This window comes from Semicossyphus pulcher, unplaced genomic scaffold, assembly GCF_022749685.1.
Source record: "Semicossyphus pulcher isolate SPU_LCO1_2020_fin unplaced genomic scaffold, fSemPul1.0.p SCAF_9, whole genome shotgun sequence".
Classification (NCBI taxonomy): domain Eukaryota; kingdom Metazoa; phylum Chordata; class Actinopteri; order Labriformes; family Labridae; genus Semicossyphus; species Semicossyphus pulcher.
The window spans coordinates 29,861,826-29,932,474 of record NW_027211770.1 but is presented as its reverse complement, the minus strand read 5'-3'; the positions used below and the strand labels follow the sequence as shown (position 1 = coordinate 29,932,474).

The following is a 70,649-nucleotide window of genomic DNA, read 5'->3' as shown; positions in this document are numbered from 1 at the left end:
TGTAGAGTATCAACTTCACCTTGACCAACTGCAACGTTAAATAATGCTGACGTCTTCATGTAGGACGTAATCTGTCCGTATTAAAAGTAGGATGATATAACACTCTGAAAGGGGTCACTGTGCATTATGGGTACTTTCCTTTCAGATTCTTCAATGAGGTTTTTGCTGATAAAACTTCTGACCTTTACTTCAAAGTGCAGAACTTTCACTTGTAATTGAGAATGGGCTTTATGTGCAGATAACATTCATAATTATGTTTTCTTTTAGGGGCGGTGGTGGCTCCTTGGTAGAGTTGGTTGTCTCTCAATTGGAAGGTTGGTGGTTCAGTCCCTGCCTGCTACAGTCTACATGTTGAAGTGTCCTTTGGTAAGACACTGAACCCCAGATTGCTCCTGAAGGCGTAGCCATTGGTGAATTTCCTGATTGGAGATTAGCATAGTTGTCTTTGCCATCTGTGTGTGAAAGAGTGAATGTTTTGATTGATCTGACGAGAAAATTCTAGGTGTATGGGCCTTGATAACCTGAAAATTAAACCTGTTGATTTTTGCCCAACTACCATGGGCTGCACGCTGGTACAGTGGTTAGCACAGTCGCCTCACAGCTCAAGGTCCTTCCACAGTCCAAAGACATGCTCGTTAAGGTCATTGGTGAGGTGACTCTAAATTACACGTGGTGTGACTGTGAGCATGACATGTTGTCTGTTTCCTTGTGTCAGCCCTGTGATTACCTGGTGATGAGTCCAGGGTGTAACTCGCATCTCGCCCAATGACAGATGGGATTGGCTCCAGCCCAACCCGCGACAGTGAACAGGACATGTGGTATAGAAAATAAATGGATGGATCAACTATGAGACGATGGCTAGCATTAGCATGCAGCCATCTCCGAGCTAACATTTACAGTTTAAGAGTGTTTCACCAGAAGATAAGAAAGGCAATAATTACTAGCTATCAGCTGTGTTAGCTAAGGAGTGGTTGAATGCTAATGTTAGCCGCATCTATGTTGTTTTACTTTGAATTATCCTTTTGGATTTTTACTTTAAGTTGTCTTTTCAGCCGCTGATCAAAAGGCAAACAGTCCAATAATAACTATTTGTAAGATTATGTACCTTTTAATAGTTTCATCCTGTAACACGTCAGAAAGTCAATAAAAATAGCAAAAGTCAGAGAAAAATGGCCGCCATGTGCATTTTACGACCACGCTAAAAAATGATAAAATGCCCTGTAAGGCGAAATGATTGACCCTTTTCACATGCCACTAACTTAGTTGATCCTTTATTATTATAAGAATATTTATTATAGCATCTTTAAGTACAAGATCTTCTTCCAAGCTTACAACTAAGACACTCATTTAAATCCGAGTGCCTCTAATTCTGTCCGACAAAAACCTTTTGACCTTTGCTCTTCCTGCACACCTAGCACAAGCTTATCATCAGCTAGCCGGTGCTATAATGTAGTTAACCTTTGCCACGTTTAGGCTCCACCTTATTGTTTTACTGCCTGATATCATCTGAAGGATAGGCTAAGACTAATCTTTCAGTCATTACATTTTTTCCTTGATTGTGGGTGAGTTGGCAGAGCTCCTTCCCACACAGATGACTGTGCAACACGCAGCCTGATCTAACATTGTGGCTCTGTGTGTATTAAAGTGGCATGCGGAAGGAGGGCCAACACCTTAGACCTGAGACTTACCACAGGGCACACTGTGCTCCAGCTGCAAGCTGGGGCTGGCTCTGGGGTTACTTTAGTCTAAGTAAAGTCTGACACAGTGGAATGTTTCTCATGTGGTTTGTTTGATATTCACTCAGTGTTTGGTGCCAGGCCAAATGAAAACTTCTGTACCGGGAACATCACAAACGCAAAGTCAAGTCAGTGAAGGACAGGGCTTGTGTTTCCTGTCAACACAGGCTAATGTACTCTTGCTGTGAACGCAGTGCACGTAACACACACACACACACACACACATTCTTCATGAGACAAAGGCCTTTTGTCTGTGGGTTTGAAAAAGTCACTGGAAACACCTCGTTTACTCCCCCTACTGGTGAAAGAACTCCACACACCAGTATTTAACAAGAATTCCTGAAACGTAGTTCCCCATTCAGTGAACGAGGAAGCATCTCAGTTTGACATCCTGCTTCTCGTCTGAGGTCTGTGAGAGGAAACAATGCTGCAGTGAGAAGAGAAGCGGTCATATGATATCATGTACATTTTTGATCATTTGCAGCAGAGGATGAGAGGAGTATTTGTCGTTGGTTTGGTTAAGGTATTTAAATATAAGGGGAGAGCCCCGTAGACTTCCTGTGAAACTGGGACAAAACCCCACCAGCCATCTCCACATGATCAAATTAACTTTACTGACGTAATTATAAAACACAAGCACAGTAATTACCAAACAGGAACTTAGGGCTGCATGACAGCTGACAATATACAGTAATTCTGAATGTTAAAACATTTCTTGCTTTTGTTATTTATTTTGTGACACTTTTGGACATCTGCTCTGGAGAGAAGCTTTATAAATAAAGTGTGTACTACACTATACAATACATGCACTATATAGAACAACGGCACCTAAGTCCTTGCATGCCAAGCTTGAAATATTAGGGCTTCTCCTGCTATAAGATATTTCTAGATGATTTATCAACACACATTTTTTAAAATTCATCTAATTACGGGGATATATACTTTCCGGGGTGGCTTTAGAGTTTAGTTTAGTAAGGCAAAATATAAAGGTGTAATAATGAACTTCTAAAATATGAATATTTTAAGAGCTGGCAGTTCACGAAAATGCTAACGGCAAAAGAGGTACTAATTCTAAATGTGTCAAAACCAATGACTGTATTTTTAGATGGATGACGCGGCCATCTGCTCTCATTGTACGAAATTGACAAATTACAAAATAGCCCCCATGATAGGCTCCGCTCTTTAGGAGCCAGAGACTGCGCAGTAGAGATCAGCGGGTGGAGCCGCCGTAGTCACTTCCTATACTGACCTATACCTGACCTATACTGCAGCCAGTCAGCAGGGGGCGATAGAGAGGGTTCGGCTTCAGATTTAGGGCGCTGTCATGTCGTCCATCTTTTTATACAGTTTATGGTCACAAGCAGCAAAGATACTGAACATTAATCTAACTTATTCAACACAGTAGGCTATAAATCCTCCATACTCTGTCTCCATCAAATTTAGCTTAGCTAGCACCACAGATACGCTAGCATGATAAGTTAAATCTCACTGTCACTTAGCCAACTGTTAGCTTTCCTCCTAACCATAGTTGAGACACTGCTGGTTTCTTTAAGCTGATTCATTTAGCTTTAGCCTAGCACATAATTGCTAACTAGCTAGGCTAACTAGATGTATACATTTTATGTAAATGTATTTTCAGGGGGCATCAGAACTTGGTTAGAGTTCCTGGGCTGTAAAAGAAAATGGCACATCAATCTGCATTAAGGAGAACAGTATAAAAGTATAAAACTGTAAAAACAAGCTTCTTAAATATAAATATAACAAGCACACTCATAAAAAGAGCTGCCAGTCAACGCTAATGCTAACGGGAAAAGAGGTAAAACATTAAGTTAACTTATATTAACACAGCATTATGTCCTCCCTCCTCTGTCTCTGTCAACCTTAGCCTAGCTCGTAACTGCTAATAAGCGAACTAACTAAGTAGTGAAGAAAATATCGTGAAATGTTAACGTGTCGCATGAAAGAGGTGCTTTATTCACTCAGTGCGGCAAACACAACACACGGCACATTTCACGACTGCAAGGCGGTGGTTCTTCAACTGAACCAAAGAATACTTGTTCTACAGAGACTCCTCTGACTGACTGACAGCTTGTAACAGTTTTGGGGAAGTCCTTTTAAAAAGAAAGTAAAAAAACAAACTAATATGACAAGATGAGATATAGTTTAAAGTAATGGTCGGCCATTTTGAGTCATACACTAACTCCCTCTTGGCTGAGAGTTAGATGAGTAAAGAGATAGTTTCTGTGAGAGAAAGATGAGTCACATTCAGTAAGAACTCTGTACAATGTTGTTGCTCTGGTTTCCCCTCAGGCTGTGGCACAAAAAGTTTTGTTTGATTCTGTTGGTATTTGAGTTATATTTTGAAATACGTCTTTCAACAAGCCGCAGTGCAGCAGGAAGTGGAATAACCTGAACTGACACCATTTTTTTTTCTGGCTTGCTTTAAACTGTCTGCATTGGTTGTCAGACTGTGGTAACTGTGAGTGTGTTCAGTTTGTGTTGCTGTCTCTTTCTGGTGCTAAGAGAATCTTTCACACAGTCGTTTCTCTACAGCGCTGAACTGCAAAGTTTAGTTTCAGTTAGTTTCCAAACTCGCACCAATGCTGTTAGATTTCCACCTATCTCTTCTCTCGAGCTTACGAGTTTCAGACCACTAGACTACCTCACACTTCCCCTTCCTCTGTGGTTAGTCATTAACTAGAAACACCTACGCACATAGACACATAAGCCTATGTGCACAGGTGACAGCTGGAAATTTATTTTAGACAAAGTGTAAACCCGATACATAATATAAAGTTTTCAGGATTGTTTTAAACTTTGAGTCAAAGTGAAAATGAGAGAAGGAGGAAGCTGACCTTGAGAGGAAACTACATATTTCAACACCATATCAGTTTGATATCGCGACTGCTGTAAAACAATTTAGATTTTATTGACATTAATGTTCAAACAGTGTCTGGTTTTATTACATTAGATATATTTCACCTCCTTGACGTTCAGATTATGACTCCCTGGTGGTTCCAAAGTTTGTATTTCAAGCTGAATCACAGGTAAATAAATGTAGAGTGGTGTCTTTGATGAAATGCTGCAGTGTCTCAGGTTTGATTTCGTTTTGCTCAGTGTAAACATGATTGCACCTCAGTGAGGTGTTGCAACAAGCAGTAACAAAGGATGATGTTGTCACACAGTTTATCAAACTTTACAGGAAATCAAAGGGGGAAATTTAAAGTTTAAAAGGTCGCGTGCATTACACAAAAACAATGTGTTTCACTTGCAGCCATTGGTGTCATGACGTGTGGATGGTTTTGGGATTTATTTTCCTTTGAAACTTTTGCCTAACCTTATAGTCTTTACCTAGACAGCTGAGGTGAGCGAAGGTTAATTTCCAGTGCTCAAAAAAGTGTCTGGCTATCTCTGGAGATGATTTTGGTTTTGCTTCTGATCCACACATTACTTACTTTTCTATCTTAGAGATGGTGCACAGTTGGTAGCCACTCCCCATTTATGATGGCTGTCAGTCATACACCTGATGGTCTGATGAAATGTTGCAGATAATAAATAAATACAAGTTTTACAGAGTGCAGGAGACTTTTTGCAAGTCATCCCTCCTCTGCAAACCTGTCTCATAAAAAAGGGATGTTTGAAGTGCTCTTTGATGCTCAAACCAAGTGAAAGTTATTACACAATGTTGGTTGTGTTTAATGTGGAAATTCCTGGACCATATATTTAATGGTTTTATTGGGACTATTTCTTTTCTAGAAAGAAGTTCCAACAAAAAAGCCCTGAGGGATGTCTGGGGATTATCCAGAGTAACTAGGACGTCTGTTTGGAAAGACAAATTACTTTTGGTTTATATGTCTTTAAATCAAATTTGCAATAACCTAAGCAAGACAGAAAATAGCTTCCTGTAATCTTGTGCATATATGTTTCTCCACTCATTTTTTTGCATGCTTTTCCTCAACTGTAACTTGAAACCCTTCTCTTTATGTGTGTAAGAAACCACCCGTCATTCATATGCAAATCCTGCAGGTGCAACAGTTCCCATCAGACTGTGGAACAGGAACGTGCACACTTGCTAAAACATAGATTCTGAACCCATGAATTGCTTGCTTGACACAATTAAAGGCACAAACATTGCGAGAACTCGGGTGTTTACCTGTTCACACCCATGGACTTATGCAGATTCCATCCAGTGCTACAAAAAGGAAACAAAAATGCATGCCACACACACCTTTGTTTGCTGTCAGTGTTATCTCTATGGAGCTGAAAGGTAAATTATGATGATGCAGAGAACAGAATGCAGTCTGGTATTGTTTAGAAAGCAGCAGTCAAAGTATGTGAGGCATCAGTCAGCGATCAAAGATGTGAGAGGCGTGTTATTTTCTGAGAAGGTGGAGGGTTCAGTAAACAAACATGTCTGCAAATAGAAGTTTGCACAATAAGAGCTTCATTTATAGACATACCAAGTGAAATGAGTGTTGAATAGAACTAGAAGAAGTTTATAATTATCTTTACAGCAACATTTATAATAAACTGACAGATTTATTTTTTTAACAGCTCACTATGTTTAATGCACGTCTTGTTTTTCTCGTGCAGCCCTGTGGCTCATTTATAGCCACAGTGCCAAACACTGCAGGGCACTGTCAACACAGGGTTGCCTGTTTGAAGGCAATGATTTCATAAGAACTGCAGAGCTGCTGTTTAATGTCGTCTGTGTCCATCTGCTGCCACCTAGTGGTTAAAGAGCAGGACTGGTTACACTGTGTGGTTCAAAAACAGCCTATTAGCTGTAGAAAGGATGTATAAGGGAGAATTTATTTATGTGGTAAACAAAAAGTTTATTTTTTTCCTGTGCTTACCCGAGGTGATTCTAGGAGACATCAGGGGAATTACAGAGGTCACTTTCTATCTTGCAAATAAATCCCTGGGGGAAATAATTATTGTGTGCTTCTTCTCACATAAGAACCTGGGAAGTTATGGAGTTACTGTAAAATGATGGGACATTTCCCTCCCTCTTTGGCAAATAAACAAAATGAACTTAAACTGAGAAGTGACGAACAAACAAGATAGACATGTCAATACTTACTGAACAAGAGGATTATATTTAAAGCTTCTATAACAAGAGAGCGAGGGGAGATATTTTGCAGTAAACAATTAAAGTTTCAGCAATGCTAAAACATTAGAAGGTTAAAAAACACGGTCATAGTAAAAGACTCCCTCACTAGCTATTTGCTAAACCCCTTTATGACAAGAAAGTGGACAGATCACACTCACAATATTCTTTGTTTTCTTTAATTTATATGAAATGGTTTCAATATTAATTGATACAAATAGCTGTACTCTGCATTAGTATCACTTAAAGCACGTTTTTGTTAAAAGTATAATGAAGACACGCCGTAGTAAAAACAATAACCTTTGAGAGTTTGAGTCCTGTGTGGAGGCCATCTTGTGCTTGAAGAGGAAGCACGCCTCAACTACAGCCCTTTGATGTGATGGGCGAGTAGGTGGGTTCTCTGATTTGATTGGTCAAAGGATGACTGATGAAATTGACGGCCAATTAAGGTAAAAACTGAACGATCTTGAAATGATTTTCTTCCTTTGAATGTGTGATATAAATGACTCTATGGTGACGAGTGAAATGAGGTTTGTTGGTGTGAGCAAGCTAAGAAAAACAACGTTTGATGTTTGAGCTTGTCAACTCGATGTTCTACAGGCCTGACCTGAAGGCGGGCTCACGTGCTGTATATGTGAGTGCAGCGAGAGAGTGTGGACTGGTTTAAGAAGAGCAGCACCAGAACTGTTTGAGCTGTGTCATGAATGTAAAGTATTCAAGTTTTTTTTGGTTCATGTTTTTCTTTTATTTTGTAGAGACTGAAAATAAAAGTCGGCTTAATTTGTCAAAGCATAACTCTCTGCCATTGTGATATTTTTTTTGTCTTCCTGACATCTCACTATGCTTCCCTGCACCTCACTTTGTAACAGACAGATTAAAAATATTTTGTCTGTACACTGCACTATTTTTAATTTGTTACTGTGTTAATTTGTTATTTAAGCCTTTTACTTATTTTTATCTTTTACGTATTTTTATTCTAGTTCTGTGTTAACTGTTCTGCACCAAAACAAATTCCTTGTATGTGTAAACCTACTTGGCAATAAACCCCGATTCTGATTCTGAAAGAATGTGGGGAATAAAGTCGCAACAAAGACGAGAAACACTACAGGGGAAAAACTGTTGATGTAAAGAGTTATAAGAGGTTAATGAGGTTTTGCAATAAAGAAAGCCTTTATTTTAGCAACCCTTTAAGCTTTACAAACAGCTACCTGTCAAACCAGGAGTCATTTGTGTGCCGAGCTAAGAGTTTCAAACTCGTGGTTTCACTACTGAGCTGCATCATTAAACTTCAGACATGTCTTAACTTGAAGTAAGATGTAAACTTACTAGGAAAGATCTCTAGAAATAAGAACCAGACAAAAATGTTAAAAATAAGTGTCACAAGCTGCAACATCACTTCGACTCAAACAATAAATTCCACCTCTTAATGGCAAATTGAAACTATGATTATGCCAACGTTCAGAAATAATCGTTCACTTTGTCTTGAGGTTATTTGCATTCTTAATTTGACTCATATATTTATGTGTTATTTGTTCATCATATCAAGGGTCAGGTCAGATATGTCATCATAGATTATTGTTTTCCTCTTCAGTCTAAGCTAATGTTAGCGTTGTCATTTTGTTCAGTTAGCACAGCTGCTGAAGCTGCCAGTATCTGTGTAAATATTCAGCATCGGAAAATGACTGTTACACAATTAGCCCAGTTTTTTATGATGCAACCTGTTCTCATTAAGAGTAAAATCAACAACTTAAAACTAGGCCAAATCTGAAACTGGTGCGACTGGCTCGAGGACTGTCAACAAGTGTGGGAGAACAGGTTGTGTTTAGTGTAACTGCATATTCATCACTGACAAAAGCAGTAATTTCTTAGTCAGATATCCTGCCGGAGGTCTGAATGCTGTCTTGATGAACTTCCCCGGATTTCCCTCTGGAGATCAGTAAAGGATTATGTTATCTCAACAACCAGAGAGACACAGAATAAAAGAAATAATAATGAAACCTTCAGAAAGACTAAAAGTTCCACATTTTTCTACATGAGTCGATCTGAATCGAAGGCTTCGAATGGATCATTGGTTAACTTCTCTCTTCTGACCTGACCTCATGTACCCACCTGTTAACACTTATCTTACTGGCCACTAGGAGGCGCTGCAGCTACACAACAAGCTGAATAACGCATCCTGACAGAATGCTAATTTGTTGGTGGCACATTAGCATCAGTTGCTAATTCACACATGCAGCAGGTATGTAGCAGCAAGGATGTACGTCTTCCCTAACCTCAGGTGTGTCCTCCTCTTACCTTTGAGAGGCTAGCGGCTAACTTTATCTGTCTGCAGTTTGGTGCTGGTTAGGTTGTGTGCAGAGCTTGTTAGCAGAAAACAACAAGTTTAAAGGTTAAGAATGGAGCAGACAGTGAAAGTGCTGTAAATGTTGCTTTGAGCTACAAGATGCTGAAGAGCTGTTGTTCCCAGTGTCCCATGTTCCCTGTTGTAATATCCTCTTGAGGAGACTTTTCAAACGGTTTAATGTTCTAATCAGTGTCCTTTAATCAAATGCTAGATGTTTGTTTTCCTGTCTCAAGTTATGGAAATGTACCACCTGCAGTAAATCTCATTACAACCTGTGCTATCTACTTTATTGACAAGACAGCTGTCTTGACTTTAGACCTTAATACTTCCCTCATGGCTGGATGGATTTTCTCCATTCAAACCGCATTTAAAACATCCATCACACTTGGTTCTTGCTATTTGAATTGTGAAGATTGCACTTACCAATCTCTTACAGCGTTAGTGAACATAGGACCCTTTGAACAAAGGACACAGGGAGCAGATGACACCAACAGCTGCTGGTTAATAGATTTGCCACCACTCCAACATTAAAGCTCCTGTGAGGAACTTTCGGTTTGTGTTGATTCTGGCGCCCCCCTGTGCCGTACCTCTTGTCTCTTTACAGTAGTCTGCTAGTACCCCTCGGCAAGCGGAAAGACGCCGCATTTGCGTGTCGTAACAACCAGCAGCAACAAGAGCATAACTAGATGGATACTCGCGGCTGGAGTTCAAAGGAGACACGCTGTCTTATTTCCCTTTGGGCCGGAGACTCTGTGCAGAGAAAACTGGACCACTTGTACCGCGACAGGGCAATCTATGAGAGCATTTCGCGAGATATGACAAAAAATGGGTACGGACGTACGTGGCAGCAGTGCCAGCAAAAGATCAATCATCTCAAACTCTCACTCAAATAACAAGTTCGGTCGAGAAAGGCTAACGTGTCCTCTTTACTCAGAATTGTCTGACACCTACCCCCCCACCAGCGGTTTCAGGCATTAAAAATAACTATAAAGAAATAATCAATCTTGTCGCTGATGGTCTGGTTTGCTTTTGTAGGTCATAAAGAGTCATCAGAATTAATTACAGTCTCTTTAATAACCAGATAACCTCACAGGAGCTTTAAACACAGAAGCTAGAAACATTAATATAAACACAAACTGAGTGAAATTCTTGCTGAGCACGCAGAAATACTGGATATTATTGACCCTGCAATATCAAGGAAAACATCAAATTAAGACTAAAATTTAAAGTACAATTAAAGTACATTATTTTATCAATTAATGGAAGATTTTTCCTGATATATAAAAGGCCCCTATTAGCATTATACAAGAGTATATATAGCTGGAACTCTTAATGTAAAATAATGGTAAAGTTATGATAATATTGAAAGTAGTTTCTGTTGCATAATTCATGCATTTAATTGATTCCAAAGCGATTTACAGAGATGCAAAAAGATCCTGATTTTTTTACAGTAAAATATGGTAAGCTGAATTAGACAAGTAATAATGTGTGTGTTAAAATCACTTGAACAGACTGTTTGAGAATGAAGCATCTCATTCCGGATGCACATCTCAGCTTAAACCACTAGATGTCCTCCTTCTCTTTCGGTCTGCCTGCTCTCTGTTTTAATTGAATGACTGATGAACAAATGAGTTCATGCCCCACTTCTCTCTCTCCCTATCTCTCTCTCTCTCTCTGCCTCCCCCCTCCTCTCTCCCCCACAGCCAAAATAATAAAATGCTGACTTCTCAAAGTGCTGGACATTAGTATGCCTGTCTCAGCACAGCAGCCCTGAGGCCTGACATACAGGAGAGAGAGGGGGGAGAGAGAGAGAGATATAGAAAGAGAGAAGGGAGGAGGGGGTGAGAAAAGAGAGGGACAACTTTCTCTGGTTTCTAACTGCAGGCTCTGCTCTGCCGAGGGGCTTCAGCACTGCGCTTCTGTGAAGGTAGGTGTGAGGCTGCTCTCTTCTGTCTCTGTCGCTGTGTGTGTGTTTTCGGGGGTCTAAACTTTTGCCTGTTTGGGGGCTGAACGTCCTTAAAAGTCACGTGTGAAACTGTGGATTTGTGTTATAAAAAAGCTGCAGGATGAATGGAGGAAATGGGTGAGCTGTTGCCCCAAAATCTGATGTTTCTGTGCAGAAGTTTGGAGACTAATTGCCCGACTGGATTTAACTTTATTTTTAAGCAAACATGGCTGAAACTTTGGGGGAGGCTTCTGCAAAGGGTCAGCCCAAAATTTGAAACACTGTCGCTCAAATGAAGCCATCCGTTTGGTATGTGGAGGGGTTAAGCCGTCCAATAACTGTCCATCGCTGTGCAGTGAATTCGTCACAGGGGATTTGGAGATGTTGTCTCTGATGCCTGGATAGACTGGAACCCGGGTATGAGGGTTAAGTTTGCAATCACCCTGGACATCCCCTCCAGTTAAGATCCATTAGAGTCTGACATTTGTGTCTGTCACTGGATGAAACTGTCTTTTGGGACTGATGCTTTAATTGTGCAGTTTTTTTATTTGCCTGCAAACAATCTGTGTGTCTTGGAAAAACAATTCCACTTGTTGTTTCTTTATGAATTTCTGCATCACTGATCTGCAGCAGCTCCAAACTGGCTCACTTTTTGATTGAAAAGCACTCAAACCTTTTTGGAGCAGAACCTGTCCGTCCAAGTTGTTCCTTGGGCATCAAAATGGTGCTCCGAGACAGACTCAAGGAGCAACCCAAGCCGGGATGGATTCACACGGCTGGAAGTAGCTGACTTGTGAAGCTAAAATTAATCTGAGGGCAGATCTTGGAATGTTACACTCGGGCGGTGAGACATGGAGAGGGCGACCTGCGGAGGGTGACAAATCTCCTGAGCTGCTGGTGGAGCTTTAAAAAAAACCTACTTCTGCTACCATCACACAAACGTTAAAGCTCTACGAAACAGGAGGACAGAGAGTAACGAAGCTCAGAGAAATCACTCTGAGGTTTGTTTTCTGCACTGATAAAAACAAGCACCCTGGCACAGAAGCAGAGCGTGAATCATCCCGGAGCATTTATGAGGGTATAACCTTTTGTCACTGTGAAATCTAAACCCCTGTAATGGTCTTTGACTTTTAAAACACACAGTAACTCCTCACTACTTCTTCCTTTTGAAATAGAGCTACTCATGGATGAGAACCTTGAGAAATTGGAAGCTAACATGCTGTGAATCACGCTTTAATGCAAGTGTCTCCCAAATAAGAGCCTTTCCCCCTCAACTTCCAACTGTCTACTTTCTGAAAAGTCAAACCACTCCAGTCCTTGTGCTCTTCACGTCTTCAGGAAGATTAATTTAATCAGACTGTAGCCCGAGCTGTGAAATCTCTGAACACTTTAACTGCAGTGACCGCATTTCTTGAGCGCATGCTTGTAGAGAGTCAACAGATGGTTGGAGATGGAGGGACGAATTGGTGGCAACAATCAGGGCAGTCGGAGCAGCTGCTTTAAACATTTGCTCCATGAGATGTGTTAGCTGCTTCAGCATGGGTCCCAGTAACACCTTAAATAGTTAAAGAACAGTTTGTGACAGACAAATTCAAGCATGTGTTTGCTGTCCTTGTGTCTTTGTGCGATCTCCAGTCCGGCACCGGTGGGCTGGCAGGTCAGAGGTCACCTTTGTTCAACTTTGACCAAAAAGCGAGGCACCAAGTTTAGAGCACGAGATTATCCTGGAATAACTGATAGAATTTGGGACTGTTCAGATCAATATTTATACATCACCCACATCTAAGCTGTGACATCACATCCTGCTTTGTAGCATTTCCACTGAATGACAGACTGATGTGTCTGTAGCTCCATTCTGGCATGCAGCAGGGCTGTGTCTAATCAGGACATCAACAACCTGCAAACTAGAGGAGTGCAGATGCGTCACTCGGTCTCTTGATTTTGAACACACCTATTTCTCTCTTTTGTACTCAGATAGAAAATAAGATTGTTTTTTATAGAGAGTGAAAGTTACATCAGGCAAATGTTGTATTTTCTAACCTCATATTGGATTGTTGTGTCTTCACAGTAGTTTTTCCACAACCTCATACTGTACTTTTCTGCACTGGATTAATGAAATGAAGCTCAGACACTAAAAATGTCCTGTTGGATCTTTAATTTCCTCTTAAGAGCAATGAACAAAACAACCAGGCAGTCATTTTGCTCTACAGTTCCCATGGAGTCCAGTTGAAGGATTCATCATCGGTATACTGTATGAAACTCCCTCGCAGAATTACTTTTAAATGTCACAGAATGATCCCAAAGGTTTTCTATGAACTGAGGCTTTTAATTAAATCTGACAGTAGCTGGCACATAGTTGGTCCCTTCCCCTTCCTGTGCCTCATCGTCCCGCATCGTCCTCATGACGTTTGTCTCAGGAGAACTCTAAAAGGATTCACTTCTGATGACACATTCTGCTCTGGCTTAAGAAGAGTCACATGTAGGTAACATGTCTCTGGATCAGACTGTGAACAACTTGTTCCAGGTCACAACTGAAGATCTGACTGTTTGGAGAACATTAGACATGTGTTCAAAATCTCACCTCACACTTTCAGATGGGCTTTGGATGGTTAAAGCTAATATCAGGCAGCTAGCATTAATCAAGCCCCAATAAAACGCAGACAAACATTTCTACCCGGGCTCAGCTCGTGTCATGTACCTCATAAAGATGACAACTGCAGGTGCAGGAGATGGTTGAGATTTAAACTGGAAAAAGAAACGTCCACAGCCAGCTGGCAGCGGCAGGTGACAGCCACCCCTCCCACTTTGTGTTGGTCCATATAAAAACTCTGCTGGGACTGCCGGGGACAGATGCACATTCACAAACGTCCAGCCTGTTTCCAGTGTGGTCACAGGGCTTCCTGGCATGCTGAACGTGCCAAATTAAATGTCAAAACAAATGAAAACACAATGTTGGCTCGGGTGCTATTGTCTGGTATCTGCCAAAGTCCATTCATTTAAAATATTTTATATTTCTGCAGCTGCAAACGAATATCCCAGCAGAGTTATAACGGTTTTATCGATTCTGGATTTGAAGAAGAAGAGAAAATGAGCCTGTTTTGAGACTCCCAAACCGAATGTCAGTATGATCTCTTCCTAAAACTGTGTACGTTAAAGTCAAATGTTCTTCAGTCACATTTAAGCAGCAGGCTCCCAGTGCAGCTTTTTCCTGAGCCCTCACTCTTAGCTCAAGTGTCAGAAAACAGCAACGCACTTAGCTCAACAATAAGCGAGGCTCAAAGGCTTCACTGCAGGCAAATCACATGAGCCTCGTTTGGATGGAGCCTGAGGCTGCATTCTCTTCTTGAGTCACAGATGAAATACTGTCGAAGACAAGCAAACAAAAACACTGAGAAACTGTGTCAAAGGGAATTGGGTAATAGTCATGGTGTCGGTGATATTGGTATTTAATTATTGTTAACATTTCCATGCCAAACGTCTGGAATCCTGCCGGGAAATTACGATTTTTTTGTAATTAACATCAAGCAAAATACATTTTTGAAATGATTCCATCCACATACATAAGGATTCGATAGGTTGATATTTGAACTGTTTACTATAAGTGGTATTGATATTTTTATAAACCTTTTTTTCCTCTGTGAGGCAGAGGCCCACACGCCTCTTCAGTAGTCGAAGTAACATATTAATACGCAACTAGAGCCCAAATTATGTGATGAGATTTTTGAGACAATTACGTCTATGGCGGCCGCTACAATAAAATGTTGAGCTGTCATGAAAATGGAATGTTTCTACATTGATTGTGCACCAGTTTAGCACTGATAGGACAATGCAAAGATACTAAAATGCATGCTTACGTTAAAAAACGTATATATATACATGGTCAAACACCTGCTGCTCAGCTGTGATGCTCTGCTGCATTTGCTGCAGACAGCGCAAAGATTATTGCCAACTATGGAGTCGGCGCTCTCCGCTGGACAAACTACTGGCTAAAACCACCTCAAGCTTTGTTTTCTGCATAAAGCTCAGTTCAGATCAATGATTCACAACGCAACAAAACCATTTTAGAATGTTGCAGAGAAAATTGCAGCGGTGTGAACCGGTTAGTTGCAGAGCGTCAGAAGCCATTGCGTGGAGTTGCAGAAGACTTGACTTGTCAAATCTCCAAATGCAGTTTTAGAACTGAATGATGTCGCTATTTCACTTCAGCCAATCAGGAAACGGCATAAGTTGGCGTAGGCACCCTGTCTCTGGCGCTGGAGTAGCCAAAGACGGCTCCAGATCCTCTCTCTCCAAACTCTCTGTCTTCGACGTTTATTAATCAGTGTTACAGCTAACATTGTGAGCATGTCACTGTCACTGTCATCCACTTCTTTTTATATCGATAACAGAAATCTAGCTAGTTAATTCATGTAACCTGGACCTAATTCTATGGTTATATAGTATTAACGCAGAAGTAGTGGGGTTTGTCAGTGCGTCATTGCTGCGTTGTCAGCTGTGTCTGTGTGCGTTCCGTTGCTTTGATGTGAACGGCCCAGTTTCAGAACGTTTTCGATCAGATGTCGAGGGATTCTTTTGGCAGTTGCAGCCAGTCTCGTTACGAATCATTGATCTGAACTGACCTTAACATATTCTCCAAAACACAGAAAAACCTATTGTCAATGACATATCGTCAATGTCCAGGCAAAAATATGGTTTATTTTGTGTTTATTCAACATCCTATCTTACGGACCAATATACACGTCTCCTGTTGCAAAACTACTGATTCTATCAAAATAAAAGCCTGAATACTCAAATATATTAATAACACAAATGGTATCAAACTACATCCTATATCATCCTTAACAAAATATCAACAAATAAATAAATGACTGAATGTAAAATAATAAATTTATGTTGGATTTGTCAGTGGCTCTGCAGAAATGTTCGTTAGGGGCCAATTTTAGTGCTTTTATAGGCTGATACCAATGACATCCCTTACTTTATTTGGCATCCCTGATAGAAATATAACAGTCTGATGGATGTAATTTAATAAATGAAAGATGAATTAAGAGTACATTCTTTAGCTCCAAGAATATGCTTCCTACCTCCTACCTTCCATGACAACAAGGTCAGAGGTCAAACTCCAATTGACAGAATTTACTCTTGCCAAAGGACACATCAACAGCCAGCAAATTAAACCACCAAATCCTGATATCACGATAATTAATGCAGAGAGTTGAGAAAATCTTACTCTGAAGACTTCGCGGCTGTTTTTTTTTTTACCTGGAAGGTGGTAAAGTAAAACCTCTTATCCCAGATAAAAAGTGAGCTGGGTAGATTTATCCTCCACCTGGCCCTCTGAGCTGCTGCCTCCTTCCTGTCATCCTTTAAATCTCCTCCATCTTCCTCCTCTCAGCTGTGTGATCCGGTGTTTGTGTCATTGGCTTTACGCATTAGAGCCACACAGCGTCGACAAGAAGCTGCCTGACAGGCCTCTCAGGAGCAGGATTTATACGGTTTCAGCTGCACTAAAGGCAAGAGGCAGTAATGTTAATTTTTCTGCTTATGTGGCCTTAGAAAAACGTTTTATTTAATCCATAGTGTTGCATAAAGCTGAGACATTTTCCTGGTGTTTTTATCTAACCTAGTGTTACATTTGTGCTTGACAGAAACAAAATTATTATTTAAATCAAACTAAAACAGTCATTTACATCCCAAACGAGCTGTCAAAGCCTCACAGGAGCTGTTTCTGTTGCATCCTAAGACATTTTAATGTCGTCTTGACACCGTAAATCAATATAAATGTGGGCGTTAGATCCACTTACCAAATCCTGAAAATGGGGTCCGAAATTCTTGCCAGATCTTGTTCAAAGAGTTGGTCAGGTACTGTTTTATCAGCTGTAAAGTGTGTATCTATGCAGTCACAGGACGTGTTTATTCTGGTTTGTGTGTGTGTGTGTTCTAGCTAATAAAGTGTAATCTGATCAGTGACTCCAACCAAACAGGCACCTTGAGAGGAGCAAGGTTACGGTCACATAGTTTGTGTGTCACTGGAGCCAAGCAGGGCTAGCTAAAGAACAGAGTAGTGTGTCTGGTATCTTCAAGTACTTGCAAGCTTGTTACACATCCTGCAGTAACTGTATGGACAGAACTGCAAAGTTAAATCTATCCATCCACTCTCTACCACACACCGCTTATCCTGTTCAGGGTCGCGGGGGGGCTGGAGCCAATCCCAGCTGTCATTGGGCGAGAGGCGGGCTCACACCTGGACTGATTGCCTGTCAATCACAGGGCTGACACATAGAGACAGACAACCTTTCACAACCACATTCCCACCTACAGCCAATTTTAGAGTCACCAATGAACCTAACGAGCATGTCTTTGGACTGTGGGAGGAAGCCGGAGTAGGGAGCCCTTGCATGCACGGGGAGAACATGCAATCTTGGGATTCAAATCAGGAACCTTTTAGCAGTGATATATTAGTAGAGTCATAGCTATGTGTAAACCTTTCATTATGGAGTCCATTTTTTTGTACTGCCTAAATGATCTTGTATCATGGTTCTGAAGTGGAAATCCACCCTAAAATAGAACATAGATGCAGATTGTAGTCTTTGTTAACATCTGGAAGCCTTGCATTTAGCATAGTCTGTCAATAATTCAGCGTCAGTGGATCATCAATCAACTGTGTTTGAGGTATACTGTGTGGAGTCACTTAAATATCTCAGATAAATTCAGTTGCAGTGACAGTTTCCCCCTTTCAATTCCAGCTGCTATAAAATACCATGCTATAAATGCTATTTCTGCTTTTCTGCAGCTTCTCTGTTTGCCTTTTAGCATCCTGTTTTTGCATTAAGCATTCGGAAAGCTGATGTGTCTAGACGTAGACAGAACTTCTTTGGACAAGCTGTCACATTTACTACAGTAGGTGATACTGACAAACGTAAAAACGTAAAGGTTTTAAAAGCAACTGTAAAACCCCAATTAGCTTAAAAGCTAACATCCTTTTAACACGTCTTGCAAAGCACTTCTGGTTGCGGAACGAGCTAAACATCCAACAGCGCTGCTACCATCAGTTTGCAGGTTAGTAAGCTAGTAAGCTACTGACCTGTAGCCCCCATGCAAATGTCAATATTGGCCAGTTTATTGTGGTCCTCTTTCTTAAACATCAGTGCTAGCAAAACACAGAACATTCTTTTGTTTTTGGCTAACATCACTGCTAGCAAAGCACAGAATATTCTTTTGTTTGTGGCTAACAGCAGTGCTAGCAAAGCACAGAATATTCTTTTGTTTGTGGCTAACATCACTGCTAGCAAAGTGCAGAACATTATTTTGTTTGTGGCTAACAGCACAAGCCTGCTGTTTTGTCTCTGTGGCCCTGCTAACATACTAGCAGCCAGTGCACATTATGAGACATTGTTTGTCTGCTATCTGGGTTGAAGAAAGACTATTATTCCCACTGGTTAAAGTTCAAGTTAATAATGGCTCTGTAAATATCCCTTTTAATTAGACCCTGAGCAGAAATGTGATTACATACCTGCTGCGAAACACTCGTGTTGCCATCACAGATGTTAATGGATGCTGACATTAAACAAGCAGAGTGGCTGAATGAGACCACAATCTGTGACCTGGACTGTGATGGGTTTTCTTTTCTGGCCAAGTTGGGATGAAATCTGGACTGAAAATGAAAACATTTGACCTCACAAACCCGATAGCTGCATTACTCCTGCTATGTTATTGTTGTGGTATTTCTTAGTTGGAGGGCCCCGCTGTGGAGCTCATACAGTCGTATCAGAGGGAGTTTGCCGTTAACGTGTTTGTGTGTGCAGCTTGTCATCTCTGGGCGCAGCTCTGTTTCGGGTGTGTCCACTACTGTGTGAACGAGTGTCCGTCAATGATAAATTAGGGATTGTGCCTTCCACCACTCTCCTCTCGCCATTCTGCTATTCTTAGCTGCTGTGTGGTGAGCTAAGGGTTTAGAGTTACAAAGACTTCTCTCTCTCTTTCACTCATCTGCCTCGCTCTTCTTCTTCCCTTTCAGACTTTAGGGCATCAGTGGGGGGTAATATACCTCTCTTGTGCTTTAAGGTGAAAATTAAGCTGACGTAAGCGTGTGACCCGAAGGATAATGCAGCATAGTTCTACAGTTTCTGCTCTCCTGGGTATTGGATATGCATTATTGGAAATGCATCTATTATTATCATCACATTATTGAAGTGCTCTGGATAGGGAGGCTGATAAGCTCAGTGAAGAATCATGAAAGGTTTTGGCAAGGACAGTGGCTTCCACTCTGCGTGGCAGGGGGTCTCCTGGTAAAATAAGGACAAAGTGATTTATTGTTTAAATCATTTTAAAACCCAGGGGCACACTGGTGTCCTGAGAGAGGTGAAACCTCTTGTGTTCCCGTATGGTCAGGGACCTTTTGCTGTTTCTCTGTAATATTGTAAAGGCATGAAATCCCCTAAAATAATAGAGTACAAATCAGACAAGTACTTTACAAAAAAATGGTCTTGCAGTAAATGTAAGACATCTTTATTTGCACAAAATATTTATATACTCACCTCTCTCCTCTCTTCCCCTTCTCTCACAGTGCCCTCTCGTCCAGGGGTGTGCAGCGGTGTGTATGAGTGAGTGTGTGTGTATGTGAGCCGGAGTATCAGGAGATCATGTCGGACCCCAGGGACATTGACGAGGATGCCATCCTCAAGGGCCTCAGTCCCGAGGAGCTGGATCAGCTGGAGTATGAGCTGCAGGAGATGGACCCAGAGGTACGCGGGGGGCACTTTATTTATCTTATCCTGCCAAGTGTTCAGCTTCGGATCACTTTCTCCAGCACCACAAAGATTTTAGTGGTTCATTTCGGATGTCTGAGGTTTTAAAAGTCCTGCAGGTTTTTGTTTCCCTCAGATGATTAATCAGTCTAGTCTGTGTAAAACCAGGTGATAACTGTTGACTTGTAAACAAAAACCTGCAGAATAAGACAAGTTGTGTAATTTTGCAATGTCTTCCCTTCAGTAAGTCCACCACTAATTTAACCTGCTACATACAAGAAGTAAACAGCAAGACAAAAGGGGCAAAAGATCAATAGAAGTATGAATTCCTGCGGCCTTCTCAACCGGCAAAACCAAGTGTTGCCATAACAAGCTCTTCAGAAAGCAACCTGTCTGAGCTGCATTTTCTTTAGGAGGTACTTAGTGTGTTTTTAACGCGAAGACCAGAGTCAAAGTCTAAACTCCTGGAGATTTATTTTACCCACCAAAAGGTCCCTGCTAACTAGCTAGGACTTTAGGTGTGGGACCTGCAGGGCTGAACATCACTGATTGGACGAGCATTCGCAGCATTCAGACGTCTGCAAGTGTTTCGGGGATACGCAGACAACAGAGCACAGGAGGAACATTTTGGTTCTTTCGGTGAAAATGCAGCTTTTGATGGTTGAAAAAAATATCAGAATAGGTTAATTTTAGTATTATTTGTACTTTATGTTCCAGCTTTGGTTCCAGATCTCCTTTTCTAAATAATTCTGAGAGCACCTGACTTATTAAAGGTATGCTGGAAGCAAGCAATGATCATTACAGCTGCTGGAAGGAAGGACAGTCAGAATATCAGAGGTTACAACTCTTGAAACTTGAAAACTTCAATGTCATTAATGTATTATTGTTGTTGGTGCATCAAGCAAATAAGTCCGCAATTAGAAAAAGAAATGTTGTACTTATATTTTGAAAGAGTTTACTACTGAGCAGATCATTTAATATGCCATAATAGGACATCAACATAACCTTTGACCCATTCCTCTCCCAGAATGCCATGCTGCCTGCTGGCTACCGGCAGCGCGACCAGACGAAGAAGACCCCAACAGGTCCCTTTGACCGCGACGCCCTGCAGCAGCACCTGGAGAAGGAGGCCATGGAGCACGAGGACAGGGAGGACCTGGTGCCCTTCACTGGGGAGAAGAAAGGTGAGTCCTGTCTGAGGAACTAAACAACGCCAAGAATTCAATTTAAGTCTTCAAATTTTATAGTACTGCACAGATTAAGTAAGATCTCTTTCATTTATGCGTACAACCCCACACAGTTCTTGGATGCACAACAAAAGAAATACGTTTTTTTTCTGGTTGCACAAAGTTAAACAATGAATGCAAACGTTTCTATTCTTCCGTCATGTGAAACACAATTGAAGCATCTGAAGAGAAGTCAATTTCTGCAGGTGTCTTGTGCAGAACAACATATAAGGGATATTTAGAAAGGTAACAGTAGCTCTTTATGTCTTACAATCTGTTCTTCTACATCTGATTTTATGTCTTCTCCTTCAAACAGCTGTGCAGTGTTATACTCTATGATGCATCAGTGCACAGCCGCTCAGGCTCTTAGTTTCAGGTCTGTTTGGGTATTTTGCAGCTCACTGGGTTTCGGGGCCATTTGCATCAGACTGACATGTCCAGACCTACAACAGGGAATGATAACACTCAGATAGACTATTTGTTCCCATGCAACTCTGATAAAAGTGTGACTTGAATCTTCATGTCGTTATTCACAACTAAAACTGAGAAACAGATAAGAGAGCAGAATCTAGGCTCCAGTGGAAAACTGGAGTTTATTAGAGCTGGTCCACAAATCCTTGATAAGCTCGGGCTTACTCGTGTTTTGGGAAACATGATCCGAACAGAGCTTTTACCAAAACAGAGACAACTTTACAGTTCAAAACACTCCCAGGAAGATAGTGTGTAAGAGGTCCTCTCTGATGTTTGTTTTGCATCAGTCTGAAAACTAAACTTTTGTCTTTCCTCGTCTCTTTCTCATTTCATAACATCTCTTTGTGCATTTTTTCCTTTGACACTGTCTATATTTACTTATTTCCCTTTTTTCTGTCTGCCATCTGTTTTCAAAACTCTTCCTTCTTTTAGCTGATCGTCCTCCTCCTTCTCTTGTTTCATCTCTTTCCACTCATCTCTTCTTTCTTTCTGTCTCCAGGAAAGACCTTCGTGCCAAAGAAACCAGCAGAGATCCCCGCACACGAGCAGGTGATGCTGGAGCCGGAGCTGGAGGAGGCTCTGAAAAATGCCACTGATGCAGAGATGTGTGATATTGCAGGTTAGACAAACACTATCATTACTACATTTAATAGTAGCAGCAGTAGCTCTTCATTTTGTAAATAGATTTTCTTGTTCGGCTTAGAGAGCTGGATCTTATCCAAGCACTCATTTAGGGAGTACAGCCTGGACAATACTGTTGGCTCCATATTGTTTCCCTCCCTGTAACAGAGGCCGCTCAGTAGTCCCACGCTAACAGACATGGGCAGACATGCAAGGGGGTCATATTCCCCATGCTCAGCAACACAGAAATAAATAAGCCTGGCTGCAGGCCACCAGAGGAAGGGTGGAGTGGACATGGAGATGGTGGGGGAGAAGATACTGTATCTGGTATAAACAGAGCAGTGGGAAGCTGCTGCGTTCACAGATACACAAGCCACAGTTTTTCATGCTTCCTCATCGGCAATAAGCAAGAAATGGTGAGCTAGCTATGGTGGCTGACAGGACTGCAGATGAAAGTAGCCATTGGGCCTGCTTTTGCTAGGCTAATTTAGCTTTACATTATTCCATACATGCAGTCTGAGTAAGCTAGTAGAAATGGTAACGATAACGGTGGAAGATCGACTCCCCCCAAATATTTTTGCGTCTGTATGACAAATGTTGCTGGCTAATTTTATTAGGTGTAGCTGGCTAAGCTAATTAAGATAGCAATAACAATTGCTAGCCTACATGGTTTGGCCGAAAACTTTGAGTTTGGTTGCCTTGATATTTTTCCAACTGCATTTTTTTTTTTATTATAATGTTGTACAAAGATGTCTTAAGTATGCCCCTATGCTTACTAAGCCTATCAGGCTAAGAAGTAATGCTAATTGTAGACATCTCACTATATTTTCAAACTGTTGGCTATGTTTTCACTCTGAGCATTAAAGGAGAAAAGGGTTTTAGAAAGAAGACTACCATGTGTTTAAAAAATATAACGCTACCTCTGTTAACCTCCAATTGGGCTGTTAGGTTGTAAACTTACCTGAGACCAGTACAGAGAAAGAAAAAGCCACTAACATTAGCCTAAACTTTGATAGCGTCGAGGACTGGCCATGATAAAACCGCTTGCACTGGAAGCAAATACAAGTGGCTTTTACCTGCATGTTTCTAAGTGCCAGAACACCACAGTACGATTAAAAGTCTATGAGAAAATTAGGGCTGCCCCCTGAAAGTCGACGAGTCGAATCTCTGTGTGACCCCTCAGTCGACTTCTTCAAGTCGAGCTGTCGTTTTTTGTTTTTTCTCTGTGACATGCGCTGGTGGTTAACTGAAGAGAGATCGCAGATCTGTGTGTGTGTTTCATGCTCACTAAGGTCGCCATCTGTCCGTATTTCCGTTACTTTAAAGTATAAAGTACGACTCCATGCTGTGAATGACACGAGCAGGAGCTGTAACCTGCGATCAGTTCATCATAGTTTATAATAACGCAGCGTGTTGCAGACGTTTAATCTTTCTGTCAGTCTGTCACTGTTAACAGAGACTCCAAGTTTTTTTTGATAGCCAAAATTAGCATCCCAATTAATAGCACATTTATCATGAATTGCTAACCAAGCTAGTACTAATGTTAGCAGATAACTAAGTGTTTGCTAACCCCACACTCATCTCTAGCTCCCGTCTACGGTCACTTGGCTCCAAAAGGAACAAGATATTAACGGTATAAAAGGCCAAACTTAAGGCTTAAAAACCACAAACCATTGGGTGACGTCACTGTGGCTACGTCCACTTCTTATACAGTCTTTGGATTTACTAATATGTCTCAATGAATCTTCAAAATGTTTAAAACGAACATTACACCTTTGTTGTTGATCAGAAAACCCACATATAAAAGTCAATACATGCTTACTGTGCTGAATAAACATTGGATGACTTTAGAAATGAGGTTAAATTGAATCATAAAACATGCCTTCTCTATTGTGATCCTTTAAACACCCTTAAAACCCGGTCACACTCTAACAGGCCAAGCAGACAGGCAGGCATCCGGAAAGGCAGAGCGGGGGAGCCTATTTGTCCGGCCCGATCAGCCTGTCGGAGAGACCACCGCCGTTTTAACCCTGGACGGAGTCCAGCTGAGGATTAAACCTCAGTTAGCCTCTGTCAGTCTTTTGTGTGGGCTTTTTGGCAAACAGGCTAAAAGGGGATGAATAGCTTGGCCGATGCGCTCCATGAGCTCAGAGCGAGAATGGTCCAACAAGTCCCCCTGGTGACTTCATTTTCACCTTTCTTTTATATTAACACGCTGCTATGCTGAGCTTTTTGGTTAACTGTGGTTTAGTTTGTGCTGTAAAGCTACCGTGGGTTATTCTAAGAGCCAAAGTGGATGACGAGGGGGTGTTTATGGTCGGTAACGCCCCCCTGAGCAGGCAGCTGTCTCCCTGGCCTCCCTCTCCTCACAAGGCCCTTCCCATGATACCCCACACACCAGGTCAGAAGGCTGGTGGGCTGGAAGGTGGATTGAGGGTGGAGGGGAGAGGAGGGGTTGCTGTCACAGCAGTTGGTGTGTGACACAGTTTGGCAGGTTACAGCAAGAGCAGGAAGAAAACTTGCAGCTCTGCCTCCTCCTGGTCTTACAGAGCAACAACAGGAGAACAAGAAAACTGGCATTAATTAGAAATTATCGACAGCTCAATGTGCTGCTGCTCGGTGGCTGAAAAACAAATCAATTTTAGCAGGTTTAGGTATCTTGAGTTCGGTCAAGTCAAGATGATTTGATTTGTATTGCACCAAATAACAACAACAGTTCTTTTGGGGCACTTTTCACTTACTACTGACAGATACCCACAAATTTAGCCATGAGCAAACTTCCGTTTACTTACTTGTCTACTCACCACGGCTAATTAGAGTTGTTAAGAGGGCTTCTTTCAGCATCTACTGTGGATTTTTAGTGTTAGTCTTGTCTTTATTTCACCTATATTAAACTGAGCGAGAAATCAGAGATGGATCTCTTATTTATGCAATGAAAATGCACAAAAAATGTACAACATCTATGACTTAAGAGCGTTCCCTCTCTATGGCCCAAGGTTAAACTTTATCCCTTATTTATATATCTGATTGCATCAAAGCATTTTAACACACACGTTTCTTTTTTTCTGTGTGTGTTCTTTTCACACTGACCCACTAACAATATCTGTTAGAATTAATCATCACGTCCTCTGGGCACCGAAAAACTGTGAGATTACAACCAGTGACGAGCTTCCCGCTGAGTTCAGACAACAACACTCTTATCTCATCAAACAGGCACACAGAGCGACTCGAACTGGGACGCTTTTTGTTATGAACTCAGAAACAAAGCGTGTCTGATATGGACCCACATACAGTGTGATCTTTGTCAAATATCAGTAACGCTTATATCTTGTCGTCATAGTGACTGTGTTTCTGTTCTTGCAGCTATCCTTGGAATGTACACGCTGATGAGCAACAAGCAGTACTACGACGCTCTGGGCACCACAGGCACCATCGCCAACACAGAGGGCATCAACAGTACGTATGAAGTCATTTCACTCATGATATTCCTGTTTGGTTCATTTTCAGATATATTTTAGAAAGTAATGTGTTAAGTTATAAGAAGATAAGCTTCGGTCTTGTTTATCTTCTTTGTATCTGATGTCCCTTATTTAACTAATTTTGCTTAATTCAATACAAATACTATTTTCCCCAGTATTGTCAGGGATATTAAACGTATTCCTCAAAGACAGGTGTCATAAAAAGCATTGTTTCAGTGTTGGTAATGTTGCATTAGCACAAGAATGAAAGACTTTCAATAATACCTCAAGTGTGCCAATGCCACTCAGTAGCTGAAGCAGTGATGTTGCTTCTCCTGCAGGTGTAGTAAAAGCAGATCCTTTCAAGATCTTCCCCGATGAGCCGCCAAACACCACCAACGTGGAGGAAACCCTGGAGAGAATCCACAACAACGACAGCAGCCTGACTGAAGTCAACCTCAACAACATCAAGGTCAGTTCAGTAAACAGTGATGCTAACAGGAGTCTTTTTATTTATTACACACAAACATTTCTAAAATCTCTTTCCAAACACACATACTTTGCTTTTTCATGTGTCTGTAAATCCTCCACATACGTGAGCCACTACTTGTTAACGTGATGTCTCTCACTCTGCGCTGCAGGACATTCCCATCCCAACACTGAAAGAGATCTTTGAGGCGATGAAGGGAAACTCCAACGTGGAGACTCTGAGCATCGCCGCCACCCGAAGCAACGACCCTGTGGCGTTTGTGAGTACAACGCAAGAAGGTTGACAACAATAGCGCTACCGTTTTCGTATTTAGTTTCTTTAAAAGTTCATTACTGAGGTATTTCTAAGTAACTTAAACGTCTAATTTTTACAATTCATTGGGCGATATTTTTGGGAATTAAGTTCCTTTGTAGGCAAATAGATTTTTTTCCCCCGAAGGCCACAAAGCAGGAGTTTAGCAAGTATGAATGTTGTCGTTTTTTAACATGTACGCACTAAACAAAACAATGTCTTGTAATGTGTGTAAATGTGTGTGTGTGCAGGCATGTGCTGAGATGCTGCAGGAGAACACCAGCTTGCAGAGTCTTAATATCGAGTCTAACTTCATCACTGCAGACGGCATGATGGCGATCATCAAAGCTGTGGCCAAAAATGTCTCACTGGTGGAGCTCAAGATCGACAACCAGGTCTGAAACAAAAAAATAAACTATATATATATGTGCTTTACATCTCACTGTAGTGACTGATGGGTGACAGGAAGTATTTAAAGTCAGATTTGATGTGTTTTGAGTTGTAAAGTGTTGGTTAACTTTAGCCAAAATGATGTTTTAAACAGTCAGTATAACTCTCTCTTTTTAAACAAGCTCCTCTTCTCTTCTCTCCGCTACAGAGGCAGAAGTTGGGAGACTCGGTTGAGATGGAGATCGCATCCATGTTGGAGAACAACTCCAGCATCCTCAAATTCGGCTACCACTTCACCCAGCAGGGTCCCCGCGCCAGAGCTGCCATGGCCATCACACGAAACAACGACATGAGTGAGAAGCGCTTTGTCTGCATGCTCAGGGAATCTCTCTCCAAATGTGCACGTAGATTTGTGAAGAGACAGGAACGAATATTTAACATGAAATTGGCAAGATAAGCGTGTAAAGTCGAGCTGAAAACAAAAACATTTAGAAAGATTTGCGGCCATTTTCAGCAACTGATTTGTGGCGATATCAGGTCTCTAAAATCCAGATTTTGTGCCTAATTTTTAGGGCCACTAAATGTTTCTTTAAACACCATGTTTTTATCCAATTACTGATATTTCCTCTCATCTTATCTTTCTGCAGTTCGTCAGCAGAGATTAAGATGAAAGTAACCAGGAGCCGAAGAACAACGTGCAAACAAACCGCCACCGACAGCCTCGTGCCAACTTTCTCAACACGGTGCCCCACAGCTGAATGAATCCTCCCAAACGAAGCTGGATTGTGTGCATGAAACAACCAAACTAACATCCATGTCCAGTCATTTCATTTCATTGACCACAGCCAGCTTTGTGTAGACTGCTGAATTCATCATAAAGGCATGTATAGGTCACAAGCAAAAATGTGAAGTGTCTTTTTTTATGCTTTTAGTTTGTGCATCGCCAACATCATCCCAAACAAAAGTTAACTCTTTTCATTCATGAAAACATTTTCAATGTGGTGCTATTTGTGGGAGAAAGACTATCTGTAAATACTTTAAATAAAAAGATATATTCAAGTATTTTTTGTAAATGTTTGGCAAGTTTAATTTTATTGTTTCTGCACCTTATGTGGTCCTAATATTTTACCATTATTCTCAACACGTGTTGGTTTGAAAGCACCGAAGCAGCACAGTATTTGGTGCATGTTAGTATCTGCAGCTGAAATTACACTTACATTAACTTTTCATTGCGTTACAATTATCAGTTGTAGATCCAGTGATACTGAAAATACAGTAAATACAGTAATTAATCCATTATTTTGAAATCATATGCTATAAATGACTTTATTGCATGGCTGTGTTAAATACTTGATTCTGATTGGTTAATCACAGCATTCTGAGGTCTGTTATTTCTCGATAACAGACCGTTATTATGAAGAACAGACCGTTGCTAGAGATGCGGCTCTTATCGCTCAATCTGGTGGACTAACTGTAATCATATCAATCCGCCGAAAGAAGTCCGGTAAATTTGACGTCGATCTGTTTACAGAGGGAGAAAAAGAAAAGAGAGAAAACAGCGGAGAGAAAGCAATAAAGGCTTTACTGATGACCCTTCATGTAAAGAATCACAGCACTCTAATCCTCTAAAGTCTCTCCGGATCTTCTCACTTCCCTCAAGCACCTGAGCTATTTTTAGTCGCCCAAAAACTCTGACGGGAAACTCAACCTGGTCCACTGGGCTTGGGTTACCTTGTTCCAAATATAAGAAGCAACTTTAAGAGGGTTGGCACCCTCGGTGCACCCACTGAGATTTATGAACAGAAACAGCTGCTAACCTCTGAGGATTTTGACAGCATTGCTGGGGTTCCTGCGCTGCCTCCCCTCCTGTCTCTAACCTATTTTCTCTTTTCTTAAAAGGGCTGTGATTTAATGTCGAGTCTGACATGACAACAAGCAGAAAACAGATTTTTTAGGCTTCCAAAAGGTCATATTTTCAGTGACATTTGGCTTCTTAAAGGCCTTGCCTTGCCAGGATCTATTCTGAGGGTTTCTCTTTCCTTTGATCGCTCGTTCAAAGTAAAACACAGGTGTATTTTTGGATTGTAGTGCTGGGTGTGATGGATGCTGTGACAGATATATTTACTATATTATTTTTCATTTGTTTTGTTTTGTACAAGTTGTAACACTGACATCACCCACCTATTATCAAAGTCATCAGAATGTAATATGGATTATTTTAAGTGTTCATGCGTCATACAGCCAAGTCTCCACAACACGATAAGTGCTTTTCCATGATCGCTGAGATGCTCTGAGTTCTGAAATAATGAAGTGAGCGTGCTTTCGACACACATTAGCGGTGTCAGCAGAAACTAACCCATGTTAATTCCCGCTGCCCCCTCCCTCTGACCCGAATGGTGTTATCCAATTTATACCAACTGTTCTGAATGTGGCACTGGACGAACACATGCTAAAGAATGCTAACTGGTGGCTTCACTACCAAGATTAGCACCAACACAGCCTGATTTACCGTAGAGCTAACTGAGGATTAGTCCTACCAGAGGGGTGCTGGAACTCATTTGGTGAAGACAGTCTCACTATTCAGCTGAATAGTCAAGTGTTTGTTCAGCTTTCAGGGCCACACAAACAACACATAATACTGATGTTGGTAAAGATGGGAGGCAGAGGGTGGAGCCAACACTCAGCTATCTATTGTCAGGACAAGCTAGGTTAGCAATGTTTATCTGTAACTCAAAGTTACTGTGATATGAATTGGGATGCTAAGAAACAAAATGTCCTTATCGGAAAAACGTACAGCCAACTCTTTAGTGTGTTATAGTACAACCGAACACGGAACAGGCAACTTCTCAGGTTGCTGTGTAGCTACTTGAAAATAACACGGTTGCCACACCCTAAAGCATCCCCTGCTTTGTCGGCTATTTGACAGTAAATGGGCCCACAATGAACATCTTTCTGTGTTGAAGAAGCTATGAACTAGGTACACTAAGAAAATGTTTACTGAGGTAACAAAGTGACAAGAAGGGTCATTTCTGGTAGACTTCTTTGCAATAAGACTTTTTAATGCAACAAATGGTGTCGCCCCCTGCTGGCCCTTTTTAAAGAAAGTCTCCTCTGATTTACAATCTGTGGTTATGACCTACATAAACATCTATCACGAATAACAAACCGCTCTCTGGATTCAACTTTGACCTACTGTACTTTCCAAAGTTGTGCCCAAACTGTTGCTCAGTGAATGTTTATTACTGACATTTTAGATTCACTCACTTTACCCGCCAAACAAAGTGGTTCAGATCATTTAAACGAACTGTTGGTTTGCCGTTTGATCCTCTGAACGTTTTTTTAGTTTGTTACCAAGTCTGATTATTTTGCAGCGATATCCCCATGTTCTCAGATACTGTGGTGACTATAGTGCTATCGTAACCAAAACTTTGAAATACAAATAGATACAAAATAAAGATGGCGCTGAGAAAGCTCATGAACACTCAATGTATCAAAGAAACGATGCAAAAAAACACTGAATTATTGAATTTTCTTGTCTTAAATGTGATGTAAATCACATATATGTTTATGGACATTAAAATAACCAAGTCGAAAAATATATTAGACAATAAGGCCCAAATAGTTGTAACCGTGAATTATCTTTTAATGTCACCTAGACACAACTATAGTTGGAGTTTCTCTCTTCTTAATGTTTCAACATTTTCTTGACGTCTCATGTCGTAAAAAAATAAACATTTTCATTAGGTAGGAGTTTCATTAAAAATACAAAGCCATGGGCGCCGGTTTGGCTATGCGGTTGAATCAGCCGATCATGTACGGAGGCTGCAGTCCTCGTTTCATACACTATCCACAGGCCCCTATCAATAAAGGCATAGAAGCCCAGAAAAAGAATCTTGAAAGATACAAAAACATGTCATACAGAATAAACAACTGGGTAAAAATCACTTGTAAATTGCAGTTTTCTATAACAACTAAGGAGTGGGTCCTGAAGTTACACAGGGCTGTAAAAAAACCCCACAAGAAATCAATGAAAGGTTGATAAAAATAACAAATCTTTGAAGAAGACCTTGCACATGGAAGTCCGGCTATTTCAAACAGCACACTGCTTTAGAAAGTACCACTGTGGTACAAGAAAATCTGAGTTTTCCCACAGGTCTTAGTCCTCTCAGTGACTTGTGGATTGAGGTGTTAGTGAAGGAGGCTCCTCCTCATCTGAATCAAACTCCACATTCTCGTCTTTAACCCACTGGCCGCTCCCGTCTTGCAACCACCCGTTACTAAGAAAAGACAAAGCAGGATGCCGTGAACATCATGAGGGTTGGCACGATCGAATGAAAAGAAGTCACATGTAGTAGCAAGAATGCACAACCTCCAGCAAAGCTTGTCCTCAGTTCAACCATAAAAGCTGTACCTTTTCAGTTTTAAGTAGTGCTCCAGCTCTTTCCTCCTCTCGGCTGTTACTGGCTGTTCCTCCTGTGTCACCGCAGCCGCAGATGCTTTTGTGTCTTCTGATGGTAGTGACTCTTCATTGGTTGCAGGACATAAAACATATCAACAGTTATAGCACAATCAAGACTTTCCTTAACACAAAATCTGAATTTTAAGATATCTAATGACAGATTTTACCTGCTGTGCAGCCACTAGAAATGCTTTGTGTTAAAACGTTTGAACTTTCACTTTTCCAGCGGTCAGATGTTGTTTTGCTGGAACAGTTGGCACCGGGTTCTGAGATGATGCTTTGTGGTCCTGTTTCAGATTTTGTGCTACAAGACAATGAAAGACTTTTGTTTTCCCTGTATTCCTTTATATGATTTAAAACATGTGGGAATGTGTTTATCAAATAAACATCTCACTCACCTGGTTTTTCTGTGGCAGCTGTTGTATGGTACGGTCTTTAATAAAGCGTGATGTGTAAGTTTCCGTGTTTGTGCGAGTAACGGGGCTGAAGAGGAAGGTTCCTAGAAACACAACAAAAAGCCATTTGAATTGTAGAAGTGTCTCAAATGCTACCAAGAGCTCACTCAGAAGTAACATCTGGTAAATGCTCCGTTGAGTGTTGCTTATGTTTTCCACAACGGAAATTTAAATTAGTGAGGGTCATATGATAGTCACACGGCTGCCACACAATGCCTTCAACATCGCAAGACAACAACATGGATCAACAATAAAAAACACTGTTCCGCTCATGTCTCCAATGAAGACTCCATTTGGATTTTTGCCTGTTGAACGATCAGGCTGACTCCTGTCTGTTTTTCCTGCGCTCAAGAGACTGAAAAGTTTGCACTACTGTGAAGTGAAAGAGCAGACACACCACTGATGTTGAGTGTTACAAACCTGTTGTTTTTCTTCAGTCTGGACGTAGTTTTCATGTTGCCTTTTTGTTATTTCATTCTTTAACCTTGCTTTCTTTCCATAAAATGCTTTTAATCCTGAAGAAACACAACAGAAAAAAAACAATAATGTTTATTTTTCAAAGCCAATCATAATCCCTTCAAGGTGTATACATATATAGGGTTGGCCCGGATTTGACAATATAAACCACAAGACAATTTGAAAATATCAATTATCAAAAGATGTGCCATATGGTTTAAACCCGTACAGTATCTCTGTTTATTAAGGACACCGTGGGCCAAGTTGGAAATCAATAAGCTCAACTGCTTTCTGGAAGTATTGTATTTAAATATTAGTTTTGCATCATTGTCATAAAGGGTCTAGACTTTTAAAGAAGTTACTTGCCAAATTAGCCAAAATACAGATATTCCTGAATGTTTTTTAAGCATATAATTACCTCTTAATTGGTTCGGTTTCCAAAACATTGATTATATTATGATCAATAGCATTGTATCCTTAATGTACTTCTTCATGTACAAATGTATACAACATTAACTGATTCAGATTGTATTCCCTATAGTTTTATTTAATTCTGTGAAATGCTGTCAGGATATGGCATGAGCTAAACATCATAAACCGGAGTGACCCTTCACATTAAAAGTCTCACCTTCTAGATGCCGTTTCCCCTTCCTGTGGACTGTCAGCATATCAACTGTATCAAACACGGGACGATAAGAGCACACGAGGCAGGTGTATCTAAAAAAAACACAAACAACAGGTTCAATTTCAACTAAATGTCATATGTTGACGTACTATGTGTAAACAGCATTTAATAACATTAAGTTGCAATGTTTCCTTTACAAATATATTACTTTATTCACCTTCCATTCTTCATAAGAGCTGCTTCATCTTCTGGTATAAAATTAGACAGAAGGTCTGCCACACGTCGTTTCTGAAACACAAAACAATAACTGTTTATGCAGCTTCCAAGAATGAATACCTAGAACAAGAGGCATGGTAGCTACCATTAGCTAGCGTGATGCTAACCATAACAACACGCAGAACCTCAGCTGAAGCCTCTACCATAAAGCTAAAAAAAAAAATACTGTTACCTTTAGGATGTTTAACTGACTCTTGTCGTCGCCTTCCCTTTTAAATGACATAATTATTGGGATTGATAATCTCCAAACAGATGTCAGATTCGCTGACTGTGTTAGCTGCTGTACTACAACATCAGGCTAAATCATCTAAGCAATGCTGCGTTCATAGTCAAAGGGGGAAGTGGAACATAAAAATTGCATCCTTGATAATACGGTTAAGATCCGTTTTAGGCGATTATTTTAGCCTCAGAGTTTGACAATGACCATACTTTTGCTACTTGTTCCTCTTTATTTGAATCCATACAAGTATTACAACATCATGACCAAGCAAAGCCACTTGCTATGTTTCGCATTTGCTTGATTTGGACATGTTCGATGAAAACCTTAGCACGAATATAAAATATAAATACATCACATGTAGAGTTTGTGTCACTCGATTGAAAGTAATACAATATACAAGCATACATATTCAATCACAGTGTGACAATGTAATGGCAGAATGTAAAGAAATCTAATTTCTCGATTATTCCGATTGTTCTGAATGCAGCGCTCGCGGCGTATCACGGGGCTAATCCTGTTGCATTCAAGTCCTCCTCGGATACTGGGATTTCCGAAATAGTCCTTCCGTCTCACTACCTTTGTTGTTATATGTTATTTACATTGAATCCACTAAGATATGTACATAGTATATTTTGCTAAAAGCCAACCTAGGTCACGCTACGTAGGCATCAACTCATTGGTACAACACAAATACAGTTATAGGAATTACAAATGAGCAACATTGGATATGCAATATATGAATTAATACGATGGTTTTGACTATCAGGACAACTTACCTTTGTTCCACTATGTTTTTGTGTAATCAAATATGTCAACCTGGCAAGTAAGGTATCTAGATTTCCTTTGACTTTCCCAGTGGTTGTTCCAACTTCAGGGAGCCTTCGTGTTTTGTTTTTTTCCAAGTTTGAAACTCGTTCTTCCGACATCACGTGAATGGGTTGTTCAACACGGCAGCCATGGCAACATATGGCAGCAGACTGTGTGAGACATGAAAACACTAACGCCTACAACTTTCTCAGTAACTTTTCAGGTGTTTGTTTGAGAGATAAGGCAGGTTGAACTTGTAGCCATGTAAGTTATTGTCATTAGTGTTGTGTCAAAGGTTCGACAGGTGGCGTTAGCATGACAGAGTCATAGTTTGACACTCGGAAAAAAAAGAATGAACGTCAACATTAATTAGCTAAGTTGATAACTTAGCTAGCAGGCTAACTAAGCTGCTAGTTTGGTGTAGTCTAAGCAAGCTGTTTGACATAATGTGAGTGGCATTTGGGCTTGACGTGACCGTAATTCAGTTACAACCGGTTGCTCCGCTCCCAACTGAAAGCCAGTGGTTCACGACGATGTCCGGGGAGCGAGCGTCTTTGCCAGCCGGGGGGAACGGCCTTCTCCGCGGGAACCGAACGAGATCTTACGGCAGTTTGGTCCGGTCTCCGCTCTCCCCGGTCCGACAGAGACGCATTGAACACAAAATTCAGCCTGGAGAAACACTACAAGGCCTGGCCCTGAAATATGGAGTGTCTGTGAGTATTTCATAATACTGAAAACTATTTAAGTCAACTCTAATCTTTTACTGATCCTTTAGCTTTTTATTATAAGCCGATATTGGAAATAGGCTTACATAAGATTGAAATTTCAAAACTCCCAATGAAATATAGAAGTTTACGACATCATATTTACTTCATTAATGTGACTTGAGAAATATATGTATATTCTATGGACATGTAAGTTTGTACAGTTTTGAACTGTAACTACACAATTGTAACTAAGTCAAATAAAATTAATCAACATGCTTAAATTTGGTAAATGTAACTCTGCTGAATTATCAATGAATGAATTAAGCAAAGTGCTTAAATCAAAAGCAGGACAGCATATTAATGAAATTATTTATTCAATTGTTACTGATTTGCATGCAGAGTAAAGGTGGCTGCTTGAAACTCCATCATAAATTAATAATTTATTCAGAGTGCTGCACTTCTAGTGATTTTAGTGAACCTAAAAAATAAGCTCACTTGTTATGTTTTAAGTGAGACAAGGTACTGAAGCTTAAAACAAGTTTGCAAAGCCTGACGATATTATCTTCCCTTGCAGATGGAGCAAATCAAAAGGGCAAACAGACTGTACACCAATGACTCTATCTTCCTGAAGAAGTCCTTGTCGATCCCTGTGCTGTCAGACTGTGATCACTGCAATAACGGCGTGGATTTGGTATCGAACAACAATGAAGAAGATGGTGCAGGCTGTGTCTCTGCTCAAAATGGACACACAGGGAGCTCCTCTGAGAAGCAGCAAGATAATGGCAAAGAAACGGGGCCAGACCTGACTCCAGTGGATTTTTTGAAAAGGTTGGATGGCTTGATAAATCAATCCAAGCAGGCTGCTGTAAAAGGATGCCAGGATGCAGAGAAAAGGTGTGTTTGTTTGGCTCTCTGGGCTTGTTTACACTGGTTGTTTGGACACAGTCATGCTGAATGTTTGTGGCGTGACAGAGTCCTTTAGTCTTGAATTCAAAGTTTTTAACAATTTCATGTAATATTCCAACAGGTTCTTATTATTTTCTGTCACTCACTAAGACCAACAAGTTGGTGCTGGTTATGAACATTTTTCATCAGCTTGGTTCAGTGAAGTATTAGCACAGAAAAAATATCTAAACCTGCCTTCCGAGATGTGAGTGCACAGCTTCCACCATGCATCAAGACCTGTAGCTTTTGCATTATTATTATTTTTTTTACACAAGACAACTGATGCCTCATGCTTATACGTATTATCGGGTCAGAGCAGCTACACAGAGCATGTGAATAAATACTCACATGCAGCTGCGGCAGTCGCATCATCTGTAAGAAAGCCTTTTTTATGTTACGCATGGTTCTAAGCTTAAATAGACAGTGAAATCAATCAGTAGATAGCCATATTGGCGTCATACCAGCCATATTACATATTTCACTACTTCCTGTAACCTTTTCAGATTTCTGGCAAAACTAAATTACATTTATACTAAAACAGTTGTTAATTGCTGGCCATTATTAAAGACGAACTCAATGAGGAGAGAAAGGGCTGGCAATAGCAGCACTGCAGTCTTTGTGGAAATCGCTGTCATGTAAGTTGGAGCAGTTTGGCAAGGTAGCTGTCACGCTCAGGTAGATAAAGTCAGTGTGTCCAAGGCATTACACCTGCCTATATACTCCGGCCCATATCCAAACCTTTTATGGTACTATGTCTCAAACAGTTTAGTCTCACTCCTCTTCTCTGTTGTGGCCAAAAACGAGACATCACACATTTTTTGTATCTCATTTATAAGTTAGGGATACAACATTATTACATTTAACAATTTTTAAATTGACTATTGAATGTTATACTTGCAAAATGTTTAGATAGTGAAGTTTTTAAATGCTGTATTGATATCTTTGTTTCTAACATGTATAAATTCAGTTTCGTCCACTTGCCACACTTACTCCAACCATCCATCTCATTGGCATCCCCATTGCAAAGAGCCACTTCCTGCTTCTGCACCAAATATTGACATTGAAAAAAAAAAAAGTCAATACATATATTATAAATTCTTTCGTAGGACTCCCGTAGTCATATGCAGTCTTTCAAATTATCACTGCTAAAGATGAATTCAGGCTGATTGTGTCATCACATTGGTTTTCACACTGACTGTATCTTCTCATCTGTTCTTCCTTCACAGGGTTGCCGCCTTAGAAGCAGCTTGCAACAGCGGGATATCAGACTGGCAGCCGCTTACAAGGTCACAGAGTGTCATTTCGTCTTCCAGAATGGAGCCGCAGCAGACGGCGCATGGGGCGCTACCCGTAACTATCACCAAACTTACCAAGAAACTGAGGGACAGAGAAGATGAGATCTTCCAGCTGTGACTTGTTTCTGCTGTCTCACTCTGATCATTAAATAAACTTTCTCATAAAACCACATGACAGGGTTTGGCCTGAATAATAGGGCATCAAAGATTCCTGAAGCTGTATGGACTCTTTCTACACTGCCATTTAATATAGACCTTAGAAGTGAAGTTACACTGTCTTTTAATAGGGTTTTAAAAAAGAATATAGCACTTGGTTATTTATTTGTTGAGACATGCTTTAGATTATGAAGAACATCATATGGCCTGTAGCTTTGGCGTCATTCTCATGCAGGAAGTAAGGTTGAAATGTAAAAAATGTCATGTCACATGTTACTTTAGTCATATGACTCATTATACGGTCAACTCAACACATGGTCTGTGTGTAATGCTAGCTCACAGACTGATAATGCAAAGTTGGCCAAGTGTTTGACTAAAGCCGTTAGCCATGATATGTAATGTTGGGATGTTAAGAGCAGGAAATGTCTTATTAGCTGATGTCTGTCTGAAACTGCTGAAGAATTTTAACTAGAATGTAGCCAAAGACCAAGAGAGAGACTTTAAGAGTTTTTTAGAATATATTTTGATATTATATTAATATTTGTATTGTTAGTTATGGGCATATTTCTTATTTAATTTTAGTTTTCTGTATAGGTATGGTTATAGGTATGTATGTATAGGGATTTTTTAATTGAAAAACCTTGCTTAGGTTTAAGTCTAAATCTATATCTCATAAAGAGAAGTACAGAAACTGCTGCCTGTTATTCACACTCGATCTCTAAAACCTCATCTCTAACTGATTAGTTCAACTGTTATGTAACTGTATGTGATAATTTTATCCACATTCATGCTTACAAAAAGACAAATGTGTTTTTTGCAGTTAGATGTTTACAGAATTACAGCTGCTTTACATAAAGGAGGGTCCATTCGGGATTGATTGTATTGTCTCATGATTTCAAATGTCTGTAATGTAAAACCAAAGATTATCACTTGTGGTTCCTTTTTCAGAATAACACAAATTACAGGGTTAAGCACGTTTGTGCAGTCAACATTTTTTTAAACTCAGACTACAAAGTGTTGGTGCAAGTCTTTGTCCACTGTGGGGTATTTGCTTTATTATTGTCTGCATTGTCTTCTGTGTGCCTCTGTAAATACAATACATTGAGCTGCTGAAGGATCATCTTGACCACTAGATGGCAGTGCTGTGTTACAGTGGCACTGCTGCCTGTCTGTTTTCTTTATACCATGCCCAGCTGTTTGTACTTTTCCTCCACACAATACACATCAGTAGTTCTGAATGAAACATCTCAAAATCTCAAATATTAAACATTAGAGGACATTTTGTAATTTAATAAAACAGCTGATATGGTATAAACAAGTATATATTCAAGTTCAGTTTCTTTGAAATGTGTCACAGTTGCACATGATGTGTCACCTTTAGACATTTCAAACTTGAGGGATGACTCAACCATCTTTTTTCCCCCCACATGTTCTTTCAGAATGATGGGAAAGTTTTGTTCTCAAATCTCTTGTCTTTCATCGGCAGTCCTCAGCAGCAGTAAGACAATATTCATCCAACAGTTCTGAGTCTTAAGTGAGTCTTGCTTGCAGATCTCCCAGTGTCTGACTGACAGTTTATTTTTTTATATCATATTGTCCCATCGTCCACCAGTTTGTTGAGTCCTTTGCAGATCTTGGTGAGGTGCGGTCTGAAGGGGCTGCTGGGGTCGTACAGTTTGGTCAGGAGCTCGGGGTCGGAGTAATGGTTGAAGACGTGGTTGATGCGACCGTGGGATTTGGTGGTGAGGTGGGTGTTGACGAGCTTCAGCAGCAGATCCCTGCAACCGGTCAGGAGCTCTGCCATCACCGCCTTGTCGAAGGTAAAGTCCACCTGCAACGGTCAGAAAAAATGTTTACATGTCTACATTTCCTATATCGATATTTCACTTATGACAGAATCTGATTGGGGAACTGGTACTGTGAGCAAATAACATTTGATAATCCTTTAGCTGCCGCTGGACAACAGCTCATGTTGTCAGCCAACCAGTCCCTTGCTTACCATCTTATATTACATGATAGAAATTGTAAGCTAAGGCACATTTTACCAAGGAATTAGTTGAATGATGATGTTAGTAGTTATCAAACGGTAGCCATTGGGTTACAGTTGCTAATCAATCGAGATACATGTAAGATCTTGGAGGAAAGTGGCAGCTGAGTGAATATGGTGATTTTTTTCATGTGTAGTTGCACTTGGATAAACCAAACACTAAGCATTTTTAAGCCACACACACAGTTTGCGTTGACTCTTGTACACAGAATACAAAAACAATATGGTGTTTGTGTACCATTAAGGATCCATCTGTCGTAAGGAACTTAATTTGACATTTTGTTTACTGGTGTATTTATCTCTATGTTATAAATATTCAGTGTGAAGTACATTTATTTGAGAGCAGAAGCAAGAAGTTCTGGTCTCTAAAGCCCGCCCATTTCTCGTACATGAAAAAGCTAATATGTGGAGTGTTTACCTCATAGAAGCTGATAGCCGTCATGGCCCCCATATGCAGCTTCTTCTTAAAATCTTGGGCCACTCCCAGCTCTTCTGTGCTAAAACGGTTGTTCTTGAACAGCACGCCAATCTTCACAGCAATCTTGACCAGGTCTTTGATCACCTTCTGGGCCTCAGACTTGTTGCCTGAGTACTCTTTGGAGACACGGTACAGTTCGTCCAGGATCTCGCTGCTGGTGTCGTCAATGAACATTTGGACGGAGCCTTTGGTGGCCATGGAGCTGAGGATCTTCTTCTGCGCCCTCATGGCCATGTCCTTTGAGCTGAAGGCATCCATGGTTCCCTAAATTGTAATGGAGAAGGGAAAGTCTGATTTTTGCATTTTAATAACAATGTTGGTATCCTAATACATTTTTTTGTGTTTGACTAGAGACAAACAGTTTTGTGATACAATCTGCAGTAAGAAATGCACTGTTTCTAACATTGTTGAGAACTATTATTAAACAAGTTGGTGGTCATCCAAAACCACCCATTATGACATCAGTAAACTGCATATGATCCTTCCTATTACAGAACCAGAAAGATTTAACATTTGCAAGCTAAGTTTTTTTCTAAGAGGGTTGACTGCTCATTGGTGTGTGTTACAGATTTGCTTCTACCATTTCTTTCTCCCTGGGAAAACTTCCCTGCTCCTGGCTAAGTTTTACAAGGAGCCTGCCATTCTGAATGTAAATGGTGTAAAAACCCAAGCAGAGTGAAACATTTCATATAAACACTGTGATCCCAAGATGATTGAGATTTCTGGCTGCAGAGGGGTAGTTGAAATCTTTTCAGATATATTATACCAAACATTATAGATATATTTATATACACAGCCTAAAACGAAAAGGAAGAACAGTATTTTAACATTTTACTGCCAGATATCAAGCTGCTTTAGTGGAGTAGTTGGAGGTTATGCGCCATGTTCAAGGGCCAACTGGACTGGGAAGGGCAACACATGTTCACATCTCCTGTCCAAATTCAAGTCATCTGGGGATTTCCTCCTCGTTCCAGTCATGCCTTTGACTCACAGACCTTTAGATATCCAGACACTTATTCCCACACATCATTTAAGTACATTGCAGTTGACCCAGTGTTAACATATCAAGCTTAAACATTGGTCCACCTCTCGAAAACACATTGATATCCTTGCAGTGATACACACTGAAAATACATTCATGTCTAATTTGAAACTCTGCTTTGATGTCATGTTAGGTCCTGTGTTTGTTTTTGTATCTGACATGCAAATATGATGCCAAAGGGGAAAAGTACCATGGAAGAGACCCCACAGAGGCTTTCAATTTCTCCTCTGAGGTTTTAACCACACCTAGCATCCATCACAGAGAACCCCCTGGGAGGTTATCAGCGTGCACACAGCACACTATGACACAATCCACTGTTTGTCTTTGATTATCAACACAGTTTGAATGAACTCCTTTTTAATTGCGCTTCATTTTCCCCCTTATCTCTAACATGAAACCAGGCGGAATCTTTCACAGAGGAGTTCTACATTTAAATCTACAGTTAAATTTGATTTAGCTGATGTTCTTAGAAAAATATGCAGAAGATGAAAATTAAGAGGAGTAACATGACTCTTAAAATACATCAAGCATCGTAGAATACCTTTGCTTGATGGGTAAATCTGAGTTATATCTCCATCCTAAAAAACACATACAAAGTGAAGTCTTTGTTAAGTGCTCAAATCCCACTTCACTGTAATCCAAAAAGTGATATGAAAAACAGAATCAAGAAGGACATACAGCAACTCTTGCATGCCTTAGTGCCAATGAGACTGCAGTGTATCCTCTCTGACTTTCTGTATGCCATTAGGCCTTATAATATCAACATGTCTCTAAGAAATTACTTTGATATTCAACTAATTTGAAACCGAGTGTTATTAATATTTCAGTTAAATACCCGGCAAGTCACAAATATGTCAGAATTTAACATAAAAGCACGTTTCTGCCCACGGATTTCATTTGGTTTCTACTAAAATAGGCATTCTTGCAATACACTAAGCACTAGTAGTGACTACAACATTTTTAATGGTAATGTTTAAAACTGAAAAATTCAGCAATGACGTCAGACTCAAGACAAGTTTTTGAAAGAATCCAACCGAAACCATGATCTTTCCCAAACCTTGACCAAAGTGGTTCTGTTGCATAAACTAAACCAAAGACTGAGTCTTGGATGTAAACCCTACGCTCTCGTATTACAGTCCTGTACTTTGTATGCTCGCCATCAAATGTGGTACGTAAATGCTTCATTTACTCAAAAAAATGTTTTCTGTGAACAAAATCCAGGCAGCGATTACTTTGTCACTACAACTGAAGTAGGAAAGCAGTTTAGTAACATACAAACATCATCTCTAGGAGACAAGGTTTTATTTACAGAGTGAGAGTGTGCAAACAGGCCACAACTGTTCCTAAGCATCTCTCAGTGTAACTGTCTGCACTAAAACTCTCGTCTGGCCTGTGCGGACAAGCTTTTGCATGGAGCAGGTAGGCTGCATAGCTGAGGCAGGTCCATGCCTGCTGTTTCCAGATTGTATCAGTGGTGGTGTACGAAGAGAAAGTGAGCACCCTGGACCCAAAGGCTACCTTAATTACTGGCCTGGATTCTGCCTTTGGGTAAAACAACAGCTGATATATCCTTTGCATACGCCACAGCATATTGCCCGTAAGAAGTCAGTTAAAAGACTGTCTGATGGCTGATTTAATGTGCTTCTGTCATGGCTGTTTGTGCTTTGTAGACAGTATTATTTAAATGATGATATTCCTGTTGTTTTGCTCCAGTGATGCACAGTCAGCAAATGACTTCACAGCTCGCAGATAAATGAAAAAGTGGTTCATTCGCATTAACGACCATATCATGCAAATAGACAGCTCTCACTGTGACTCTCCCTGTCCCTGGTGTGCACCCCAATCCCATCTGAACCATGCATAATAAGCAAACAGACACTTTTATAGGAAATCTCACTGGGATCCATTTTTACATGCACAACCATTTATTTTGAACAAGTGTCACATTTCTAATAGCTCGCTTTGTTACAAAAGCTTTGGGTTCCCTGTGGGGAATTAAAGAACATTCATTAGATTAATTCCCCTTAACGGTGATAATGGAAGTGGAGCAGCGTGATAGCTATTTCAGATTCATGCTTCAATCTCATTTATTTGCTAAAAAGACGACAGGGATTTGAGGGACACGCACAGTGTGTAGTCATCAGCCAGACTTCCACGTAGAGAAATGTAACTCCTCAGCGGGAGACGGCTTGCTGCTTGGCTTTTCTGTGCATCTACATTGTTTACTTTATGCACATCTATCAGGAAGTGTTGAAACATCCGTGATACAATAGCACATTGCCATGAAAACACTTTTATGTAACCGACATCATTCGGGCGGTCATCTCGAGGACACTTTCAATGTCGAGCATCAATTTTCCGGTGCAGACGGACTGAAGAGGCCTTTTAAGCGTTAGCTTGTTGTTTACATCCAGCAGGGAGTGACTGCAATACATGTTCAAGTGTTTGTTTCTGTCCCAAATGCCTGCTGGAATTGACAAGCACCTGTGTACTGTGTGAGACCTAATACTGATGGAAGAACAAAATGAAAAATAACAGAGCAGAGGTGGAACTGATGCAGTAGAGATGGTCCTATTTGCTTTTGGAGTAACTGTAACGGCCAGGCAGTTAGGAACGTTAATGGACAGTTGGAGAGAGAGTGCTGATTGGTGGAGCCATCCAGGCAGGCAGGAGAGGTAAATATTTAGCATTCCTCGGGTGTCTCCAGCACTGTTTGTGTACGTGTAAGAACATGCACTTGTGGAGGTGCATTTTTTGAGTAAAAGCTGTTTCCTGTTCTTTTTGCTTTCAGGTGCTTTTGCTTAGAAAAGAAGCCGCTTGATTTTTTTTTTTTTTTTTGCACGCTCATGTCGTTACACATACACCGAACATATGTTAGAAAGGGCAAGTGTGAACATGAATCCTCTCAGAGCTTAGAGGGGGATCATGAAGCTCCGTTCTACTCAGCTGATCAAATGTCCCTTGTCCTGTCATCAGAGGGAAACATGGCCTTGTTGCTATGGGATTCAAAGACTGACATCCTCACTGAGCTTCGTCACCAGGCTTAGGGCTGGGTAGACTTAGTTGTAGCTGGTTAGTCTAAGGCCCAATCTAAATCCCCCTACTGGTCCAAATCCTCTCTTTTGCAAGCTGCAATGAGGGTAGGGTGTTTCTTTTGGGTCTACTATTCCAATCCACCCTAGGGGTAGTGGTCATCTAGACCATCTAGGAAATAATAAGACTGTAACTTCTCAAATAATGGGGGAAAAAATCTTTTGGAACATCTATATCTAATATCCGAAACTGAATATTTGATCCTTTTCACAAGCATTCAAGGAAATCTGCTGTTTATTATGTCAAGAAAGGTTTGTGTTAATAGTGACATGGGACATAGTTACATGTCCTGTGTACGAAAAATATGCAGTCCCAATTCCTTCATAAAGGTTGCACCCTGTACCCCTTGCATCTCATTTCTGAAGGGCCTAAACCAAGTCCAGAGAACTCCAAAACTAGGTACAGGGCCAGAGGGGGGGGTGGTATTTGGCCTGACAGAAGGTGGTTACATCTATTTCAGCTGCCTGTAGCCTCTGATGAGATTGAACAATGAGAATTTTCGAGCAGAAACCCTGAAAGCTGTAGCACTCAATGCAATGCAAACAAGGAGGCTATTGTTGAAAGGTCATCACGGAGATACAAGGGCAGTTGTAGTGACCTGCTGGAAACTTTAATTTTCTCCTGGTGATGAACTACACAGGATTTACTTTGAAAGGAAACCTACAAGAGTTCTTTTTTTCTTAGGCAGCAGCTTTTTGTGCAACGTTGTGCTGAGATGAAGCGTCACTTCCGCTGCGTGTTTAGAGCGGTAGGGCTGAAGGCTGAGATGTGTAGATCTTATTTGAAACACTTTCTGCATCTTGTGGTGCTATCTTTGTTGAATCTTTTATGCAACTCTGTAAGGATTTCGTTAGCTTCATATTTAGATTCCTATTTGCATTTTTCATTTGACAAATCTTTTGCTTAAATAAAATTCTTAATTGATCTTTTTTACAAGTAACAGACAAGAAAGCATTTTGAAATCCTCAAAAAACCCATATTGCAGTTTCTCTTTCAGCATTGCACAACTCCCCTGAATTGTCGTTGCTCAACTCCACCACCCCGCTACGATGCCTCAAAAGGGAAGCGAAACACGCAGCAGTTGGCCAAACTGCGGGGAGTCGGCAGCAGAGGCCCACAGCTTGTGTTTGTCCCTCCTGTGAGTGACATTACTCCCTCTCGCTGTCTGTTTCTCTCTGACTTAACAGGCTTCAAATCAAAGTAGGCCAGTGAGGGAGGGAAAGTCCACTGCCTTGAGATTTGAGTTGAGCAACTCCCAGCATGTGCAAACACAAGTGTGAGCTCTACATCTGTGCATGTCACTGTACTTGTTCCAGCATGACTGTGAGCGTACATGCATATCTCCGCGACCCGCGCTCGAGATAGGGAAGTGGAGAGAAGTCACACAATTTGTTCCCATCATCCCCCTCTCTACAGTCTGCCTCTCCTGGGTGCCAACTATGAATACTCTAAATTTTCCATGAACCAAAAAAAGGAGAAATAACCCTAATCTCGGCCCAGAGGATTGTTTTTTTCTGGCACATTATCACAGCAGTAGTGTCTTACCTGTGTGTGTGCAGAGTCCCCCTCCCTCCTGGTCTGTGTCAGATATGTGTCTCCCTCTGCTCTGTCTCAGGTTGACAGCACAGGCCGGTTGATTTAATGAGATCCCTTCATCTTCACCAAGAGCAAAACCAAAACCCACGAGAGAAAACAGCCCTCCTGCAGCGCCTCTGTCAGTGCTACCACCCTGTCTTAAGATAATGTTGAGTTGTACTTCCTTGAGGAACTAAATTGTTATGACACACCCCTCAGCTGTGTGTGTGTGCGTCTCTCTCTCTCTCTCTCTCTCTCTCTCTCTCTCTCCCTCTCTTTCTCACTAGCTTCTCTCTATCTTGTGATTCCCTCTGAAATTCAAACTCTTCAAAAAAAGCGCTCTCCTGCAGCCGCTCATCACACCTTGGCACTCTCTCTGAATCTGTCCGTCGCTCTCTTCCTGCTCTCCTCTGTATTGCTGCTGACGTTGTGCCTCTGCTTGTTCTGACAAGTGAAAACCCCAGAAAGAATTTAGCAATAATCCAGTGATGCAGCCGGTTGAAAAGGGAGTGGCTTAACCCCTCTTTTTGTGTTCACCTTCAGTGGAATGCAGCTCCTGTCAGAGCACCATGTCCCTCCCCTTGTGTCTCTTGTTCCAAGGTAGAATCAAAACAATGAGTAGTCAGGACTGTGTCACCGTCTGACACATGTGCACGTGTGCTGAAACTAAACACCAACCTGTTGAACTTTTGATACATAAACAGACATAAAACGACGCTTTGTGAATTAGTAGCTGGTGTTTCAGGCCAACTGTTTAAATGGAATAGGATCTAAAAAAAGTCTGGTGTTTAGATGTGCCAACACATTTCACTGCAACAGCTGTATGGCATGTGCAAAAGTGCTGAAAATAACAGCTACCCTCTTGGCATCAACCTATTGAGCAATATCTCTTTAGTATGTGTTTGCTCAGCTCCCTGTAGATGGATATGTATCATCTGTTCAGCACAGTAGTAGCTCTTGTTGTGGTGCTCTAATTCAAGTAGTAGCTTACATCAAAGTGCGGCCCCAGTCCGAAAGGTGGCGAAAATACACCTATAAGCTGGTTTACCAACTGCCATTAAATTTAGAGTAGAAGAAGAAGGGATGTCTACATAAACTAACTCAAGACGGAGGGCGTCAACAGGATGAATGAGGCCAGGAATACACAGGTGTAATCATTATTGGTACAATTTTTCTTCTAATAGCTGATCTATTTGTGTATTCTCTGTAACCCTTTATTCTGTTGTCTTGAGTGTCTTCGCACTTATTTCATCTAAAAGTTACAGAACAAGTTAAATTATATTTTATTCAACTGTATTTTTTGAAGTTGAAATAACAAACTCAACTTGAACTTGAGGTAAAAATAGGGGCATAGATAAATGTGGCTCATCAACATGATAAAGATGTTAATTAGTGCCGTTTGTTCATGTTAAATAATTAACAATGGTTGAAAAGAAATTACACTTCAAAAAGCACTCCCCCCTCGAGTGTTGAGTTCCATTGTAATCACAGCAGAGGCTAATAAAATCTGAAGGTCAATGTCGCTGTTACAAATGAAGCTTTGTTTGAGCTGGATGTCAGAAATTTGTCAGCCTGTTAAAGACTTATTTGACTAAGTGAAATGTAAATAAACATGAAGTTAGAAGAGCATATAATCCAGAGTAACCAATCCTGAGCCTGGCCTTGCAGCTACAGCGAACAAGTCTGCAGGTCTGAAGTCATGAATCCAGTGATTCATTTAGAATCAGGAAGTGTCCCCTGATGCTAAAGCTGTTTGTTTATCTGTAGGTTTATCCGAATGGCAACCAGCTGTGCTGAAGGGCCACTGGCTGACGCCCAGGCCATTCAAAAAAAGACCCGTCCAATGAACTCTCGAACACAGTTAATTGCTGTCAGATGTTGAGGTTAAAGGTGGCGGTGGGACCCAGCTGGACTGAGAGGAGTGTCTGGACAGGATACCAGCCCACCAGTGTGCGCTGTACGCCAAAACACACCTGCCTCTTTGTTGTGCCACCCACCGGGCACTTCTGCAAGAAATTAACTCGAGTAAAGTCACGGCAAACTTTGCAACTGCAGAATGAGGTCAGTCACCGTGGAAACAGACAGGAAGTAGTGCTTAAGCGGTTTCCTGATGGCTTCCTCTTTATCATGTAATGACATCTCACAAGGAAACGTTCAGCTGAACGTCTCTGTGTGTGAGTGTGTGCTCTTACATGTGTTTGTGTCACAAAGGTTAGCATAGTGTAGCTCCTACCTGTCTCAACTTTGTACTGTACACAGCTTACACACTTGCCTCTTTTGGTCATGAGATAATACGATCGCTTCAATTATGTCACTTATCTTTCATTATAAGATACAGACCTTCAGCGTCCAACTTTACACACACACACCCGTACAGTCACTCACATAATGGCAGTGTGTTATCACCAGATGACTAAGACAGGAATAACTGACCTCATAACCGCTGAGGTCAGGGAATTGCACCTGAAGATTTGGAGCCTGAATTGGATGAAGGATTTGGTGAGCTTAGCTGCCTTCAGCGCTCTGGCTGTCTTTTCACTCGATACGTTATATCTCATTATCTGATAGATGGTGAGCACAGATCGACGTGAACAGATGCTGGCCGCAGATTTAATCCTATCATTCTTCTTCTAATTCTATGCAGCTAACAGACAGGCATGATGATATATATAAAAGCCTCCCATGTCATTTGTTTTTTGGACGTGAAGAACCGCAGGGAACCAAAAAGTAACTCTTATTTCCACACCAAGATTTGTTATGGGGAAATTGTATTTTCAAACTGGGGCTTATTTAGCATATTTTGAGGTGTAAACGAGTAACAGGAACTCATTTGAAATTGCTCTAGTGGATTTCTCCCGGCATCTGCAAAATGGCTCTACGTAAAAACTTGCAGGAAAACGGGCCAAAGTATGTGCACATAATATGCTTGTTTTTGTGACTCACTGGCTAAAGTTGATATAAGTTTCTAAAGAAACTATCTTTAAAGAGATGTGCCTTTTTGTTAAGGTAAAAAACTGCTGCATTGCTGAATGAACTTTGGGTGCAGTGGAGCAGTGTATGCATGCATTTCTTAGAGTGAAATTACATATCTCCTTTAATAAAACTTTCTAGGACATTATTAGGAAACTATCGTCCCATGAAATAGTTTTTTGACACTAATCAGTCAGGACGGAGGTTTAAACCGGCCTCAGGTTAAAAACAGATCAGTTCTTGATAAACCAGAAAGGGGCAGGTCAGGCATGTATGTTGAAACCAGCAGCTAACAAGGCGACGAGTGTAAGTGTCAGATTTAAAAATAATACATGACAACACATGACAGTTTTAGTGGCTGTACAAACAGTTTTATATAAATACACACTATCATACAGTGAAACAAATGCAGTCAGTTAGATACACAGAATATAACCTGAACTCTGTGAGACAATGTTGTGAATACTTTCCAAATACCTACTCAACTATCGTACACACTCGGCCCTGCCACAAAGCGGCTTACTTTTAAAAAACATCCCGTCATTTTTCGTCATTACACATTTGAACATAAATCCTGCAGCAGTAATGTGTCGCAGTGAAGTCATGAATTGTTTGTAGAGCTGTAAAACAATACAGCAAACAGCATACAAGAAATCCCAAATGAACTCATTGTCATGGCTGCTGTAACCCGTAGTATAACTTTGAAGTTCTCTGTTTCTCGGTGCGTGTGCTGTCTGTGTGCAGAGGATATTACACTTCCTCTTTTTTTTGGAAACTGTCGACATTAGGAAGCCGGGTTGTGAAAGCTGTCCTTTTTCAGGGTGGTAATGTAACTGTGATGATCCATGTGTCTACAAGGCAGAGCCTGTGATACATACATCGATTAAACAAAGAGACAACATGCTGGTTTTCTCCATTTGATTAAACTTTGAGTGCAGAGGGTTAACGGCACCAAAGAGTCAAGTAAGAGACTTAAATGTTGCACAAACTTTACCTTTATTAAAGATGCCATAAAATGTGTTTAAAATACAAGAATGTTATTAACTGTAAACGTTGAAAATGTTAAAATTCCTGCTTTATTTGGCCCCTGATTAAACTTCAGTGATATTTTCAGCATTACGCCATTATCAAATGATAGTGTCGTAATCTCACACTACAGCCATCTGCTCACAGAATGGCACAGGATGTGCTACGCATGGGCAGGTTGGAGGGCAGCTTGACGTACTGCTGCCTGAAGCTGTTTCTCTTGCTGCTGAGAAACGGACCCGGGTTCTCCAGGCCGTCGTCAGGGTTGGGGGACTCGGACAATAAGTTTCCCTGGGGCACTTCCAGCCTGGCCCCCTTGTTGTTCTTAGTCTTTTTGGCCTTCTCTTTCTCCTGAGGCTCGGTGGAAATGGAGGGGGGCTCGTTGGCGGCCTCTGGTGGGGGCAGGGTGTCCAGGGGGAGATCACTGGGGCTCGGCTTCCCGTCAGCTTGCTCGTCACTGCCGGTGATGTTGAGGTTGGAGGACATGCGCTTGGCATCGCTGCTTATGGAACTAATGCAGACATGAGTAGAGTTTCTCAGTGATTCACAAAAGACACAGAAAATACTGTCTAAAGCATACTATGATGATATTTTGATGGTTCTCAATTAATACTTATGCCTCTGTTTGACCTAGGGAAGCAAACCAGACCAGTCGGAGGAGGTTACCTATCTCTAAATATTGATGCTGTAAACCCAGATATATTTTTGGTAGATGAGAGCAGAATGATAAAATTATGAGGAGCTGGTTGGGAGGACCATTGCCATCCAAAGTTCACTTTGCACCCTAAATCAAGGCGAGAACGAGGTCTGCACAACGACAAGCTAATGATTATGCCGTCTTGCTATTCCTTCTTGCTTTCTGTTTTTCTAAAGCTTTGAGACAATGTTGTCGTCTCAAAGTTGTAATTATTTATGCCTGAGTGTCAGGGAGTCCGATCCCCATGGAGTCTTTTACAGCATGCAGACATCAAAGAGCCTAGGGTTACATTTTCACCAGCAAAGTTCACTTTGAGTTGTACGTTAGCCAGTTACAAGGAAACTGGAGGAAATTTAGAAATTATATCCAGAACATAGGGCTGCACGGTGGTGCAGTGGTGAGCGCTGTTGCATCACAGCCAGAAGGTCACCGGTTCAAACCGGTGGGCCTTTCTGTGTGGAGTTTGCATGTTCTCCTCGTGCATGCGTCTCCGGCTTCCTCCCACAGTCCAAAGACATGCTTGTTAGGCTCATTGGTGACTATAAATTGCCCATAGGTGTGGGTGTGAGTGCGACAGGTTGTCTGTCTCTATGTGTCAGCCCTGTGATTGACTGGCGACCAGTCCAGGGTGTACCCTGCCCTTCGCCCAAATGACAGCTGGGATAGGCTCCAGCCCCCCGCGACCCTGAACAGGATAAGCGGTGCAGATAATGGATGGATGGATGGATGGATCCTAAACATGTAATTGAGTCACGTATTAGGTCCTGCAAGCATTTTCTTCAAACAAGCAAATAAATCTGTTCTTGGACGGAAATGATTTCACCTATTAGCGATTAAATCAATACAGCTGCATGCAAAGGTCGATTATGTGATACAGCAGAATCATAACTTGTTTATAATAAAACTAACTCTCAAAGTCTTTGTCTTGTATTGCTGTTAAAAGGGATGTTGTTGTTGTGCTTTGTTGCCTTTTAAGTCTCACTTTTGTGACGCTTCAGTTACCTAAGGGCTGCACTCCCTATCGGAGCAAAAGTTTTGTTTCTGGTGGTCAGCATGACTCTTTCAAACAAACAAAAGTCTCTAAAACAGCCTTTGCTTTCTGGTGCTGCAGGGGGCAATAAGCCCGGCTCTAAGTGAATCAACAGGGGGCACGAGTCCACACTGAGTACAGAGGAAAAGTGATTCTTTGGTTACTGACTGCTCTCCTTTTGTCTACTAACCCATTAGAGCTCTTGTCCTCAGAGTCTTTCTGCTCACTGCTGTAGCGCAGCTCTGCTGGGGTCTTGAACGATAGATCTTTCTTTCCTTTCAGCCAATATGTCTTCATGTAGCCTTTACCCTGAAAGATGTTAGATATAAGTTGTATGCATGTGGAAAAGAACATTTCAACTTGAATTCATTGGTCAATATTAAAATATCTCAGAACTTGAGAATACTCAACAGCAACTCTTCTAGCGAGGAAGGTGTCCATTTTTTCAAACTAAAACACGTCACCTTTTAATAAAGTAATTCAAGTCTTATAGCTACACGACCTGACATGTAAAGTTTAAATCATAATGTCTATTTTATCAGTGAACGGGTGATAAGAAAGCCATATTTATGTATCAGTCCTAATATTAACTCACCTTCACAAAGATTTTCCCCCTCTCCTCGATGATATACGGCTCATGTTCCAGGTGGTCTTTGGTGGTCTGACTGATGTGTATCTGCATGCCCTGCTCAGACAGACAGATACACACAAAACTACTAAAGCAGAGTATTCAAACACAAGATTATTCTGTAGGATTTTTAGGTGATGAAAGGATAGGAAATACTTTGAGCTTAGTGGACTGAATAAATCCCTTAGTTGAGATTTCATTCACTGTATTCTTCCTTTAGCAGAAGTTAATTAAGCTAATTAAGCCTGCAAACTCCCTCCTTGTTATTTATCCTCTCATCACTGAACAGATTTCGCACAAACATGACATTAACTTATATTACTCTAAGAATTGGAAGTAAATGAAGTGATTCGCCTCTCTTGCATTCAAAAGCAGCACGCACAATGCCATCATTAGACAGTTTACTGAACAAGAATCTGACTGATGGAAATCATGAAAATAAATGCAGTTATTTATCCTGAGGGATGGAGTTGTAAATATGTTAGTATAGTCACCACTCCATTGCTCTCCATCCTTGAGGCTGTGTTCACAGTGTCGCCAAACAGACAGTAGCGAGGCATCTTCAAACCCACCACGCCAGCCACCACCATACCTGAGTGAACACCTGAAAGAGCAAAAAAAAAACATGAGCTAATTTATTCAGAAAATGTCCCAATCCATGTTTCATTACAGCTATTCTTCTTCATTCACTGCGAGGAAAGTTGCTTACATTTGAAGTAGTTTTGTAGCTTGTAATCATCACTTAACCAACATTTATCCAGACCCTTGGATGTTGTAATTATAATTAGTAGATATTAAGAGCTCATTTTTGCCTTGACTGGAAAGATTTTAATTTCTCAAACAAAAGAAATTGCGTGCTTCACTCAAATGGCTTTGGAGAATAATGGGTGGCAACACAAAAACACAAAATGAGCTAACAAATTCATGCTGTGGAGAGACTCGTGCTGGAAAATCAAAAGTGTTACATATTAATGTGTGAAAGACGATGACTTCTTATGCTAATTAAGAGGTTTCTTTGCAAAAGGAGAATTTCATGATTGAGGATCTGTCAAGTGACTAATTTGAGCCCAGTGCCTGTCTTGGTAAGCCAGAATACTTTTCTGATTAAATAGATGTTAAGTACAGTATTTACCCATTCTCTTTGTATGTCAAAAACAGAATCCATGTTGGAAAAATCTCAGTATTTTCCCTTGTTAGGGTTGAGGTGAGAACAACGCCCCCTTGTGGCAAAAGGAGTCTTGTGCCTTCATCGGTGTACTTGGTCCTCTGGTTGAGAATGAAACGTTTCTGTTGTGCCCTATATTCCCATCATTTAAAGGTGGCAGAGTGGTTGAGTGAATATAAAGCTCTACCTGAAAATGTTTGAAGTACAAGGACACCGAATCCCAACAAGTCCAGAGTCAGTGATCTATGGCCGACCCTGAGCTGTGACCTCCAGATGGTGAGCAAGAGGCACCGCCCAAAACATCAAAATAATCTGGTGCGTCTCATCATGTCTGAGTCACTGAAGCTCCAAAGAGTTGCACTGCTCACCGACTCTGATCTGGATGTTATCTCCGGTGGACGGGTCTTTGAGGTGGTCGATGGAGCTCAGCATGTCCAGGGCCATATCGCAGATATGGTGGGCGTGAAAAGTAGTCTTGTTGGGCACGCCGGCCACCACCATGTAGGCATCACGAATCGTCTCCACCTGGACAAAAAGGAGAGCGATGATTTGTATATTTAGTAACTTTGACTTTAGTTTGTCCCACTGTGTTCAAAATGCTGTTTCAGAAGTCTGTTGCACTTTCATAAGAAACAAGTTCCATACCCCTCATTTCAAAAGTAACTTCATCTTTTGTAGATACATCAGACTTGTTGTACTGACCTTGTAGACGTTGTGCTTCTCACTGAGTGTGTCGAAGACGATGTAGATCTCATTGAGCATGTCCACCACCTGCATGGGTGTGATGTGGATGCAGATCTCGTTGAACTTGACCACGTCGCTGAACAGTATGGTTACATCTGGGAACACCTGGAGTACAAACAAATGTTAAGTTATACTTACCAGATGCCTCAACTGTACCCAAGACCTTCGTGTAGACTGATTTAGGGGCAGCAACATATTTCTAAGACAGCAGAACTCTAAAAAGAACTGTGTGCCTTCATATTAGGAGACATCTTTCAGAACCTAATGCTCTGATATTTTTTAGGGGAAGAGCTATCCCTGTTAGCAGCTCTGTTTTGTACCTGGCACGTCTCCAATGCAGTGATCCCCTTCCTGAGGCGGTCAGCCACAGCTTTAGGGATCATGGCGTACAGCAAAGAATCTCCTCTCTTCTTCTCTTCGTCCAGCTTCTTGATGATTTCCTGCAGCTGAGCATATTTTTGTTGCTCCTAGAGGATCACAAATGGGACACAAGAGTCTCCGGTTACAGTCTCCCTTCTGTTAAAGCTCAAAAATCCCTCTTTGCCTTCTCTAATCCTCTTAATCCACATCTCTCCTGCATGGCTGAAGTGGATTTAATGGGTGAAATCAATACGGGGGCAGAGCTTTCACCTGGGCTCACCCGGTTTGGCTGTTTCATAGAGAGAACCGGCAGTCCTTACATGTTGTGCACTCAGCATATCCTGTAATATGACTTCTTCTTTGTGTCATAGTCTTATAACTGTACATTTTGTTAGACTATCTGATCCACCTCACACTGTCTCCCCGCTCTGTGATTTCATACATTTGGGTTTCCCCGTTGAATACAGCTCTGCTCTGTAATTATATTGTCTCTTCCTCTGGGGGTTTTCCTTCACCTGATCCAGGGCCAGCTGCAGCTCGGCCGATTGTTGCGTCCCGGCCAGAATCAGCTCTCTGCTGGAGTCGTGCAGGTTCAGATCGTTCACGTACACCCCCATCTTTATCATGTCCTCTACTGTTTCTATACTGCAAGTATGAAGAGAAGAAAAGAAGATAAATAGACTGTAACCGGAAGGAAGTCAACAGAATGGCAATTAATTCACTAAATTAGCATAGATAAATCCAATCTCCTAAATTAGAAATGACTTTGGGGGTTATGTCAGTGGGGCTGCACGGTGGTGCAGTGGGTAGCGCTGTCACCTCACAGCTAGAAGGTTCTCAAGACATTTGTAAGAGTTGTCCTTTCTGTGTGGAGTTTGCATGTTTTCCCTGTGCATGCGTGGGTTCCCCCGGGTACCCCAGCTTCCTCCCACAGTCCGACAGTCCAAAGACATGCTCGTTAGGTTAACTGGTGAACCTGAATTGCCTGTGAGCGTGAAAGGCTGTCTATCTCTATGTGTCAGCCCCTCTATGTGATTGACGGGCGAACAGTCAAGGGTGTACCCCGCCTCTTGCCCAATGACAACTGGGATAGGCTCCAGCTTGGACACATAGACCCGATACTTGCAGCAATAGAACAGGACCTAACTAAGTTTAGAAGCAAGAATATGCTAAGCCTGAATCTAGACTTGGTAGAGGTAAAGTCCTAAGAATTTAAGTGGATCTTTAAAGACCTTTTGTTGTGAGTAAACCCCATCAAGCATAGTGAGTTTATAGACTGTGGTCTTACATGGGTGTCCCAAGGAAGATGAGGGAGTCCCACTGGGGGACATACTTCATCTGGCCCTTCAGGTGGAGAGGTTTCTTTGGAGGCTCCCGCATGTCCTCAAAGATGGTTTCACTACACTTTCCTTAGAAGAACCACAAGAGACAGGTCAGCAGGATTGACTTTTAGTATAACCCATGTGAAATGATCTCATAGGAAGGGCATTGGTTGACTTAAACAGTGTAGTTATGTAGATATAACACAAAAGTTAAATAGTGAAATGCTCTGACCGGTGACAGTCTGGAACGCCAGCAGCTCGATATCCTCCCCTCCAGAGTTGGCAGAGTTGTTGTATTGAGTGAGAGTGCTGCTGTACTCCTGGTCCGTGCCCTTCATCTCCTCCACCGCCTTCGCCTCTGATGTGGGGATAGTGGCAGAGACAGTGAGCGGATGGATCGACCAGGTTGTGAGTTAAGAAAGTGAGTTAACGAGGGCATAAATGTGAGGATGGTGCGCTGAATACCAATCGCATAGTCGGGCAGAAGAAGAACTGCAAAGGATATATTACAAATTCATCACCTTGTTCTGATCGAGTGTGATCTTGATGGTTATGTTCTGGATTGTGTCATCCTTACACATAACATAGTAATAATAAATAATATGCAACAAATTAATCTTGTTTTATCTCTTCCAGGTTGCTGGTTTGGTTTGCATAATGGTTTGCCTGTTTCTCTTCATGTCCTTAAATAAAGAAGTGTGGGTTGACTCTTAAATCACTTTGGTATTCATTTCTGCCCGAATATAATATAGAATAAATATTTTACTTTGCTCTGTCCAGTACGATAACCTTGGCCCAAGATGAGGGAGGGACTTGATGGACACTTTTGCGATCCCATCCATTTGAAATGAACCCTTTTATACATTATGCATTTCAAGTGTTAAAATAATGATGTGACTGGGAGGACTGGTACCTCTCTCTTCTTCCCTCTGTGCTTTCTCGCTCTCATCCTTCTCCTCTGGCTCTTCCTTGCTCAGTTTGGGGATGTTGACCTTCTGCTTGCTCTCCACCACCGCTTTAGACATCAGCTCAAATACATTGTTCAAATGGGTGTAGATCTGATGAGAGTAAGCAAAAAGATATCCGTGGATACAATTTATACCACATATCAAGTCAATATTAACAAGAAAATCCTTCAGAACTCACGTTATCCCAGCTGAACTCCAGCATGGGTCGCACCAGAGTGAACTCCTCGTTGACCTTCTTGCCCTGCAGGTCAGAGAAGACCTCTTTGAGGCCATCTCCGATGCGGTACATGGTCATATCCCGGCGGAAGATGACGCTGAAGGGGAACATGTCAAAAAAGATCCCTCGCTTCATCGGCAGCTTCTCGTAGCTCGGCGCCGTCTTCTGCTGCGGCATGCGGTGTTTGAAAGCAGCGTTGTCGAAGTTCATCTTATAAACCTGGGCGAGCAAAGGAAAGTTAATTAAACCTTTGTATTGCAATATTGTAAATATCTTGCAGTGATACAGTTCGGGATGTATTTTATGAGCCAGAATTATAAAGTATTTTCATTAAGCTTGAGCTAATAAATCTGTCAGCACTTTCTCCTCCTTGGGACAGGTTTACAAGGTTGCACATTCTGAAATACCCAGAGTCCCATCCAAATAAACACTTATCTTTTTCCAATAAACACTTCATGTCTGAGTGAAAACCAAACTCAGCCTGGCGTCTCCTAAGAAAGTGATCATGTCCATGCTGATAGAGCAGACACAGGGTCAAGGTCAGTCGCCCGACAGCTTCGCTAAGACTTCACTTGGGTCTGAATACGTACCACATAAGTCATCTTCTCCGTCTCCTCTTTAGACAGGATTTCCACTTCGATATCTGTGTTGTAGAATTGCCGTCCCACTTGAGAGAGCTGCCCTGCAGGAGTCAATTACACACAGTGGTCATGGATGTGTAGAGGTCAACTTTTATTGTCGGGGATTCGGTCAGAATCAGACTGTGAGCTCAATTTTAGAGCGGACTGGAGATAACGAGTGTTATTTTGAAGCAATGAGTGTCTGGATGGATGATCCTTGCCTTTTGCCATGCCTCCCTCCTCATCTATTTTACTTTGAAAGACAACACACTGTAAATACAGCTCACACTTTATATCTTCACTTCAGAAGTTTATAACAGGAGGGAAGAAACTGGTAGAAAACATTTCTTAATCAAAACCTATCTTGCTTGTTGAAGTCTGTCTGGACTACTGTCTTTACCATTTCAAATCAGTTTACAATCGTACATATAGTGCAGAGACTTGGAAATGAACATACATTTAGTGCATTGCTTCTTGTTACCTTTGACAAACTGGGTGAAGCCCTTGCGAGTGCTACGATAGTGAAGCGTGAGGCTCGTCTCACACTCTTCCTCCACGCAGAAACTTGGCGGCTGCACTTTGGGGAAGGAGAAGCGGAAGTACTCATGCAGGTTGTCCAGCTCGTTGATGAAGTCGCGCACATTTCGCCCCAACACCTAAAAGACGGTGGATGGTGATATTTAAATTGTGCATACTGTACATCATCAATAACAAGGTTTTCCATGTATTCAGAATGCTCTTTGGTGCTAAGCAGTCATTGCTTTCCTTTCAGTTCCCAAAGGCCAACACTACAGATACAGGGCTCTTTATACAGTGATGAATCATCCTTTGAATTTTCCATCTAGCCATAAATAACAATAAAAACTTGTTATTTTGTGTGTTTGGAAATAAGAAGCAAAGTAAATCACGAAGGACATGTACTAACAAAGACAACGACACTCTATCACCTTCAGGATCCGCTCATATCCATAGTTTCCGATCCTCTTGACCATGTAGACTCCGAAGGCGTACATCAGCTCATCATGAGTCTTTCCCAGAACCTCTCCTGCTGCCTTTGCCAACCGCAGGATCAGGTTGTCACTGTACAGCAGGAGGAAGCATTGTGTTTGTAGCTGTTTTTCCCTTTGCATCTTTTTGTGCAAATAAGATTTTAAAACTATCAATTGATTCATGATGGAAAAAAAATGAGAGCCAGTATGTAAAAACTTCAAACACAATCCAAAGCAAGAATGAAGACAGCATTGTCTCTAAATAGGTCACAGTTTCAGGGTCTCATATTTCACATATTTCTATCTGCAACTTTCTGATTTACATTTCTGATATCTTTGTAGAGGAGTAAACACTGAAGCCAGGCAGTAACATATGGAATATATATTATGTAACCTCAATCTCCGACTGTCCTTCTCCTAAAAATAGTTTTAAAAAATGTACCTCCATTATCAGCATTGACCCTGTATCTGGCAGGTGGCTGGTGCTCAGTTAATTCCCTGATCTCTTCTAAATAATCAAAAAAATAATTGAATAAAACAAGCTTTAAGAATGTTTTATTAATGCGCCACTTGCGACTCTGTATAGCTGTTTATTCCTCCTGGTGGTAGTGTATCGTCACAGTTAGGCCCATCAACACTCACCGGTGAGACCAAAAAATCAAAGGATGGATGGTGACTGAATGAGACTGGTAGCATCTCTCAGATTTCAAAGTGCTGCACTCAAACTAAGCTGTGGTAAAAGCATTGAAAGGTTCGCTGTGCTTTTATGCTTGTGTGCTCAGACTGTTCTCAATGTGCCTGCTGAGTATTTTACCAAAGATTACAGGCTGTACTCGTTTTTCCCCAAAATAAAGAAGAAGAGAAATACTTTGCAAGTCTATTTCAAAGGACCGGTGCGTAGGAGAGGAAATAATCTATCAAAAAATCCACTGTGCACACACATGTTCAAGTTAGACAGTGGGCGGGAGTTTACTTACACCCCAAAACAAAACAGGATTTACAAAAAATACCCCGACCTACTTGTACATCTGATGTCTGACGAACTTGAGGTGGGGAATCTCTGCTCGGTTCTCGATCAGTCTCCAGACATCCTCTCCGTAGGATTCATTAATGTAGTCATTCACTGCTTCTAAGTACAGGCCGTACATCTTAAGGGGGTTAGAGACCTCCAGACTGATGCCTTAGTTAACTGCTTATCTGAGGATAGACAAGGGAGAGAAATTATCTATGAGAAATAAAGGTTAGAGCCATGTTTGTCTGCATCAGAAGTTCAAAATATCACTGATAAGAAAATCCATTCGTCCCCGAGAGGACAAAACTTTTTCTCATGAGATGAAACTTTTTAAAGTTAAAAATATATTTGAGCACAACATAAAATGTAAAGGCCTACTACTGTCCGTAAATAAAAAGAATCTGCTTTTACCTCTGACATACACAACCTCATGAAACCTCAGGTAACCTCCTCAGTCACCAGCTACAGCTACCGAAAGAGCAAGATCCTCAATAAGGAGAGGAACAGCAATTATAGCTCTGACTATGCTTTTCTGCGGCTGCTTTGTTCTACATTTACCGTTAAATTTCACCACTGTGGCAAATATAAGCTATTGAAAACATAACAGTCAAATCATGCAGTGCGTAATGCTCCAGTTCTATCAGTTAGCTGCAGGAAAGCAGAAAAAGAAAAAGGCTGTGAAGGTGATAAGAGAAGCCTCCTTACCTGCAGTCCCTCAGCTATGTGATATCCTGTCCTCCAACTGAGCCGTCCAGCTCCACAGCACGGCTCCCTGCCGAGAGTTTCCACCTGCAGCTGACATGTGGCTCTCCCCCTGACACTTGTCTGTCAGGTCAATAGGGTCAACAGAGCCAAAATAGCAGCAGCAAGGCGTGTTTGTGGCAGGTAGCAAAGAAAGGCTAAAGAAAATGTGTTTCTCTCCGCTGCAGGGACTGGCAAACACACCGGCTTTAATTTGTAGAGTATTTGTATGGAGATTAAGTCCGTGGGTGGCTGTTACTGGATATGGGACTCCTTAAAAAAGAAGACATTTAGTTCCTGTGTTATGTAAACTGGAGCGCACAGTGTGAGCCTCATTATCCCAAATTATCCTGTACTCTTTTTTTGCAACAACTCATTAGCACTACCAGGTTTCTTGGCTAATTACTTTAAATTTGCATAATTACGGTCAGGTGCACATTAGACTGACGGGTATTGTGTTGAGATTGGCATTAGGAAAGGTTTTCTATTATTTGTTGCTCTGTGAAACGAAGCTGAATAAGTCCTTTCAAAACATCCAGGCCTCCTGTTAAGGCGGCCTTCATCAACCTCTAATCAGGAGTGGGACAAACATTTATGTTTTGACTTCATTGTGTTGTCTGTTTTGAGCTGCTGGAACCATTTGTCAAATGCTTTTTTTTTTTCTTTTAAATGCATTCATGATAAAACAAGTGCTCAAGTTCAAAACAACTTGGTTGCTTTATATGTCTAAAAGGGACATGTCATACATACAGGACACCTGCAAATTCAAGGTGAATATGCACCACTTTTCTCACTATGTCCACTAGGGGGCACTGTTAGAACACCTTTGATTTATCACTGGTTTATTCAACGCTTCCTCTGAGTCGTAAATGAGAGGAAATGTGTTACTGTGGCCTTTTGACACGTCCAAAAAGGAAGGTCAGGTGTTCTGTTGTTCATGACATTTGTGCTCTTATACGTATACATCTGTCCTGTTGGAAAAAATAATATACAGACATGAAGAACAAAGAAAAATGACTCAACTTGTTTCATATATAAGCCTTTGTTTATGTGCTCCTCTGATGCTTGGAATATCAAAGTCGGGATGTTGTTCTTCCGACGTCTGTGTTCAAGACCTGCAAGTCATAATGTGTAAACAGCATGGACAGTACAAAGATAATGTGTTTAATTGCTCATAAGTAATCCAGGCCACTGTATGTGTATGGCAAGTAAGGGTTGTAACTTTAGAAAATATTGCATATTACTTGTGAGCAAAAATGCCGTCAGCATTATGTTTGATTTAATTTATTTTTCTAAGCTGGGTACCAACATTTTCTCTGACTTTCCTAGCTGTTGTTCTGACTTGATTTGGTGTTCACATGAACTTTCCCAGTGGGGACTTATATTTCCAATTATTCCAAATTGGTGCCGGGTTAATTCTGGCCTGCGAGGTTTGGAGGCTCACACCTATCATGTCGAGGTCTAATTAAGAAAACACTTTCAGCCAGCAGGATTTTCTCCAGCCTCCTCACACTGGAAACCAAAGGTGTGCCGACAGCCAGCCTGCAATACCATCATCTCTGCACGATAATGAGCCACTCTCTGTTCCCTTTCTGGTGTGCCTTTTTGGCTCTTTTTTCCCTTTCCATTTCCTCTGTCTCTCCAGCGTTCCTCCTGTTTGCCAGGTTCTGCTGTGTGTCTTTAATGGCCTCCTGTGTGACTGTGCCACACGTCGGCCCCGGGAGGTCGGCTGCTGCCTCTTAGCCAGGGAACAGAGGGAGATAACAATGTGCTGATGGTGCCAACCACAACTCCACACAGATGCCGCGGGTGCTTTCATTAAAGACGACATGACTCATCTTCTTTTCGCTCCGCCAATATTACACCCTGCTTTCCCTCTCTTCCCACAAAGAGAGAGGTGCCGCAGCTTCAAAAGGTGGCCGTTCATGTCATTTTTCAAACGCTAACAGGGAGCCAAGGAACACCTCCCTCCCATTGTTTGATGTGAACAACACAAACACACACAGATGCACACACACACACTGTTTGCCTGTTCCTCCACCCCCACACATGCAGGTGGTGTCTTTTTCACTCTCACTCGTATGTTTCCTGTCGGTCCCTGCTTGTTATCTCCTAAAGGAGTTATCAGGCTCAGCCAGCCTGACGGAGGGATGATCCAATCTCTGGGGAGTATCAGGGTCACTTGAGGAAACCTGAATAGACAGACACATTCAGCTCCAGAAAAAATTGACAGGTTGATGTCTTTTTTTATGTATTTTATTTAATATAACCTTCAAGCTACTAGGAATATTCCAACTCGGATACAAAATCTTTTTACAAAGGAGCTGATGCATAAAGAAACATTCGTCAAGCCAAAATTACATCCAACAGTGAATTAGCAGTTTTCGGAAACAAGGCATTAATCTGTGAAAGAACCCTTTATCGTGTTTTTATAATCTCCCATGTTTATAAATTAACATTACTTTGTAACTCAGACCAACATAAGAGCAAAAACATTAAAGACAGAGCAGGTTTGACTCACGACAAACAGAAGATCTACATGTGACCAAAGGCTGCAGCTAGTTTCAGGAGTAATCAGAGAATAAATATGAAGGACGTTCATGTAGTGTGGCCTTATATAACAAGATGTATCAATGTTCACTTCATTGTTTTTTTTTAAAGTCGAGCTGAAACAGCATTTCGAGAGTATCTAGCTTCCGTATCGTGACGTATTTCTGAGTGAAACAGGACGTGCAGGCGGGACATATCATTAGAGGGGTTTGATTTGATCGTTGAGAAGTGGGCGTAGACAGACGTTCTCCACAGCGCAGTAGCTAGCTAACTGGCCGAGCGTTCTCGGTGCTCTGTGACTAAATGTTGCAGATTGATTGGTTGAAATTTTTTGGTTCTAGCCTACGTAAGCACACAGGATATTTTTTTTTTACCAGAAGAAAAAAATATCGGATTTTGATATAAGAATACGAAGAAATGGATTTTCTGTATTTGGCCTATATTGTCAAATAGATGCACAATATTACCGGGGATGTGATCTAAAAGGATTAAAATTACATATTTCATTTCACCTCGATTTTAAGGAGACAAACCGACTTTCAAACTCAAGCTTCAATAATTTGCAAAAACCTGAACCAGGGACAAAGCACAACTCACCGAGTCAGGTTTGCAGTTATGAGGTTGCATGCAAGTAAAAATCACGCCACCACCATCACTGATATCAACATCACTTTAATTAGTTTTCATTGCACCGAAAGGAAAACTACAGAGCCCCTGAAGTCCCAAAAGGTGAAAAATGTTATCTTGTGCTCACAAGATAATAACTTGTTCCCACAAGATAATTAACTTTTTTTTCAACTTTTGGGACTTCAGGGGCTCTGTAAAAAGCAGTATCAGTATACGTTAATATGTTTTCACCATTGTTTGAAACATGGCAGAATACATTTCTCCTCCCTGCAAAAAGGTCATCTACGGAGCTAATTATCTTGTGGGAACAAGTTATTATCTTGTGCGCACAAGATAAAAATGTTCACTTTTTGGGACTTTAGGGGCTCCGTAGAAAACAGCATCTGTTTCTATAGAGGAAACCAAACTGATGATGTTTAATAGACAGATTTGAACCAAGGTAAGAATCTGATTTATTCCATCAACTGTCCGTTTCCACATCGTTTTAGTTTATGATCACAAGCCGACAAATACTGACACTTAGTCACGGCCGTACGCCGTCTCAGTCAGACGAACAAGGTATCCTTTTGCGTCTCAGGTGGACCACCAAGCTAGTGCCTGTAGCGTGCACATGGTAGTTTCATGTTTCATCTATCAGCTGCATCACCTATGGCGGTTTATCTGATCGTCGTATATTGACTCTGAAGGGTTTATGTTACAGTTAGTTAAAGCCTGGTGCGTCTCATGCAGACACTGAAGGGTACCTTGTACTTCTTTATGAGACCCAGAGAGCTGTGACAAAGTGCTGTGAATAATAACAGGCTGAGCGTTAATTACAAGTTTCAGATGACTGAATGTTCCTCTGGACAGCCCTTAAAGCAGCTTGAACTGTCTCAATCCGACTTGCTAAGGATGCGGTAGAAGTATACATGCAGGTGCACTTATATCAATTTTATATCCTTGAAGCAGAAAAAAGGAGCTCACCCTTCAAAATGTGTGGCATTGATTAAACCATCAGCACGAAGCAGAAACAGGTTATGGAAGCGTTTCGGCTGAGTCAGACCACCGCAAAGTTATTGGGTGACAAACTCACACCATAAACTGCGTCTTATTGTTTACAACCAGCAGCACCTCCGGATACAAACTGTAAATCCCCTCGCTGTAGCAGGACTGTGCCTGCACAAAAGCTACAGGGATGAATTCTCGCATGTGGCAAAATGGAAATCTCAGCCTCTGTGGAGGAGCTGTAACTGCTGTGACCCCACGGTTGAATACCTAATAGGAGTCTATCTGTATCCGAGCTGTGCTATCTCTGAATCCCCCTCTCTGGGTGCTCGGCCTCCCCCCTCTGCTGCGAGAAGAATGTGCCATATTTCTCAAGCACATTCCCATGATACCTCCCTCTTATTGGTTTTACTATAGACACAGTAGGAGCCGGGCTATAATGCTACTCTTGCTGAATGCTAATAATGTGGGGGCATCTTATTGTGGGTTTATGCTGGAACCGAGGGCCTCTCGCTGGCTGTATTTATAGCTCCTCTGTGAGTTCTTCCTCCTCCCCTGCCTCCCCTGCTTCCCCCCTCTGTTTCTTTTCACTTTCACCTGTCAGCATCCATATCTTTCCCGCGCTATCCTTTACTCCACCTGCAACTTTTCTCCTTTCACTACTGCTCTCAATCTCCTAAAATGCCGGCTGCAGCGTTATTTAATGCAGCACTTTAGGGGTCTACGTCCAGATTATTGTTATGGTTTGTAACATGCTGTGCATCTGCGTCCTTCCTCTCTGTCTTCTCTCTGCAATTGCTTTAATTTAATTTCCCACCAACTTTTAAAAAGTACGTTATGTGGGGTCTTCCATTGTTATTTCTTTTGCATAATGTCTGTGTGGCTTTCTGTGGTGAAGTTAATAGCATCTGACCAGTGTTGGGGAAGCTGCCTGGCTTTGAAAGCTAATCACATCACACTGGAAGAAGTTGAACTAGCACAAATCTACCCTAGGATATCTAATTTGGTTTGCTTAAACGTACTGTGAGAGGTGTTTTACTGATTTTAAAACTGAGACTGAAATTAATAATGATGCCTCGATATGAGTCATCAGCCAGAATATAGAATATTTCTATAGAGTTATTCGTAATATCTGTCAACGCTTCCACCGGCTCAGTGTCAGAAGAAGCGGTTTGCAGAACGCAGACTGGAAGTACCTTTTTTTTTCCAAAGCAGAATACTACTAAGGTACAGGAAGAGATCAGCAAACAGATGAGGCGTAGTACTTTGTCCACAGGGGGGCGCCAAAATCAACAGCAAATGAAGGTTCATCACAGTAGCTTTAAACTACCTACTTAGTCATTCAAACTATGCATCCATTATATATACCGCTTATCCTGCTCAGGGTCGTGGGGTCCCCGGGCTGATCGCCAGTCAATCACCGGCTGACACATAGAGACAGACAACCATTCACGCTCACATTCACACCTACGGTCAATTTAGGGTCACCACTTAACCCAGCAAGCTTTGCATGTCTTTGGACTGTGGGAGGAAGCCCGAGTACCCAGAGGGAACCCACACATGTGCAGGGAGAACATGCAAACTCCACACAGAAAGGTGCACTATGTCTGAGCCGGGACTCGAAATAGGAACCTTCTAGCAGTGAGGCTACAGCGCTGACCACTGCACCACTGTGCAGCCTCGTTCAAACAACTATTTATAAAAACTATTAAAAAAGATGTGATACTAAATTATAACAACTATAACACAAAAAGTCACATGCCAACGAAACAATACAACTCAATTGAATGTATGGCAATAAGTCCCCTCTGCAGAGAGCATACAGAAAGAAAAAGGCCAAAAAATACCCCATTATTCACGGGAAGGTGCAAAGAATAACAGCTTTGGAGGACAGGTAAAACAATGTGCAACAACTTCCCTGAATATTTCTTAATTACTGACACCAATATACATAATGTAAAAACAAAATTCCCTCTGAACTTGTTACAATAACATATCTGCAAGATGAGTTATAAAACCAAAAGACTACAACTTAAACAGGAAGAAAAACTTATTTAACTTGCACCTATTGATGTTCGTCCGTGATGACCCTGTCTGTGTTTGTAGATTCAGTAGTTAGAAAATGCAAAACAAAGGTATTTACTACTTCAAATATTCATGTAGTCAAACTAGACTACTTGTTTAACTGCATGTAGTTCACTGCTCCCTAAAGCTGAAGCCACATGCCCTTTCTCTCTTTATCTCTCTGCATTTAATCTCCCACCACTGTTTTAAAAAGTGTGCAATGGGGGTGTCATCCGTTGTTCCACCTTTTGAGTAATTCCTCTGTGGTTGAGTGTGGTGAAGCTAATAGCATCTGACCAAAAAGCTGCTCACATTCACTCTGTCTCTCCACACGCCCTCTCAGCTGCAGCCCCTGGAAATACAGTGCACTCGGAGGTGTAAAAATAGTGTCAAATCCTAACAAAGGCAATTCTAGAGTGAGAGATAGGAGAAAGGAAGAGGACCCCCTCCTCCATCGAGAGAAAGGTAGAGGAGGGGGGGTTACACGCTGTTCCGAAAAGAAAGGATATTCAGGGTCCACAGTCTGCATATAAATATTCCATTAACTTCAGCCGGCTCCATAACGGCATGGCAGCGCGGTTATGCATTCAATGCCTGGAATTTGAAATGAAATTATGGTGGAGGTGGAGAGCGAGGTAGTGGTGGTGAAATAGCCGTTTCCTTTCTTCCAATTTTCTCCTCTTCCCTCTTTCGCCCCTTCGCCTTATCACGGGTGACACTAATCCAATTTCAGCTCCGCTTGTGACAGCTCTAACGTGGTTTTTGTGTACCGATTCCTTCCCTCCCTGTGTGCGCTCACACACCCAAACACACAAGTGATGCATGAATACTTCAAAAGGTCACATACAGTATCCAGACACATGCAGACTGTGCACACATAAGCCCCAGCATTTTTATTTATCCAGCGTGCGTGGTACAGTACACACACACACATGCAAACAAACACATACATCTCCGGCTGCACACAATAATTTTCCAACACTAACTGAAAAATAGCCGCAAAAGCCGTAACAAACTGCTGTGAGAGCAGGTTGTGTGTTCAAAAGGTCAAGGAGGAGCATCCATGCAGCTAAGCCTTGAATGTAGCTGTGTTCCTGGTGTGTGTATTGGTTGATACAGCTATATTACTCTGTCCTATTACTCCCGAACACAACACCTGGCTGGTGTTGCACAGCCTCTTGGGACAGCTGTAGGTGGAGAAATGAGTCTCTGCGCACCTTCTGTGATGGATTCCTCCCTGTTTGATTATTGACTGTTGGTGCAGGATTGTAAGATTAGAAATAGACTTTGGCTCTTTGATTCTGTGTGAGTCACAGCAACGCCTGAAGTTTCCCATTTAGTGTTTTATCAATTCCGTGTTCAGAATAAGAAAAAAGCACCACAAACAATAACATGAGTCATAAATGAGAAGTAAAACCAACATTCGTTCTTCAAAAGTACGAAGTGAAAGTAAACCAGGCCTTGTGTTAAACATCAGAACACTATTAGGGATCACTCCAATGTCATTGGTTTCATAGTACACAGACCAGAAATGTTTTCTTACATTATTGTTGATGGAAATTTGGGGAAGAGAGAGTGCGGACGACATGCGTCAAAGGGCCGCAAGTCGGAGTCAAACCCACGGCTCATGCGACGAGCCTTTGCTTTCATAGTTGTTTTTTTTCATCACTAAATAAGTCTTCTTGTTGTCGTCACATGAAATCTGTTGCTTTCTCAGATGCATAAAGCCAAGGCATGTTCACTGTCTTACAGGACGTTACCTTAAAAGGACCTCTCGTGAACACTTCTTTGTCAGTGATGAAGGCGTAGCTTGTGTCACATCGTGACAGAGCTGCCTTGTTGGGAGGAAGTCAGGGTGGATGGATTGGTCAACACAGCACGTAACTTGTGCATGGCAGACTGCAACTCACTTCCTGTTTTACCACCAACTGTCGTTGTTGTTTTTCATCTTATCTCCACGAGTGGTGGAGGAAGTATTCAGAGCCTTTACTTGAGTAGCAACACCACACTGAAAATACTCCACTACAAGTAACAGCCCTGCATTCAAAAGCATACTGTTAGCAGCGTGTCCTAAAATAGAAGAAGTGCTCACGCTGCAGTGAATATGCTCCTATCAGCGTGTCGTTATCATATCAGATGTTTTTGGATTATAATACTGCTGCAGTCTATGTTGCATTTAAATTCTGTATGAGGTTGTTTTAATTTAAGTACTCTACATAATGTTTAATCTGCAGAATAAACATTAGATTTAAGATGATTGCAGCCCTGATCCAGCTCTGTGACAGTTCTTTTTGTAGCTAATCCAAGGGTTGTTTTATCTTCAGATATAGGGAGTTTTTATCAACCAAATCCACCCATCCAAATTTAGAGACACATTGGATTCACCAGACAGGAAGGGTCCCCTTCTGACCCCTACCACAATCCTTTCTTTCTTGTATGAATCTAACCAAACTGCAACCGTAGCAGTGGCAGATCACGAAGCCAACATTTAATTTGTTATTAAATCTTTTATGTCAAAACAAACCCAAACACATTTGGAAGGCAATGACCCGCTGAAATCAACGATGCTACTTGATGAGAAACGTCTCCATGCACTATATACACAGAATAAAAGTTGTAAAGGAAGCATTCTTCTTTCTCACAAAAGCCGAAATGTTTTTATTGTTGTCGTAACTGGAGGCTGCGAACAGATGCTGCAGCTCCGTGTTGATTTCACACCTTCATCGCGTTATTAGCAGGCAGGAGACGTCTCATCGCTGCACGGGGTGGAGTGAGGACACCGAGGGCAGTTGCATAAGTGATAAATGAATTGTAATAACGACTATCAGGACTTTATTTATCTGCTCCTTTTATCTGCGTTCTGTCAGTGGGACTCGGCATTAACTGGCACTTTATATGTAATTTACTGATCTGCCATCTGCCCACACTGATTGTTACGGGCCAAACAGCCCACACTGGACTGCAAGCAACCAAACAGCAGATAATTATGCCCCTGCTGGCAACAATTCTGTTATGCTAAAATCAGGATGTAACGTCACATTATATATTTCATAAACAACAACAACAGTTTGGAACCTTATATCGGAGATGATTCATATAAAGAAATTCACAAACCTTCATTTGCAATCAAAGATTAGCAGACCTAGTCATGGCAGCACATTCTTCTCCTGGAAGTGCCAGGCAAATTGTTTGCACCTTCAGAGTCTGCTGAGCGTTTAGCAACTTGCAAATGAAAGAGTGCTGAAGGAAGCATTTCTCTGCCACCTACTACTTGCATTATGTGATCTTATAATGTCTACCAAAAACTTCATGGTAGCCACCAAGAGGTCAGGCATTGGTGACCCGTTTTTTTAATTTTTTACATAATTTAGGGAGAGAGCCAACATGCATCCACCATGAGCAGAACTTGTGCAGCACAACTGGCAGAACCAGGCTCATGTTGAACCGCCGTCTGCCTCGACTGGATTGGCCGAAAAGTGGGATGGAGGGAAATGGATGGCTGTCACCACCTTGATTTGGAGGAGAGGTTGGAGCTGGAGAGAAGCAAGGGGTTCGCAAACACTAAGTTGTCAGCTTGCTTGGTTAGCAAGGTGCATCTGTAATTCAGGATAACTGTTATATATTTGGATGCTAATTTTGGCCAGTGAATAAAAGGCCTTGAAACAGAGAGAAGAGAGTCGAAGCCGAAAGCTAAAAACCATTTCCTGGGCGCCAGTCCTGTCAATCACAGGTCGCCACGCCCAAAAGCATACCCTGCTTTATGAGTCTAAATGTGACCGTCATTTAGAAAATGAGCATCATGCTGCATCAAAGAAGACTTAAAGCTAGCGATAGAGACCATAAACTCATTAGGAAAATTACTGAGGTAATAAATCAAGTGAGAAGTAGGATCATTTTCTCATACAATCCAACTACCCTTTGCAACCAGCGGAGACACCAGGAGGCTACTTCCACTTCTTATATATATGTTCATGGTGTCCACTGAACACAGGACGCCAAAAAGAAGACAACAAAAAGACATTCATCAGCTGGGTCTCCTGCTTTGTCTTCCTTTGCTGTTTGCAGAAGCACAGAAATACCCTTTGCACACACACTCGTATTCCTGAGTTTCCACTGGGAATCGTTCTTCACTTGTGCGCCCCTCCCACCCCTTAGAGTAGGTTTTCGCGCGGTCGGGTGGAGACGTCTACATGGGAGGCAAGGTCATGCAGTCTTTGTCAGGATGCTTCGGAGACGACGCACACAGAAAACAAATGGTGGTGAAACAAAAAGCCAACATCACCCTCCTCAGCAAGGGAGGTAATTTCATCAGAAAGTGGTAATTCAAAACAGGGTCATGGCCAGGCTGTGGTAGGCCGGCTTGTGTGTGTGTGTGTGTGTGTGTGCGTGTGTGTGTAGTATATTGTTACAAAAACACAGGCCTCCAACGGTGAAGCAGTTCAGTCAGCTTTGTCTGTCGTAAATCATTCA

At 41.4% G+C, this 70,649-nt stretch overlaps 5 protein-coding genes across 5 annotated transcripts; 2 read left to right on the top strand and 3 right to left on the bottom strand.

Moving 5' to 3' along the window:
• The first annotated feature begins 10,998 nt into the window (after positions 1-10,998).
• Positions 10,999-28,140, top strand: tmod4 (tropomodulin 4 (muscle)). The gene is made up of 10 exons (XM_069656146.1): positions 10,999-11,117; positions 19,702-19,879; positions 20,910-21,066; positions 22,079-22,198; positions 25,564-25,656; positions 26,000-26,130; positions 26,300-26,407; positions 26,691-26,834; positions 27,038-27,182; positions 27,477-28,140. The coding sequence occupies exons 2-10, from the start codon at positions 19,778-19,780 to the stop codon at positions 27,497-27,499; spliced, it is 1,023 nt and encodes a 340-aa protein (XP_069512247.1). The 5' UTR covers positions 10,999-11,117; positions 19,702-19,777; the 3' UTR covers positions 27,500-28,140.
• A 2,284-nt stretch (positions 28,141-30,424) lies between these two features.
• On the bottom strand, positions 30,425-33,376 carry scnm1 (sodium channel modifier 1). The gene is made up of 8 exons (XM_069656147.1): positions 33,273-33,376; positions 33,042-33,112; positions 32,828-32,916; positions 32,164-32,258; positions 31,687-31,787; positions 31,456-31,592; positions 31,241-31,352; positions 30,425-31,106 (listed from the first exon to the last, which is right to left on the bottom strand). The coding sequence occupies exons 1-8, from the start codon at positions 33,321-33,323 to the stop codon at positions 30,995-30,997; spliced, it is 768 nt and encodes a 255-aa protein (XP_069512248.1). The 5' UTR covers positions 33,324-33,376; the 3' UTR covers positions 30,425-30,994.
• A 939-nt stretch (positions 33,377-34,315) lies between these two features.
• On the top strand, positions 34,316-38,439 carry lysmd1 (LysM, putative peptidoglycan-binding, domain containing 1). The gene is made up of 3 exons (XM_069656277.1): positions 34,316-34,840; positions 35,409-35,728; positions 37,006-38,439. The coding sequence occupies exons 1-3, from the start codon at positions 34,661-34,663 to the stop codon at positions 37,190-37,192; spliced, it is 687 nt and encodes a 228-aa protein (XP_069512378.1). The 5' UTR covers positions 34,316-34,660; the 3' UTR covers positions 37,193-38,439.
• On the bottom strand, positions 38,260-45,893 carry tnfaip8l2b (tumor necrosis factor, alpha-induced protein 8-like 2b). Its single transcript, XM_069656278.1, has 3 exons — positions 45,436-45,893; positions 39,696-40,019; positions 38,260-39,061 (listed from the first exon to the last, which is right to left on the bottom strand). The coding sequence occupies exons 2-3, from the start codon at positions 40,011-40,013 to the stop codon at positions 38,819-38,821; spliced, it is 561 nt and encodes a 186-aa protein (XP_069512379.1). The 5' UTR covers positions 40,014-40,019; positions 45,436-45,893; the 3' UTR covers positions 38,260-38,818.
• A 3,709-nt stretch (positions 45,894-49,602) lies between these two features.
• On the bottom strand, positions 49,603-59,349 carry LOC138584249 (soluble guanylate cyclase 88E-like). The gene is made up of 16 exons (XM_069656438.1): positions 59,222-59,349; positions 58,160-58,292; positions 57,694-57,868; positions 57,183-57,274; positions 56,554-56,811; positions 56,321-56,465; positions 55,640-55,765; positions 55,374-55,494; positions 54,601-54,730; positions 54,046-54,192; positions 53,684-53,830; positions 53,350-53,506; positions 52,347-52,420; positions 51,784-51,873; positions 51,379-51,497; positions 49,603-49,972 (listed from the first exon to the last, which is right to left on the bottom strand). Exons 1-16 carry the CDS (start codon positions 59,347-59,349, stop codon positions 49,603-49,605), a joined length of 2,412 nt encoding a protein of 803 aa, XP_069512539.1.
• Positions 59,350-70,649: the final 11,300 nt, after the last annotated feature.

Excerpts from the sequence above, each read along its gene's own strand:
- tmod4 (XM_069656146.1), top strand. The coding sequence starts at position 19,778 with ATGTCGGACCCCAGGGACATTGACGAGGATGCCATCCTCAAGGGCCTC. Across the intron at positions 21,067-22,078 it reads CTTCACTGGGGAGAAGAAAG|GAAAGACCTTCGTGCCAAAG; the intron begins GTGAGTCCTGTC and ends TTCTGTCTCCAG. Across the intron at positions 26,408-26,690 it reads GCAACGACCCTGTGGCGTTT|GCATGTGCTGAGATGCTGCA; the intron begins GTGAGTACAACG and ends GTGTGTGTGCAG.
- scnm1 (XM_069656147.1), bottom strand. The coding sequence starts at position 33,323 with ATGTCATTTAAAAGGGAAGGCGACGACAAGAGTCAGTTAAACATCCTA. Across the intron at positions 31,593-31,686 it reads AGCTGCCACAGAAAAACCAG|CACAAAATCTGAAACAGGAC; the intron begins GTGAGTGAGATG and ends ATTGTCTTGTAG. Across the intron at positions 31,353-31,455 it reads TTCTAGTGGCTGCACAGCAG|AGTCACTACCATCAGAAGAC; the intron begins GTAAAATCTGTC and ends CAACCAATGAAG.
- lysmd1 (XM_069656277.1), top strand. The coding sequence starts at position 34,661 with ATGTCCGGGGAGCGAGCGTCTTTGCCAGCCGGGGGGAACGGCCTTCTC. Across the intron at positions 34,841-35,408 it reads CCCTGAAATATGGAGTGTCT|ATGGAGCAAATCAAAAGGGC; the intron begins GTGAGTATTTCA and ends CTTCCCTTGCAG. Across the intron at positions 35,729-37,005 it reads TGCCAGGATGCAGAGAAAAG|GGTTGCCGCCTTAGAAGCAG; the intron begins GTGTGTTTGTTT and ends CTTCCTTCACAG.
- tnfaip8l2b (XM_069656278.1), bottom strand. The coding sequence starts at position 40,013 with ATGGATGCCTTCAGCTCAAAGGACATGGCCATGAGGGCGCAGAAGAAG. Across the intron at positions 39,062-39,695 it reads CGGCTATCAGCTTCTATGAG|GTGGACTTTACCTTCGACAA; the intron begins GTAAACACTCCA and ends TGACCGTTGCAG.
- LOC138584249 (XM_069656438.1), bottom strand. The coding sequence starts at position 59,349 with ATGTACGGCCTGTACTTAGAAGCAGTGAATGACTACATTAATGAATCC. Across the intron at positions 57,869-58,159 it reads GATATGAGCGGATCCTGAAG|GTGTTGGGGCGAAATGTGCG; the intron begins GTGATAGAGTGT and ends ACCGTCTTTTAG. Across the intron at positions 52,421-53,349 it reads TAACATCCAGATCAGAGTCG|GTGTTCACTCAGGTATGGTG; the intron begins GTGAGCAGTGCA and ends TTGCTCTTTCAG.